The sequence below is a fragment of the Lycium ferocissimum genome, chromosome 4 (assembly GCF_029784015.1).
Source record: "Lycium ferocissimum isolate CSIRO_LF1 chromosome 4, AGI_CSIRO_Lferr_CH_V1, whole genome shotgun sequence".
Classification (NCBI taxonomy): Eukaryota; Viridiplantae; Streptophyta; class Magnoliopsida; order Solanales; family Solanaceae; genus Lycium; species Lycium ferocissimum.
The window spans coordinates 41,081,315-41,132,806 of record NC_081345.1 but is presented as its reverse complement, the minus strand read 5'-3'; the positions used below and the strand labels follow the sequence as shown (position 1 = coordinate 41,132,806).

The window sequence follows — 51,492 nt, the reverse complement described above, 5'->3', positions numbered from 1 at the left end:
ATAATATATGGTGAATTGGTAGTAATTATCATCCTTGTGCAATTATTATCTGTGTGCAAATTGTTTCTGTCAGATGCTTGTGAACATAATTCTGAGATAATACTCTACGCAATGCGCATAAGTGGCGGAGCCATTTTCTCTAAAGGGATTCAAAATAAACATACGAAGAAACCAATGGGATTCAACACCTACTATATATACGTAAAACATAATTTTGACCTTGTATATACAGTGTTTCCCAGACCCCACTTGTGGGATTACACTTGCTATGTTGTTCTTGTTATATACAGTGTTTGGGGGTTTGTATGAACCCTTCTGGTACCCTAGCTCCGCCCGCGAATTCGCAGATCTATGGGTTAATGGAAACACATTTTATCATCTGTGTAGTTTTTCTACCCCTCTGTCTAACATAATATGCTGTTTAGGTGGAGCTGAAAGGCTAATTGTTGATGCTGCTATGGAACTTTCTTCTTTGGGGCACAAAGTTCATATTTTTACTGCACACCATGATAAAAATCGATGTTTTGAGGAGACTCTGTCTGGTCAGAAATCTTACTTTCTACACTCCATTCATATGCCAAAGAAACATTCATTGTGCCTTTACTTAACTATATGTAAATACACTTTACAGGTGTCTTTGATATTACAGTATATGGTGCTTTCCTTCCCCGCCATATCTTCTATCGGCTCCATGCAGTATGTGCATACTTGCGGTGCATGTTTGTTGCTCTCTGCTTGTTGTTTATGTGGCCTTCATATGATGTAATACTAGCAGATCAGGTCTCTGTCGTCATTCCACTATTGAAATTAAAGAAGTCTGCAAAGGTATTTGGATTTGCTCTGATAAAATCAAGTGCTAAGATATGATCATAGAGATATATGAAGTTTATACCTCATGCAGGTTGTATTCTATTGCCATTTTCCAGATCTCTTGCTGGCGCAACATACAACTATGCTTAGGAGGCTATACCGGAAACCTATTGACTTCATAGAAGAAATAACAACAGGTCTTTCTTGACATCTGACTTCTATCGTCGGTGTTTGTTTCTTTTTTATAGACGTTTTACTTGTATTTTCTTATCTGTTCAAACATCCGCTTCTTCTTTGATTGCTTGGTCAAACTATAGGAATGGCAGATTTGATCCTGGTTAACAGCAGGTTTACTGCATCTACCTTTGCATTAACCTTCAAGAACCTAGATGCACGTGGGATTAAACCAGCTGTTTTGTACCCAGCGGTCAATGTGGATCAGTTTGAGAAACCTAATGCTACCAAGTAAGTGACACCTTTCCATCTCGTGGCACCTTCTAATAACACAATAGAATTCAATATTGTTTTCTTTAATCTTCAAATGCATTTTCCTCGGAGTTCCTGCCCTTCCATGTGCTTGTGCCTCTTAAAAAATGAGGGGCGGGGGGTTGGGGGAGGGGGGGGGGGTGTTGGTGTGTGGTTACTCTATAGAGCTCAAAGAAACACAACTAATACATCAGATGTTAGTACAATTTCAGTTATTCATTTGTCCCTTGGGGGACATCCGAGGAAATTGGAACGATGCAGAGATAACTTCAGTTCATTTTTGTTAGGCTGAATTTTCTATCCATCAATCGATTTGAGAGAAAAAAGAACATAGAATTGGCAATATCTGCCTTTGCCATGCTTCACGCCGATCATCAAGGAGTTAACACGAATGATGTTTCCTTGACTGTTGCAGGCAAGTTATTCAATTTTTAAGTTCATGTATGCTGCATTATCCACCAACATTTTCTTGTGTTCTGTTTTGCTTCTGTCATCTCTTTTATTTGCTGTTGGTATTTATCTTGTCTATTTGTAGTGCAAAGAAGTCTGATATTCTGTTAGAGGTATGCTGAGTTCATGGAGAGCCAATAAGATATTATCAATTTGTCTATGTATATAACCTGTCTGATCTCAGGTATGACAAGGATATTTAGTGCACTGAAACTATACAAATAACATCTTAATCAGATGTTACTAGTTGTTGATGAAGTTAGATAGAGGACCTTTTTTGATGACGAGCCTTTTTTTTTTTTTTTTTTTTTTTTTTTTAATGTGTGGTTATCACCTTAAATAGATGGATTTGAAGTATGCTTCAGTAAACTAAGTGCAAGATGCCTGTTGTCTACCATCAGTGGCTTAATATATGCTCAAAAGAAATCTTCTAGCAAGTTAATGGAATTCTTCCTCCTTTTTGTTTCAGGAGGCTTTGATAATCGCCTTAGAGAGAATGTCGAGTATCTGGAAGAACTGAAAAAGTTGGCAGAAAGGGAAGGTGTTTCTCAGCGGGTCAAATTCATCACATCTTGCTCTACTGCTGAGAGAAATGCACTCCTTGCCCGATGCCTATGCATTCTTTATACACCAAAGGTATGTCTGATTCTGATATCTCTTCAATGAGGAAAATAAACATTTTTCTTGACAGTGATTTGTAGAAGGAATCTTTCTCTTTCCTTAGAGTATGATGGCCTTTTATCTTCATAGTTGCTCGATGTTAGAAGGAGCATCTTCGTCTTTTCTCATTTTTATTTAACCTTGAAGTAGGATGACGTTTTCTTTCCTTTTTTTTTTTTTTTTAGGATGAGCATTTTGGCATTGTTCCTTTGGAAGCAATGGCAGCCTATAAACCTGTTATTGCCTGCAATAGTGGTGGTCCGGTGGAGACAGTAAAGCATGGGGTGACGGGCTACCTCTGTGACCCTAGCCCACGGGAGTTTGCTTCGGCAATGTCTAATTTTATTCAGGATCCTCTCATGGCTGAAAAAATGGGACGAGATGCTCGTCAACACGTTGCTGAGTCATTCTCTACCAAGATTTTTGGCCAGCATCTGAATAGATATCTGGTTGATGTTGCACGAGGTAAGAAGGAATAGTGTATCCTTTCAGACTGCTACCTTAAAAGCAGTGGACCTATTAGGAAGTTGTAGTTAGATTAACTCCTCAGGGTGATTGCACTGCACTGATAGCGATACAGAATTAACTCCCAAAAAGTTGTGAAGACTGTCCTTTTCTTTTCTTTTAATGCTTATAAAAAGGTTTAGGTTACTTGTTATTGAACATAAAAGGAATAGAAAATATTCTTATTTTTCTGTTCTTCTATTCATTTTCTCTCCAACTTGTTTGGGACTGAGGCATAGCTGCTGTTGTTGCTTCTATTCGTTTTCTGATTGCTTGTTGTTTCAATATTGTATCCAAGCACCCAGCAAGCTCAGTGCAATCCAAGATGAGCTTTACTCGACAATTGTCTTGTATTTGTCTAATCAATTAAAAAGAATTAAAGGAGGTTCGAATTTAATATTAACTTGTAAAGCCATTCTAATGGAAAATTTCACCATATGACATGGGCATAAATCTTGTCACAAGTTGAAGATGATCAATTTTAATGTGTATTTTTTCTATTGACCGGAATATCAAATTTAGTGTTCAAACATTCAAACTTGCTTACTAAAATGAGTCTCCAGTGACAAAATAAATTATGGAAAGGGAATGGGAATGGGAATATTGCTTCTTCTTTCTTTGCGACTTAATTTTTTTCTTTAACGCGGCCTGATAATTTTTTCATCCTTAATGATACAATATGATAAGTATGTTTTTCGTATTTTACCAAATACTACAATTAAACTTTGATTTCAAGTAAGTTGAAATCTGTTATATAAGTCTACAGATTAGAGATTTAATACAACAACAACAATTATTATGTCTCAATTTTAAACAAGTTGTATGAGCTATGTGAATTCACTTTTCTTCATTTAAGCTCATTTTTTGAAGAGAAAAAAAATTAAAACTTATTTCATACCATCAGTGAAAAAGTGATAGAGGATCCATAAATGACCAAACAAGTCCAGTAGCTGACACAAGATTGCAAGTGATTCTCGTCCAATTAGTTGAGTGTTAATTAATTGAGACGTGTAAAAGAGACATAAAGGGTAGTTTAAATGAATATTCTTATAATTAAGGTTACTAAATGTCTTATAATTAAGACCATCCGTGCAATTTTTCATGATTCCATATAATTATCCATTTCAAACTTAAGTTTGTTGGTACTGCCAACAATTATTATCCAAACAAATAGAATTATTTGCCTGATCAGTGGTAGCTTTCCTTTTCCTTTTGTATAAAGTTGTCAGAGAAAGTTTACACGCTTAAACTGTGACCCAGTAAGTTGGCTTTTTTTTAAAAAAAACGGCTCTTCATAGGTAAGATATCAACTTTTATATTACTAGTATAATTTTACACTATCAAATTACTTAATAATATTTACAAATTATTTTCTATTACAAGCATGAAATGTGATCTATAAAATAATATGACAAGTGACATGTTGCAGCTAGTAGAATTATGCTGACGGTATAACAAACATGTTGCAGCGAGTAGAATTATGCTGACGGTATAACAATACTATGTACTGTTACTGTCAGTGTCAGTGTACATAATAACCATTTAGTAATCAGGTTTATATATTTTTAGATGTACAATTAAAAGAATTGGATCCTTCAAAACGAGAATTGCGGTCTTGCTCCGAAGTAAATAGATAGATCAGAGAGAGAAGGGAAAGTGACATATTTTGTGTGGCCCGCAAAGCAACGGAATTCTGAAAAAGACGAAAATGACATACTATAAGTTTGGCTTTTCCTTGTATGATAGGAGTAGTGTTTTATTGGGAAAAGGGTCAAATTTGGCTATAAACTATGCGAATTCTATAAATTTACCCTCAACTAATAGTTGGTGTCAAATATGTTGCGTCATAATTAAAATAGGTTAAATTTTTTCTTATTTTTAAATGACAGAAGCTTGGCAGCCGGTGTTGCTACAAATTCGTCAATTAAAAATTAATTTTTCTAAACAGAAGGTAAAGAAACCTCTGCATAATTCAGTAATAAATTTGACCATTCTCCCTAACTCGGCGTCGTTATAAAAAAGAATCTTCTCCGAGCTTGATTAAAAAAAAAAAAAAAAACGGACTGCTCAATTAATAAAATTTATCTCTTTTTGTCACCTAATGCTTTGATTTTGAGTTGGGTAATAAGTTCCATAAAAGATAATAATGAGATGTATGTGAGAGGTGTGTTAAAAATATAATTAAGTAAATAAACATGTCTATTTTCACACGATTTAATAACATTGATGAATATTTATTAAATGTCATTGAACATGTGTTGATGTCCTTGTACATGCATTTCCTTTTAATTTTACATCGTGGTGTCCCAATTTTTTACCAATAATTAAGATGCAAGTGTGGAACTCGTTTAAAGCTTTAAGCATGGTGAAAATAGTGCTTTAAATAAGATGGTCTTGAAATTCCGAACAAAAAAATTTGTGGTTGTTAATCTTTTCCATTTATTAGATAATTTAAAGGGTAAGTCACAATCAATAGATTTACTAACTTAAATAAGACAAATACCTTTATATATACAAAATAAATTTACACTGATTGCGTAAACATTTTTCTTACACTGTCAAAAGATAAAGATATATCGATCCAAACTCGTATGGCGACAAGAAAGTTGGTCTCCACATGGTGCCACTTGATGTGTTACACATTCAACTAAGGAAATAAATCATTTGAATTTCCATTACCTAAATGATAATTTGATAATATATGCTTGGAAGCTCTTTTGTTTTATTTTAATGGAATTCTTTTTCTTTGTCTTATTATGGTATTTTATTCTCTCAGATTGTTAAATCATCGTACAAAAATGTATATAATTTTTAATAATAGATGCCTAAGGTTTGTTTCATTATCGTCGTTTAGAATACAATCAAACCTCTCTATAATAACATTATTGGGATTCGAAATTTTTTGGCTATTATAGAGAATGATTGTTATACACCTATAACAGCATTGTCATTTAAATAATATTCCGCTTATAAGAAAAAAAATACATAAAACTAATTTTTTCATTTTCAGTTGCCAAATTCTAAGTTTAATCACATTTTGTATAACGAAAGAAAATCTTTTAATGATCAAGTATTTGGTTAAAATCTCTACACTTATTATTGATAATCATAGATATTCTATTTTTAGAATGATGATTAATTATTATATTAACAAAAGAAGATAGCTATCACATGGGGATAATTTTACAAAGAGCGTACTGTTATAAAATTGGTTATTGCTGCTATAAGTAAAATGCAGTTATAGAAAAGTAAAATATAACATAAAAAATCAATTCTAAAAAAACTTAATTATTATAGAGAGATGTTATTATATGCGTGATTTAGATTAAATTGTGATGCGTGTGAAAACGTTTAAAGTGCTAAGCCTAAATATCAAGATGGTCCACACCAATGGTCAGGATCGAAATTTATCCTTGTCTTGCCGTATTAGATACTAAAAAATGTTCAACGATGAACTATATAACTTGGTCTTATCTCGATTTCATGCTAGATGATGAAAGCCCGTGCTCGCACGGGCCAACACAAAAAATAATATTACATTTTTTTTTAATTTGTCTTAAAAAGAATGATATATTTTTATGTTTAGAAATCATTTAATTTGAAATTTCCCTTTTTACCTTTAATGAAATGATTTAAATCCATACAAATATCTATGACTTATTTTAGATCGAAGTTTCAAATATCTTTTCTTTCTTTTTTAAACTTCGTGCCTAAGAAAAATATGTCACATAAATTAGGAGAGAGAGTACCTTTTAGTAATATAATTATGAAATTTTTATTATAGAAAGTATTATAATTCAATTAATTAAAAATATCAATAAATTATTTTACTTAGTCCGCTTCTCCCCTATATGATTTTTCTAGTTTGGTTCTCCAATTGAAAGATTTGAAATACACCTTCTCCTACCGAGTTTCATGCCATCATCTCTTTCTACTCAACAACACCGAAAAACGCTTTCATGTGTTAGCATCTGTTATAATCTTAAATTTTTAAGTATAGACCAACTTCATCATTTTAAGAAAATATGTGTATATATTTCTTGACCGTCTATATTTCATCTTGTTGATGTTATTCCTCATTATTTGTGTGAGACGTATGTGTCTAAGGGTATAAGTTTTAATCTTTTGGTTTTATGACTTCTTTAGCGATTTTTGTGTTCAATTTAAATCTTTATTTATTTTTTATGAATTTCTCTTCTTTAAATTTTCTCTAAACGTACCTTTACCATTTTCTGAATTTATTATCATTATTTAAATGCCCTTTTTTTTTTTTTTGCAATTGTCTCCTACTTCTTCATGTGGATCCCACCTTATTTTTTTATTTTATTTTTACTATTGTAGAAGAGTGAGCCCCACCTTAAATTTTATTTTTATACTATATTAGAAGAGTGGGTTTCGCGTGGACCCCATCTATATTTTTTTATTTTTTATTTTCTACTATTGTAGAAGAGTGGGCCCCACCTTAATTTTTTTTTTTTAAAACTATATTAGAAGAGTGGGTGGTTGACGACCAAATCCATTCTTCTAATATAGTAGAAAAATGTGGAGATATTATCTTAACAACTAGAATAATTACAATTCAATCCCTAATAAGTTGAAATTAACTATATAAATTCTCAAGGGTTATGTTACTTAATGTAAACTCATCTATATCAATATTGTGATTTAGTAATAAATATAAAAATACCAGAAATTCTTTATATTTTCTAAGGACATACAAAATAATCTCTAAAAGGTTAAACAACTCCTAAGAAAATATAAGAGTTTGGACATGAAATATTTTTTGTATTTTCAGAACATTTTTTGTCATACATTAAAATATTTTTTTGGTTAGTTTTGAAGATGAATTTTTCAAGTTTGAAAAATTGAAAACTGATTTTTCAAGTGAAATACATGTCCAATCACGATTTCAACTTCCAAAAATTATTTTTAACTTCAACTTTAATTTCTTTTAATTTTTTTCGAGTGTGAATCAAATCTATATCTAAGCGTCTCCTTAAATTAAAAGTGTAAATGGTAAAACATTTATTTTCTTTTTTTATCCACACCAATATAGGTAAATTAATAATTCTCCTAACTAATTTGTCACTGGAATAAAATCTCGAAGAAGAGTTCCGGATTCTCTTTTTTTGTTTTATTTTGCCATAACAGGTATTGGTTTGAATGGGTCATAAGTGGGGTCCAATGGAGGCAAATCTAAAATTTTAAAGTCAGTGGATACAGCGTACCATTTTATCTCACATAGTTTTTAATAATTTTATTTATATATTATTTGACCAATGACATATTTGCTCAATTTCGACTAGTTTAAAAGCATGATTGGACCTTTTCCGTACTCTTTCGGTAGAATAAACATCTAATTGGATCCTTCTCAAATTTCCAATGGATAAATTTTTTGAGTCAACCGTTATTAAATTGAAAGTGTAAATTTGACATAATTTTAATAAATTTACTATATGTTGTTTGATCAATTTGACTAATGACATATTTGCTCAATTTTGACTATTTTACGAGCATACTTGGACCTTTTCAATTTTTTTTACGTTTGGTATAAGGTATTAGGAATAAATATTACAAACAATCTATCCAAACAAGATTATTTTATATCAGATAAAAAACATCTAATTATATCTTTAGCAACCAAAGCGACCCCAATCTATCCAAACAAGTATCAATAAACATCTAATTGTACCTTTCTCAAGTTCTGTTTCAAATATATATATTTAAAATTATATTTTTACATATAAAATTCATATGTGATATTTTACCTCCCAAAAATCAATTTAACTAATTTTTTAAAATTAAATTTGATTAGATCAAATTAATATGTTAAAATTAAAATTATACTAAAAGTGTTAGGAGTAGCAGTTACAACTCTTGTCACGCTAATATTATAAAAAATAATAATTAAAACATCAATCAATATTTATACATTTTAAATCTCAAAAAGCGAAAATATTAACCAGAAAAGAGGGCGTATATATAAAATTCTAGTCGAAATTAATAACAAAAATTGCATAAGTTATGAAATTAATATAATATGCTTCTTCAATAACGCCATTTGAACATTGCGCCACCCTCTTTGCCGGCGTCGCAATCTTCAAAAGTCTGACACAAAACAGAATAATCAGAACAAAAATAAATATATATATATACACGTATATACACTATATATATACATGGTATACGAATTATTACACGTAGTTGCAGATTGAAACGGATGTGAGAAAAAAAAAGAAGGAGAAAAGATTTTTAGAGAGGAAAAAAACAAGATTATTATTATTATGAGGAGAAGTGGGGGCAATTGAGAATTGTCTCCTTTCTCCCCTAATTTTATGAATCCTTTTTTTTCTTCTTCTTTGACAAATTGTTATTAATACACACACAACCAGATTACTGATATCCAAACAACAAATATATAGCCATCATTTTTTCTCGTTTTCTCTTTTACTCCTCTTGTCTAGAACATTCCATGTTTTTGTTGTCAATTGTCTCTAAAACCCTATACTCTGTTTGGGTATAATCAAGATTTCATTTCCTTTTTTGTGGTTAATTATGGGTTCTATTGGAATTGGAATTCGGGTTGAAATGGAGAACCGTTGGGATTTTGTAAGTGCTGATCCATCAACAATAACAGAGGATTGTTGGGTTGTGGGTGAAGAAGCTATAAATGAAGTTGTTAATTGTGTTCATCCAACTCTTGATACTGAAGAAAAAAGGAAAGATGTTATTGATTATGTTCAAAGACTTATCACATGTTCTCTTGGTTGTCAGGTAATTTGATTTTACATGTGTTTGCTTTGTTTTTGATTAATTTTTCAGTGTTGATTTTACTCATGATTCTTGATTTTTTGCATGTCTATTTTTCGATAGAAAATTCAGTGATATCTCATAGGAGTGATTTTTATTCACAGAGGCTTTGGCATAGCTTTCATTGTTTGTTTCATTTCTATCGATATGTTCTATCCTGATTCCTTTTACCTTTCTATTTGAAAAATAGGGGTGTTCCTTTTTTTTTTTTTTTTTTTTTTTTTTTGGTGTGTGTGTGTGTGTGTTGGTTTTTTTAGTTGGGGGGGGGGGGGGGGGGGGGGGGTTGGTCAACTTGCAGGGGGTTACAAATGATGTGTTACTTTTTCTTGGATAATTAATTTGCTCATATCTGACAGATAAGGGTCAACTTGATGTTGTTTACAATCTCAAAGTACACTCTACTAATCTAAGATGGTAAGGAGTAGGGGGTGGGGGGTGGAAGAGAACAGCATCAGCTCCACAGTCTAAAACAGTATTAGGGATTTTTTCTTTTTTCTAATAACAATGTTGTTCGTGGCAACTTGCTGGCACCTTGACTAATCCACCCCTTGCTGCATCTAAGACGACAGGTGGTGGTTTTTGGGGTTTGAGAGAGAGCAGCATCATTGCCACTGTTCAACTACAGTATTAGAGAATTTTCTTTTCTAATACATAATAATGTTGTTTGTGCAAACTTGCTAGCACCTCGACTATCCACCCAGTCGTTGTTGCTTCTCACTAGCACGGATACAAAGTCATCAAGGTTTAGGAAGATGGGAAGAATTCAATTACGTTTCACTTTTATGAGATTAGGACCTTTGTTCCGTGTCTCTCCATCTCTTCAATCACGAGGCCAGGCCACCCTCTTGGTGGTCAATTTTAAAAATATTATAAATTCTACTGCAGATTGTAGTGCTAAGCCTAAGATTTGCTTCTGGCAGCTTTACTCCTTACTCAAGTTCATCTACTTTTCAGTAAACCAAGATATTTCATTGTAATTTTACTTCTAGAAGTGTTATTACTTTGAATTGCATTGTTATTTTCACTAATAAAAGTGTAAACGCTTTTCACTTCCGTAACTATTTTTTCCTTCATGTCTTGTCAAGTGGTTTCTTGTTCCTTTAAGCATTCTGTACACCCCTCTGAGTCAATTCAAGTTCAGGAAACTAATTTATGCAAATATCAGATCAAAACTGAAGTGCATGGTTCATCTTTTAATTCTACTACAATCTTAATGTAAGCCAATGCTGTCGGATGCACAACTTAGTTAATAATGAATCTGTTTGTTCCAACCGACTAACTTGAGCAACTCTATACATTTGAGGTGTTCAAATCTTCTCTAACTTTACTTGTCCACAGAATAGTTGAATGTTCTGTTTTATGTTTTCTAACTGTTTAGGCTTGAATTATGTTTTCACTCATAAGGTATATTTTGCTTTTCATTATCTTAACTGAGTTTTTCTGATTATACTTTGTCTGTCATACAGGTTTTCTCATATGGATCAGTGCCACTGAAGACCTACCTTCCTGATGGTGACATTGATTTGACTGTTTTTGGCAGTCCTATTATTGAAGAAACATTGGCCCGTGAAGTTCTCGCTGTTCTGCAGGAAGAAGAGCTAAAGGAAAATACTGAGTATGATGTCAAGGATCCCCAATTTATTGATGCTGAGGTTCTTTCCTTACTCTAATAACAGAAGTGTACTCAAACCTTCACAGTCTGTAAAACAGAATTGGATGAAGTATTTCACAGTTCTTTGTAGCAACAAATAGTTTTAAGTTTTTATCTCGATGTCCTGCCACCTAAGGAAGCTGGATAGTTGAGTCTAAGCATAATGCAGTTTTTAAAATGCCTATATCTTTTCTTCTTCTTCTTCTTCTTCTTTTTTTTTTTTTTTTTTTTTTTGGGGGTGGGGGGGGGGGGGGGGGGGGGTGTGTGCCTGATGAACGTTTATAGTAATTGAAGGTTGTTTTGTAGAGTTATACTACTGTCCATTTAGTTTGGGCATCCATAGTCATTCACCAGATTAACGCTTAATTGATCGTTTTTTATCTGTTTAATGTTGATGTGTTTTGAATTTCTTATGGCAGGTTAAGCTCGTGAAATGTATAGTACAAAATACTGTGATAGATATATCCTGTAATCAGTTAGGAGGACTTTGCACACTTTGTTTCCTCGAGCAGGTAAATTACAAATCTAAACTGTCAAGAATCAAATAATCTTGTCCTTATAGCTGCTCGGTTGCGGGTCAATGACAGTTTGTGAATGTGATAGAGCCACTTTGCTTTAATTTTTGTTTCAAAGACTCTTATATACAAGATGTTTAGCATATCTTGGTTAAGTGGAAACAACTGGAACTGGAAAATGGTTCAGTAGAATCTCTAAAACAGGAAATATACCTCTTTTACTCGTTTAATATGTATAGGTGGGTGTTGACATCATCCATATATCCGTCCTTTCTGCAGTATTTTTACTAAATCTGCTGTATTTTTACTAACTTTTCTTTGTGCAATTTGTGCTTAAAATGAACAATATTTAGCTTTTTTATCTGATAGAGTTTAGTTGTTTATTTGTCTCTTTCAGATGAATGTCTTTTTAAACTCTCTTGAGAACCAAATATCTCCCCTGTGATTTTAAGGGATATAACTTTTCCGTCTGTATCATGTTAATTGAGGAAATGAACAGCTAATTTTTATTCTTGTTCTCTGTTTCTTGAGCGCAGGTAGATCGCCTTGTTGGTAAAAATCATCTCTTCAAACGTAGCATTATATTGATAAAGGCTTGGTGCTATTATGAAAGTCGTGTTCTTGGTGCACATCATGGTCTGATCTCCACATATGCTTTGGAAACACTGGTCTTATATATATTCCAGCTGTTCCATTCATCGTTAGATGGTCCTCTAGCGGTAATTACTTGTTTGTGCTTTTTGACTTTGTGCATTAAGCTTGTTATGCAAGCATAGGTGTATCTGATATTCCTGTTTTTTGCCTGCTTTTAGGTTCTCTATACCTTTTTGGATTACTATAGCAAATTTGATTGGGACAACTATTGTATCAGTTTGAATGGTCCAGTATGCAAATCATCCCTTCCGGAGATATTTGGTAAGCAATGCCCTTCCTTTCATAATTCTTTTATGTTGTTTGTGATCTCCTTCAGATGTTTACAACCCTCTATAGGATTTTTTTTTGGGACAAGTTACACATTCAGCCGGTCGGCCATTAATAATTACATTCGCTAGCCTACAACAACAACAACAACATACCCGGTGTAATCCCACAGGTGGGGTCTGGGAAAAGGAGAGTGTACGTAGACCTTACCCCTACCTTGTGGAGGTAGAGAGGCTGTTTCCGAAAGACCCTCGGCTCAAGTAACGCAAATTACATTTGCTAGCCAAATATACAAAAAATATACACTATTTTGTATCAAAAATGTATATTTTACGTTTACTATACATTAATATATAACAAATATACATTTGTTGGCTATTATTTTGGTGAACGGTTATTTATGCCAAGTTCTCATTTTATTTACACTTATGCGTGAGGTTACAAAGAGATTGGTGTTTCTCTTTCTCTCTCCTTTTTTTTTTTCCGGGTTTGGGTGGTGTATGGTTCGGTTGAGTGAAGATTTTTTTTTTTTTTAATTCAATTTTCTTTCTCACGGTTGCCCTTTTTTCTGTATACAGTTGAGATGCCAGATTATATAAGCAACGATTTATTGCTTAGTGAGGAGTTTTTAAGGAACAGTATGGAAATGTTCTCAGTTCCATCCAGGGGTCTTGAGACGGACACACGACCATTTCAACAAAAGCATCTAAATATAATTGACCCCTTGAAGGAAAATAATAACCTTGGGCGTAGTGTCAACAGAGGTACAACTTAATTGATTTCTCTTTTGTTTTTCATTTTATCCTTTTCTGGTACTTCAGTGACTCAGAATCTACAAAGAATGGAAGATCCTTATGATCTGATTCTGTTGTTTTGGCCACAAATGAGATTCTCACCAAATCTGTTTCTGGATATTTTTCCTTAGGTCTTCCTATTTTGGTGCTTTGAGTTGGTGTTTAGGTGGTCTGTGTTGCTTTGTATCACGCGTAAATTGTGCTTTGATTCCCTTCAGGTAATTTCTATCGAATAATAAGAGCTTTCAAGTATGGGGCCCGCAAGCTCGGTGACATTCTTTTGTCCCCATCTGACCATGTTGCCGATGAGATCAAGAACTTCTTTGCAAACACTATTGAGAGGCATAGACACAATCATGTGGCTGCTTTACAACATACCAGCCCAATTTTTGGTGATGAAGACACATGTTCTGATGAATTTTATGCCAATTCTAGAATTCTTCTGAAATCATCAGATGGTGATTTTGAGAATGATAGCCTGAGAAAGGCATTTAAATCAATATCAAATGAGTTGTTGAGTAATTCGATGAATGGAGTTTCTTCAGATATGCTGTCAGAAAATGGCTCCTTTTCAGATGCAAATGATCCTTCAGCTTATGTACCTCTAAATCTCGATCTTGCAAATGGCACATATGACTGTTGTTTTAATGGAAGCTCCACGAGTTCTCTTTCTTGGAAGCATTACTATGCTCCTCCGTTTCATTTCAATAAATCATGTGTTGAAAATGGGAACCCAGGGCCCGAGAATTCGTGCCAAAGTGGCCTATCTGATTCTGGTTTGTGGGTAGAAACCACAGGCAGCATATACCAATCAGGTACAGATTATAGTGAGGACATCTGGTCTGGTGGTTCAGAAATCTCAAGTCCAAAGACCAGTATTTTAGAAAGTGTAACTCTCGATATAGGGGAAAGGGACGCGAGCACAGCTGGAGATATTGAAGCTATGATCAATCCGTTGGTGGACTTAAGTGGGGACTATGACAGCCATATACGGAGTTTGCTCTATGGCCAGTGTTGCTTTGGGTTTGCTCTGTCAGCACCGGTACTTAATAGTCCATCATCACCACCTTCATCTCGAAACACAAAATTTTGGGATACTGTCCGACAATCAATGCCACTTAGACAGAACTCATTTCTGCAAACAAATGAAAACGGTATGCTTGTGGGACCAACTGCTCAACCTTCTGCCAATTCTCGACCATCTACTGCTACTTTAGGTTCTGAAGAGAAAGAAATGGCACAAGGAACTGGAACCTACTTCATTAATACGGTAGTTTTCTCTTACATTCGGGGCAGTTTATTTCCCATCTTTTGTGTATCTCAGTTTCTTTAAAGGGCTTTTTTCATTTTTGGCCTGTTGGCCAAAATTAATTACGGGCGCTAGCGAAAATATACAAAACCTATACACTTACTATGTATATATAATACACACACACACACACACACAGATATATATATATATATATAGACACACATGAATACGGTAGTTTTCTCTTACATTCGGGGCAGTTTATTTCCCATCTTTTGTGTATCTCAGTTTGTTTAAAGGGCTTTTTTCATTTTTGGCCCGTCGGCCAAAATTAATTACAGGCGCTAGCCAAAATATACAAAACCTATACACTTACTATGTGTGTGTGTGTGTGTATATATATATATATTGTACTTAATATACAAAACATATACTGCCGGCTATTATTTTTTAGAGCAGTCTAAAAATGTAAGTATCCCTTCTCAAAAAGCTTGAGGCGGTTTTTGTATCATCCTCCTTTTTCCTTTCAGGAATATCACCAGGAGAGACGTTGTAAAGGACGGACTAGGAGTAAGGCACCAGGAAGTTATGGTCAGTTGCATTTGCATAGTGGGACCCATAGTTACGGGTCCGTTGCTTCTTCTGATGCAAATCAGTCAGAAAAGTGTTCAGAGATTTCAGCTGTAAAATCTCCCGTTCAAGGTCGTGAGAAGTTAGCCATATCTAGCCAAGCTGATAAGCTCCTCGAAGATTCTCATGCCAATGCTTTCTCGAATTCCTCATGTAGAATTGAATTTGGATCTCTAGGGAATCTCTCTGAGGATGTGCTTTCATGCACTTCTCGTGATGTGCTCCTGATTCCAAGTGTCCCGAAAAAAGTGCAGGTCTCAAAACCTGCACGTAGTGAACAAGAAAGGTAGGAAAAGTTCCCTACTTCTTCTCTAATTTTAGACTGTGGAGTAATATATGGTTCTAATTTCGTTTTCAGGGCTGCAGAGCATTCATTGCTGCTAAAGAACGAGGATGAGTTTCCTCCTCTGTCATTGTGAAAGGGAATTTTACAGTAAAAGCTAACAAAAACAGATACGTTAGGCAGATATCAGACATAAAACTTTTAGACAGTAAATCAGAGTATGTTCTTTTACCCGACATTTTCTTGCACATTTAGTGGAGTACCGTTTTGGTAGTGAGAGAGTACAACAACTACAGCTTAGTTCCAATCTAGTTGAGGCCGGCTATATCAACATAGTGTAAAATAGATATGCACATTGTACAGTTTCTTCGGCAGTACTTTGTTGCTGCATTAGCTGTAATGCTGTAGTTCCTCCACCATTGCAAACTTAGTTCCTGTTAGCTTCTAATCATTTTGGTACTGTGTACTTTCTTTCTTCTCATCTGTTTTGCTTCATCTTTAATCTCTGGTTGGTTATGGTATGTTCTCCCTTCTGGAGATTTGGCTGCATTTACATTACTCTGGTCATCTGTTTACTTCATATTTGATGTATAGTGAGGGTGGTGATTGTAGCGAGTACATGACTTTTGGTATTAATTTGTGGGATTAATCGTTGATTGGATAACAATTTAGATGAATGATTCGGCAGTCTAGGTTGTGACCTTGTGGTCAATGAAGTGGTTGAAAACTTTGAGATATCAGGGTTCAAATCTGAGCTTAGACAATATATTAGGCGATCTCTTTCCAGTTGTATAAGCCTGGGGGGAGGGGGTAGAGTTACTGTTGATGGAGGTAGCAGGTATCTAGTGGGATAGTTGAGGTGAGCACAAGCTGGCACACACCATTACAAAATGAAGAGATTAATGGTGAGAACCAGGATAGTTTTGGAGAAATTAACATAAATTGTAGCCCACCCAGATCTATAGCCAACAATGTATAATATATGTATATATTATGTATATTAGTTAGAGGCTGTAAATATTTTTGGATGAGTGGCGAACCGGGTAACTTCCGTATATTTTTGCCAGAGATGTTTTGTCCAGCTGGCTACTGCATATAGGCTAGAGATTGAATCAAGTATTTAACTTGTTTAATTGGTTGTATTCTATTGTTACAATAAATAACAAATTATTAGAACTTGACCAGAAATATCATCTTTCATTGAAAAGACTTAAATAAATGCATTGTAAATAACAAAAGGCTTTGTGATTAGGATTCGTGAATCACACGGAGAAGTGCTTATTCGGCTGCAACTGGATTTGAAAGAGGAATTGATGGTGACTTTGAACTTGCTCTTTCGATGACTCGTTATAATTGAGATGAGATAGGATGTTGAAGCACACCACCCTTATCTTATTTTATGGGTAAGGAATCAAGGGTGTAGGAGACCCGATGCTTGATCAAGAATTGACGACTTACTCATTCAGTGACTTTGGCATTGGGACGTTGTCAAAAATGGACTATTGGGTAAATTCATAGAGAACTCAGAATTTGAAGTTTTTTTTAAAAAAAATTGAACTAAAATAGTGTTGGTAATAAAGTATTTTGCGATGAAAACAATGTAAAATACTAGCTCTACAGGAAAATTGACCTCCCTTTCTTCTATTGGAGATAGAGTCTTGCATAGATAGAATCTATTAGACATAGATGGTAAATTGAACAAATTGTGGGAAGCCGTCAAGAAACTGCCGGGCATCATGAATTTTGGCATTGGAGTAGTTATTTCACCCATTTGTTCTTATCATAACTTATGATTCATAAGTCGTTTGTCAGTGGCGAAACAAAAAAAATCGATTGCATTTTTGGCATTGAAACAACTATTTCGCCCATTTTTGTCAAGATAAACTAGGTGAGTTCTATCATGAATCGTTTGTCAACGGCCAAAAGAAACAAAAAGAATCGCTTACTTTTTTAATACGATGTCTAAGATAGACTAAAAGATCTAATAAAAAATTTCTTCACACTTCATATAAATAAATTTAAAATCCTGTAATACATTTTTCATGGGTCATAGAAAATAAGACAGATCGATTAAATATTTATTTTCAGCTTGAGTTAATTCCTCCTGATCTATTTCTCTCCAGATGAAGAAAATATAATCTCGTCAATTTTAAGTAGGGTACAATTTTTCTCATTTAAGTCTAACATAATTAAAGTAAATAATTAGCATAAAATAATATTTTTGAATATATATGTAAATAAAACCAGAACTTTGCTCCTTGGTTTTGACACTTTTTATTAATCGTAATGATCATCTGATTAGGTATATCTAACCTTCAATATCAGAAAGACGGATTTTGGTACCTCCATGGTCCTCTTTTTACAAATGTAATAGTTTGTTAGCTGTTGAAAAAAATAAAAAAGATTGCTGGCTACCTTAATTAAAAAAAATATGACTATTTGTTTTCTATGATAAAAAAGAATGTTATTTTTTGTACTATAAACTTACATCATGTTAATACTTTTAACTGTATGGACAAAATTATAATATAGAGTAGATTTACTTGCATCGCATGAAGGGAACTTTTTTTTTTTTTTTTTTGCCAGGAAGAGGTTGAACTGAAAACCTTGAAGTGCTTATCTTATGTTACACCTAATTTCCAAACAAACATCAATTAATATTGCTAGGAATCTTCTGTTGGAAATAAGTATAACTAATAAAACCTTGTTGTCCTATGTCTTTAAATTCATAAATTATTATTCTAACAACCATTCTCTGATTCTTGGGAACATGCACTTTGATCATAGCTTAAACCTAATTATAAGCTCATACTAGAACTTGAGATCTCAAAATCAACAAAAGTATAGTTATTATTTTGTCTCAAGGTGGAATATAATGGACACGTGCAAATCGTGTGTGTGTATATTTAATAGTATTATAGTTTCTGTTTCAATTATTAGATCAGATGACACGAAAAGTATTATGGATAATACAATAATACAAATACAATCATATGGGATTTGATTTAGAGAAGAATTTGGGTGCCCACAAAGAGATGCCGTTTTGCCTACAAATAAAGTTCTGCGGATAAGAATAAAAAACAAATACTAGTGGGGGTGAACCTCACATTCTTAATGCTTTTTGCTCCATATGATATTTGCGACTGCAAATGAAGTGTTTTTTTAAGTCAACTCACTCCTTGATGGAAAATGAATTTTAATGAGACTTTTCATCTTTACCACCTCGGATTGTGATGAAACGAATATGATCATTTCGCCCGTTTTAAATGTATCGGTTCAAATTTTGAAAAAAGAAAATATTCTGGTAGGAAATATTTTTCTTTTTAATGAGTCTTACGCAATGTGAATCTGAATCAATTGGGATCTCAAAGCAGGTATCAGACACCGGGCAGGAAAAAAAAAAGAGACTTCTCATCTTTATCTTTGGTATGTTTTTCCTTTTTTTCTTCTTAACAACGATGATATAATAATCAGTTTGTGCGCACCTCAATTACTCATTCGAGTATATTTACTAACTTCTACCAACTTAACACAAGTACCATTTTACCTAAAGCATAGGATGTTGAGAAGAAATCATTAAGCGTCTTTTTTGTTTCTATTAAATTTAAATTTCGATCTCACTTTTTTTTTTTTTTTTTTTTTTATCGCTAGAGCACACTCTTGAATTTTAATTTTTTTCTTTTATTTTCTTCTTTCTTGTTTTATTTATTTTCATTTGAAGCAGACAGGATCCTTCCTAACTTGTTATATTCATTGAATGTCCTCCATATCAACGTGGTGGGTCTGGAGTGACTCCCTCCAGTCATTATCAGTGTACAATTTAAACAAGATCACGAATAGAATTCAACATATAAAATAGATGATGTGTTCAAATAACTAATTTCAATTCATGCATCAGATTTTAATTAATTTTCTGAAAATAAATTGTTTACATACTTAAAAGCTATGTCAGCTAAACTAACCAGAGGATATAGAAAATAAGAAAATGCGTTCTTTTGTTCCGAAAATAGTGTTTGAAAAATGATGTTACAAAGAAAGAAGCAGGATACCGAACTTTAGGACATTTTAAAATCAAATAAATCAATTTTTAAGAGTGCAAGTTGATAAATTCTTTTAAACAAAAGTAAAGTTTATATTTTTGAAGCCAAGTCAAACACCACCTTCTTAATTTTTTTATATTAAAAAAATCTCCCTTTACTTTTCAAAGAGATGAAGAGTACGTGCACGGTGCATCAATAGGAGTTACTTATTAATTTGGTCAAATATTGTTTATTAATTACAATATATTATTCAATCGTGCACTGCAAATCATGATTTATTACGTGATAGTATATCAGCAGGTGTCACCTTTAACTTCCCTTTTTTTACTTGCAATAGTCAAATTTGACCCTTCAATTTTCTTGTGATAATAATAATAATAATTGAACAAGTGTGATGAAATCATTGAAAGGAGATATTCCCCATGTCCTAATATTAGTAAGTTGTTTTGCAAACTGAATCTGTTTTAAAGTATTTCCGTGTTAATTAATTGAGACGTTTAACAGATGTATAAAGAGTAATTTAGATAAATATTCATACAATTATATGTATTACTAAATGTGTTTCTTAATTAAGGAGCGTGCCAAAACCTTAAGGGAGAGATAATGTGGACCTAAGATAATACTTATAAGCCAATCCTTAATTAGTAAATGGGAGAGATAAGACCTAAGATACTAATCCTACTAGTAAATATTAGCTAAGTTGCTCGGACTCAGGTGCGAGTGTCCGATAGGGGTGTGGATCTAGAGGTCAGATCCTTTATGATCTAAATTTTAATATTCGGGGATACGGATCCAGGTATGGACACGGGTGCTGGGATTCGGCTAATAATAATTCAAATATCTAAAAATAGAGTTATAAAATTATACCCAAAATATAGTGGACTATTTAGACGGAAAAGAATGCATGAATTTTTTAGAACAAGTTTGAATATGTAATTATTATTAAGTACATATGCATCTCCTTACTACTTTTTGGTGTTACATGGCTATTGCAAATGATATAGAAGTGCAACACGGTTATTGGAATAGCCCACGCTTTTGTTTTGATTTCAGAAATTCTTGTCTACCTAAAATTATCTATCGATTTTGGTCAAAGAACCTAAAATCGTTTGACCAAATCAGGTACGGATCCCACACCCACACCCACATCGTGTCGACACGGATGCGGCACTGAGAGTGAACAGTCCGAGTAACTTAGGTTATTAGTACTACTAAAAACTGGTTCAACTATTTATGCTTACATTTTTGAATTGTTGATAAAAATAACGATCTCCTAGATTAATAATAATTTTCAAATATTTCAATTGACCTCTTTCTTTAGTACTTTATTTAAGATTAATTTGTTTTCATCAAACATAGGTAAATAAATACAATAAAGTTTTACGAGTAATTACACCAACCAAAATTGTACTCTATAATAGTTATCCACTCAGAGCAAAGAAGTCCTTCCCACGTAGTTGGTTGTGCCCTTTTGCAATTCCATAACGGCATGTATCTTGCTTGACAATTAATTACTCTATGATACCAGACGATAATTAAATAAATAAATGTCTTTCTCAATCTCACCTACTTCAGGATTGTACTTGCATTTAATCGATAATATCATGAATTGTCTTGTTTCCACAAATTGCACTAATTTTCAAATCTTAGTCTATTTGTCAAAGTGCCAACTCCGTATGAAATTGCCCCCACCCATGAATGGACGTTGCATTCAAATAGTGAGAACCATAAACAAACACAACTCGAAGTTTAGACAGTTCATAATAATTTTACTTAAACAAAAATCGTAAAATAAGCAATCACAATGATAATCGAGTTTATTTATAATCTTGAGTTTCCGAATACGTTAAACGCCTATACTTATTGCTTGATTTGAGCAATCAGAATGAAATGACAATCGAATTTATTTATAATCTTGAGTTCGTGAATACGTATCATTTGGTGCATGGTATAGGTTGGGATATCCCAACATTTAATTTTTTAATCAGTGTTTTGAATATAAAGGTATAAATATTATTTATCGCGGAATAAATTTATACCTCCTACCAAAACTGATGCAAAATGAAGCATAATCCCAAAGGTGGGATATCCACCTTATTATTACTTATCACCGGATTATTTTATACCATCTTTTAGATGATATAAAATAATCCCAAAAGGTGTGATAAATTAGTCCCGGGATTATAATCCCGGGATAATTTTGACTACCTACCAAACGACCACATACTTTCGCTTGATTTGAGATTCCTACAATGTTTGAAGATGGATCATGGAAGAATGTAGTACCCCTCACTGATCTTGACAATTGACATCAACAAATATTTTTATACTATCGACTCAATTTACTTTTCCAATCTTTAAAGAAGTTCTCCACTAAAAAAAATGTCCGATCATGTTTACTGTCTTTAACATAAATACTACGTAAGTAGTAAAATTTATACAAATTCAATATTTATTTCCAAAATTTATAACCTTGATACACAGGAGTTTAAAATCTTAAATCTGTCCCAGTCACGTTCAGTTTCTTCTAATCTTCTAGTCCAATATGCCAATATGTACAAACCTTAGTCATTTTATCACTTCATAAAAAATCTAACATGAAGATTTTATCTCTCCACTATTCCTTTTTAGTCACTCTCACCAATCAACTAGCAACAAATAATCCCACCAAAGCATTGCTACATATTCTTCAGGCCCAGGCTCTCTATCATCACCAAATTTATCTTCTAATTATTATGCTTTTAACTTCTTCCTAATTTCCTGTTTTCACCCTCAATAAAATCCAAATGTAGGCCAAAAAAATCTCACATTTTTTTCATTATTCCAACAAAAACTAATTCAAGAAAATCCAACCTGACCTTATTGGTGGAACTTCTGTACCAGCACATTTTAACTTGTGCTATTCTGCTGTCAAATCAAAACACACTCACCTATCACAGTTGTCTCATTTCCCAATCAAATGGTTGCAATCACTTACAACTTCAACCTTCTGTTGTGTGTCTTCTTCGAAGCATCAGATTTATTATTAGATACAGAGTGCAATGAACCTCTTTTACTGAGTCTTAAACTACAAATTTTAGCTACCCACGTAACTCTAAGATCCACAAATAAATAAATTATATCACCCTTTCCAAAATTTCAACTTATAACCAGTTTCTTGATTTTTAATATGGATAAGGGAAGATTTTCAGAGAACTGCAAAAATTCAGATGATGATGATCTTGGGTATGTTGAAACTGACCCTACTGGTCGTTATGGACGTGTAAGTACTTTTATCTTTAGTTTTTTCTTGTAAAATTTCAATCTTTTTGCTTTTTCATTGCATGTTATAATATAACTTACAAGCCTTAAATTGGTTTTAATGATGGTATTGGGGTTGATCAATTATGCATTTACAATTCTTGATTTTTTGATTTCCACAAATGGGACAGATAAAGTTACAATTTTTGTAAGTTGAGTAGTTTTTTCAAATAAAGTTTCAATCTTTTTGCCTTTTTGTTGCATGTTGTAAGCCTTAAAATGGTTTTAATGATGGTATTGGGGCTGTTCAGCTATGGCTGGAACTTATTGTAAGTTGAGTACTTTTTTCTTATAAAGTTTCAATCTTTTTGCCTTTTTTTTTTGCATGTTACAAGCCTTAAAATGGTTTGATGATGGTATTGGATTGATCAGTTATGCATTTACAGTTCTTGATTTGTTGATCTCCACAAATGGGACAGATAAAGTTACTATTTTTCTTGTTAAGTCAATTATGAATGATTCTTGATTATGTTGGTGTTTGGTTTTCTTTTAATGCATGGGCGGACAGTTGGAGGAAGTATTGGGGAAAGGGGCAATGAAAAAAGTGTATAGGGCAATTGATGAGTTGCTAGGTATGGAAGTGGCATGGAGTCAAATTAAACTTAATGATTTGCTTCAATCACCAGAGGATATAGAGAGGCTTTACTCTGAAGTTCATCTGCTTAGCACCCTCAATCATCCTTCTATCATGAGATTCTATACTTCTTGGATCGACGTCGAAAAGAGGACCTTTAATTTCATTACCGAGATGTTCACTTCCGGTACTCTCCACGGGTAATTCTCTTTTCCTTCTCTGTATATATATAGTCACCCGTTTTGTTGCTCTTTAGCCCGAGATTTGAGTCTCGAGCGTCTAGCATTTCACCACCAAAGGCATCTTGAAAGTGAATCGTATTCCATGAAAATGATATCTATCTAGTGTGATGTATGGAATATATGACAAAGGTGGATCCAGCGGCGGCTGAACCCAGTAACTTTTGCTTAAAATAAAGTATTTGTATTAAGAAATTCATTAAATATGTACAAATACTAAATATAGAACCCAATTGTTAGCACTTGAAGTTGTCGTTCCAAAATCCTGCTGGCTCCACCTCTGGGTGGATCTATTGATCGGTCATGTCATATAGGCCCGAGCTGGACATCTAATTTCTTCGATTTGAATTATCTGGAGAGAATTCGCCACTTGTTAATGTTGCAACAATTGCAAGTCTACAACCTAGTGGATTTGCTTGAGGCTGCACGTGAGGGCCCTGCGATTAAAGGTCCCAATTTCGATGACTGATTGTGTTAGATTATGAGATACAAATTTGAAATTTTTTCTCCTTTGGGTTGGATCAGACATGTTATCCTATTTTGTCAAAGGATACGAAAAACCGAAGAATTTAAATTTGAGTATTGATGCCTATTACAATTAATAGGAGACTTGAAGGATCAGCCTACAGTTGGCATAAATATCGGTGATGGATTTGCTGACAGGGATACATTTGATTGAATGCAGATATAGAAAGAAATATCAGCGAGTAGATATTCGAGCTGTAAAGATTTGGGCACGCCAAATTCTGGAAGGTCTCGTTTATTTACATGAACATGATCCGCCAGTGATCCATCGAGACCTTAAATGTGATAACATATTTGTTAATGGTCATCTTGGACAAGTAAAGATTGGGGACCTGGGGTTGGCAGCAATTCTTCGTGGATCACATAGAGCACACAGTGTTATAGGTATAAACTTCAATCAAATATAAGGTGCATTAAAGTTATGTTAAACATTCCACAATTACTACTAACTGTTTATTATTTCTATTTAATGCAATAGGAACACCTGAGTTCATGGCACCAGAATTATACGACGAGAACTATAATGAGCTTGTTGATGTATATTCATTTGGAATGTGCATGCTGGAGATGCTTACTGGTGAATATCCATATAGTGAATGTGTTAACCCCGCGCAAATATACAAGAAAGTGATCTCTGTAAGATGCTTTTTTTTTTTTTTTCTTCTTCTTTAAAATCTTTTCGACAGTTTTTATCAGTCAATCAGAAACTTACTTGCATGTCCTTTTATTCCTCGCCCAGGGTAAGAGGCCAAGGGCATTTTATAAAGTCCAAGACTTGGATGCACAAAGGTTTATCCGGAAATGCTTGGAGCCAGCATCAAAGAGATTATCCGCTAAAGAACTAATGCTTGATCCGTTCCTCATGTTTGATGATGTTGATGGTGAGTCGGTTACAATGATGCGACTTCAAAAGCCTATCTTGAATGATAAAATTTCTATTGAGGACCTCCACTTGAATGACGATGTTCCAAGGACTAATATGACCATCACCGGGAAATTGAACTCTGAAGATGATACCATTTTCCTTAAAGTGCAGATTGCGGATAAAGAAGGTATCTGCTGCTCTTCCATCTTTATCAAATTTCCAATTTCCTATTACTCAGCTTTGTTATTGAAGAATTAGGACTTTTTAGGAAAAAATATAGATCCAATAAGATAAAGAAAATTTATGTTACTGGTCCAGTGTCTACATAAATGCATGAAGCTGAATTATTCATGCACTGCGACTCCTTCCATGCTGGTGATTTATAATGGCTTTGAACGACTAAGGCTAAAGTATTAATACTGTCCGTGCAGGTGATGTTAGGAATGTGTATTTCCCATTCGACACTCTGACCGACACTCCCACGGAGGTTGCAAATGAAATGGTGAAGGAACTAGAAATTACAGATTGGAAGCCATGTGAAATAGCTAATATGATTGATGGAGAAATATCTGGCCTGGTACCTCAATGGAAGAAATGGAATCAGTTTGAATCCGTTGATTACCATGTACTAGGCTATAAGGATGATGATAACGATCGCCATAACCCTTTCCAAGGTTTCTCTTCTTCTTCATCTTCCCAAGTGTCGTTGTCAGGTATGCTCTCCTCTCAAGTCATGATTGACGCAGACACCACTAAAAATCATTGGCTTCATGGTATTATGATTTATCTAATCTCGTGTTATTTTATCAATTCCATGTACATTGTCTTTGCTCAATCATTGGCAGATTTTGTTTTATTGGTTCGTGTTGTTGAGACTTGAGAATGAACTACATATGTTAGTTGAGTTATAATAAACATCTTTCGACCAGAAAAAGTTAACATGATGCGAATATTTATGCATTTGTCACTACATTTTAATTGCCCTTGTTATTTTGAGTGAATGTTAACATTTCTTTGATTGAATATTTAACTGTTTGAATTATATCTAATCACAGTGACGGAACCAGGATTTTCACTAAGGGGTTACAAAATATGAAGAAGTAAACACACGAAAAACTAAGGGGATTCAACCTCTACTATATATGCACAAAAATAATTTTAACCTTATATATGTAGTGTAATTTTTCACCGACCCACTTGGCTCCCACTCTATCTGATCAAGTCATCACCTACTCTTGCAGGTGATATGTTTGATGACACGAGCTCTCAAAGCTCGTCACACACCCCAAATTATTCCAACTTCAATTATTTCTCTGATGATGAGAATGATCACGTGACAGCCTCTACAAGACAAAGTCAGCCAGCTAATGCAATTAGTCACCACACGTCCCGGTTCTGTCCCGAGGAAAACTCAAGCATCGGGCACTCTTTGGGAAGAACATGTTACAAACAATGCAAAGGTATGGTAGAATTAAAAGGAAAAACTTCTTCCACTTCTAAAGGGAAGGGAAGACTAACTAGGAACAGGTCCTTAGTGGATATGCGAAGCCAATTGTTGCACAAGTCATTAGTGGAGGAAGTGCACAAGAGACGAATGTTCAAGACAGTTGGTGCTGTGGAAAATATCGGGTTCCAACAACCTTACGAGGATTTGAAGAGGATCCCTCGATCCAAGAATTGTACATATACCATGAAATTGTCGAGTGATGGTAAGGGACAAGGTCACAAACCAAGAAGACATTGATTTCTCTCCTCCAAAATATGTTTTTTCTTAAATTCTAAGGTACGAGTATATATCTATACATATCTTAGTTTTAAGCAGATCCGAGTTTTGAATTAGGCAGCTGATGTAAATGACAATAAAAGTGGTTGTTCGAATGTTGTACATTTGTACATTAAAGCAATGCAACAATAAACACCCTCTTGCGTTTATGTGCATCCCAGGGGAAATGCTGGAACTTTTTTTACCTGCTTTTAATTATTTTTAACATTGAGGGTTCACCCATTGGCAAGCGGGATCAAAATTTCAAGACCACTCATTTCCGAAATCATTGCATGTAATTTCCTGGGAATATTAATTGTTTTTCCCGACCAAAGCCCAAATGATGTGAATGGCATCAGCCTTCAAAATTATTTTACCCTCAAATAATTTTTTTACCCACTAAAATAACTTGCTCAAAAAAAAAAATGACAAAAATAATTGATAATTTTCCACAAAAAAAAAAAAAATTTTATTAGACTCAAAAAAAAATAATTTTTTTAAAAAATTATTTACTCTCCAAAAACATTATGACAAGTCTCTTGTTACACCTAATTGTTGGGCGTCAAATGGGCGAGTTAGGATGAAACTATTTTTGAGTTCGAGTATTTTGGCCTTTTTCCGTTTAAAATAGATATTAATTGTTTTTCGACCAAAGCCCAAATGATGTATTTAGGCCCAAAAATGACTCTTGTATGTGCCACTTACAAGACTCCTTTTTCACTTTACTCTCCAAAAACATTATACTCGTCTCTTGCCTAATTGTTGGGCGTTAAATGGGTTGATTTGAGCGGGTTAAAATCGATGCTATTAACCCGTCTAAATGTTCAAAAGGTTGGATCAAAATGGGCTAAAACGGTTATAATCCAACCCGCTCAACTCTTATTAAATTTTAACTAATTTTTTTGTTAAAAGATCTTAAAAACATTTGATAAGATTTTTTTATGGGTCAATTTGGGCTACATATTAGCTTAATTCTTAAATGAACTAAATTAGACGGATTAAAATGGGTTGAGTTAATATCGGCAAGTCGGGCGGATAAGTTTTATTGTCTACTTTTGCCCCCTACCTAAGAACCTAATTGTGACAGTAAAACAGTTTTGTGCAATAATAATATGCCAGCATTTTTGTTAATGGCTATGGCATGCTATGTGAGTTATAATTTGAATAATTGATTTAAGGACATACAAATGCAAAGTAATGGTATATTTGCCCCATGCTTGTTACACTTTTGTGAACATAATCTTCATGGTGGATCTTTGATGAATGATGAGGCACCACTTTCCCCCAAAGGTCACTTCGATTTCCAGGTATAGAAAGGACGCTATAGTTTATCTGTTGGTGGATGCATCTTCTTGGTTCTTCCTTTCTTTTAAACAAAATGGATAAATGCATTGTGGTAGATGAATAAAACCCTTTATCTCATAATCAGAGGTCTTGGGTTTAAGCAATGGGATTGAGAAATTTATGGTAACGAGCGCTTTCCTCTTATCTAGACCCAATGCAACTTGAATCTGAATTACAATAAATTCTGGATACCAGATGATTAAAGTAAAAAATAAGAAGGGATAAAACTGAAATTCCTTCGTCTTAGTTTTCTTACTAATATTAATTAAGGATGTATTTGATATGGAGGGAAACATTTGCTAGATTTTTTTAAAATTTCTCATGTTTGGGTTGGTTAATGTTTTAAAAAATATTTTTTGAGGAAAATAGGTTTCTTAAAAATTAGGAAGAAAACAAGTTCCATAAGCATTCAAAGCTCATTGTGTATTCTTAGATTAAGTATAAATATTTTTGGAATAATATCTCTTTGCTTACTTACCAAATATCAAAATAAATAAGCAAAAATATACTTATTTTTCACAAAACAATAATTTTGTGATGAACTCAGGTAATAATATCTTTTTTTTGGTTTGTCGACTATTTGAAAATCTTAATTCTTATTTCCGTGACTTCATAAAAGTAAACTGTAGGAGAATTGAAATGTATCGATTTCATGCAGGGTATAACTAGAAAGATATGCTTTAACATGATTAGAAGCTAAGGTCCAACAAGAATTAATCAAAAATAAATTCCTTTACCCTTTAATGCACAACAGAGCATTAAATTATTTACTCACAAGACTAGAATGCTAAGGTCTTATAAACAAATGTCTAACATATCGCAAGTCATACTTTACTTGATTGCATTTTATTGAAATTGAGATAATATCCAGAGAAATTTGACTTTACCTTTTTGTTTCAGAAGTAACTCTCATCAACTAGCACTAATTTAAGGTGAACTAGCACTAGTTTGATATCAAACTTTAGAAGTAATTCATCAAATTGGTTAAATCTAAAATAATAACACTCTTTATTTAATACCCAATGGCTTTAATTAAAACTTTATATTTATCTGAAAAAAATTCATTAAATATGTATAAAATTATTAACTTAAAACCCAATAATTTAAGAGAATCAAAATTTCGAACTCATAAACTTCAAATTCTAGCTTCGCCTCTGCACATGCATATATCTACAGTTGGCTACAACTCTAATCAGAAATTACATTTCACTAATCAGTTGAAGAACTGCGCCCTCAAAGAGAAGGATATATAGATCAGGATCAAAAATAGGGAGCATCGCATGCCAAAATAAACAAGCCTAATTACGCATGCCATCATTTACACTAACCTAATAAATACACAAAATGTATTTTATATGAACGGCTATCAATTTAAATTATTACTCATTTTCACCTTATTTTTGTTAATAGTGTTAAATAATGTAGTTTAGTGTAAATCTAGAGTAAATATGAGTAAGTTTTTTTTTCCGGTCACTTACAAAGTGAATAGTAAAAGGTAAATTTTTGATGGGTTCAACCCAAAGGCGTAAACAATCTACTTAACACAACAAAGCTTGTCGTATGGTAATAAAGGTGGTTCAAAATTTACTTTAGGTCACACGTTGAAAACCTACTTGTGACATCTTTGCAATTTTTGAATCCTCTTTTAGCAATATATAAATATATATTATGCTGAAATTGATGATATACTCCATCTGCCTCTCGTGACTAGATCTAGTTTGGTACTAGTAGTTCCCTAACAACCCTCCCCTGTTTTTCGATCAAAAACAAACCTACATTCAACGCAGAATATTCGGGTCGGGTGTTAGCCTTGTCAATTTGTCTCTCTCCTACGTGTTGCCCGGAACTTATGTAACTGGCTCTAAACTATGGTACTCATCTTCAAGCAGAGTTTAATTTCTGGTGCATGCATGTAGTGACTGCCACCGTCTCAACTCAAACTTTTTATGTATGCTAAATACATACGCGGCTCGTTAAATTTGTCCAATTTTTTCACATAGTAGGCGTTTGGGGATTTCATATTTTGATTTCAAATCAGCATTTGTTTACAAAATTGGCACAAAATTTCAACTTCAACTTCATTTCATGATTTAAAAAAAAATTAAATGTGAAACTTAACCAATAAGTTTATATTTTGTAAAAAAAGATCCATAAGTTGGCAGACGAAATATTTTTTAAATGTAAAACTTGACTCGAAGTAACAATGTTGGTTCGTCTTCTCGGTCATCTGATCGAAAATGCATGCTTGACGTGAAGAGATTGTCCTTACTATGTCGGAAGATTATAGTATTAAAGAGTAGTTACACTACAACTAATCATGTTCAATTTTCCTTTTTATTGAACTACAATTCGATTCATAGACATTGTATTTTTTAAAAAGTCATTTTGGTAGCGTATTAACTTTGTTATGAACTATGTTTGCTCATTTGGTAAGATTGTATAAGAGTTGGCGAAGTTTTGATAGTTTTCACAACTTGTGGGGTTTCAGGTTTATGAGAATAAAATACAACTTAACAAATCCAAATTGTATGTCCAAATAAAACTTTAACCTCAAATCAACTTGATTTCCTATCATGTCCAAACGGGACCTTAAACCATGTACTAAAGCTTATAGGCGAGTTAAAATTTGAGTTTATTTGTTCTGGTTTCATTAATTTCATTATTTATCTAGTCTACAGTTTAATTAATCTCGTGGACTGGGTGATTGGGTGAGTTAAGAGGGTTGCATTAAACTCCCTTCGTTGCAAAAATATATTGCACAAATAAGATAATAATATCTTTTTAAATTTTATATAAACTATTGAATAGATCAGAGAAAATTTATTGTAGTGGTAATTAAAGAGGTTTTATAAGTGTTTTAAGTCCGGGCTTCAAATCCTTAGTATGATATACATCGTTAGTACAATGAATTTGCACACAATCATATCGCAATTATCTATCATAGCAGATAACTTGTGTTATTTTTAAGATAACAAATCTCACATTTTAAGAATACTTAGTAAATCTTACAGCTTCCATAATTAAACGGACATATCCCCATGGGTCAAACTAGTAAGTCTACTACCCATAGACGAGCAGCTCACAAGATTCTACATGTCTAACACAACTGAAACACGTACTTCTTTGATTTGGCCTAATATGGTCCTTTTGGTTAATTAGGCTATGGTGGCTCCCACAATAACCATGCAGAATTAGGCTTAACATTCACTCTCATTCTCTTTGATAGGCAACATCTTTTTGATGAGTCAATTAATAGTGTTCCCCGTTATAGTAACAGTAGTGATTTTTTAGACTGCCCATTTATACAAGTTAAATTCATTTTTAATCGATGTGGATACAAATAATTTAATATTCCTGTGTAGAGCCCCCCTAAAAGAGGAAACTTGCCATCAATGAACAGCTATAATTGATTGTGCAAAGGCGGCCAATAGGGTACATATCTAGGTGTTCACTTATTTGACAATTCTGTAATTGAGACGCCGCTTTTACTTTATGATCAAAACCTTTACTTTAGACAACAATGCTAACTTTAAAGTTGCTTTCTTTATGATTTCCAATCTTCTTTTCTTCTTCACATTCGGCATTTGCACTACTTTAACAATGTGGTACTCCTCTGTCCACACCCAGATGAGGATTTAGAATTTTGAGTTAATGAATTCTGGATAAATTATTTATATACATGAAGTGCATTTCTTAACAGAAATACATAATTTTGACCAAAAGTACTAAAATTATGCCAGACTCCTTAAGTAAACTCTAACTTTACTCCTGTCCACACTCACAAAGTGAAAGATTTACCAACTATTTGGGGGAGGGGTACTAGAGAGAACAATTAAGGTACGATTAACAAGAAGGTTAACAATTTGAGAAAAGAATTTCAAAGACTAAATGTATTACCTAAAAGTTTCAAGACAAAGGAGACTTCAATTTAATGGTATCAATGTGAGTTTACTTAAACGTTGTGCCGTCACAAAACTCGGCATCATTAAGGGTACAATTCTTAATTCATGACCAAACAGTGTTGTTCCTTCCCGCGGTATTTGTAAAGGTACATTCCTTAAAGTTCCTGCACAATTTTGTGTCCTTAAAAGCAGCCTTCATATGTAATTTGTCTATTTCTGGAAGAACTGATTTTCATGTCTGCACTAGTACAACTAAAAAGATTCAGTTGACCGAGCAGGATGTAAAAGCACCTAAATCCAATTTGTGGAAAATTGGGATTTGGCACTGAAATTCTTAGTTAATAGTTGCTCCTTTGTTCCACAAAATTTCCTAAAGATAATAACATCATTAATTTTCATCATGCTTGTTCCCTAGGTTTACTTGCCATATAATCTTTTGGCCCCATGATGAGAAAGGATAAGGGGAAGCATGTTTTAGTAATGAATTTAACTCATATACATTAATATATTTTACACTGTAATTTAACATGTTATCTACTTTATTTTTTTCAGGTTTTCATTCCAAAATAAGTGATTCCAATCGACGTTCTTCTGATTTTTCTCGTCTGCTTTCTTGCTCACTTACACATAATTATCTTTTAGGTGACGTAATCATAGTAAATTCGTATACGGTCACCATTTAGAAGTTGGACTCTTTAGCAATTAATCCTTAGATTTCTAATACTTTCAAGTTCTAGCTTAATACTTCTCAAAGATTACTGCAAAAAAGGGAAGGAAAGTACAATGGTGCACCTATGAACAAGCTAATTAACTAAAAAATCAAAACCAGGAGCCTAAATAGAAATTTGCATTGTAAAAATTTACATAAAATTTTCAGAAGGAAAGAGAAAACTAAAATAAGAAACTATTTTACAAGTGAAGGTCAGACAAGTTGAACCAAATTTGTTCAAATGCCTTGATAATAAGATCATGATATTCATTTGAGTTCAATGAAAGGTAACAAGCAAGAAGATCTTCCAAGTCTTTCGATGCCCTTATATTATTCTCGACAACCATCTCGATCATAGATTCTCTAAAATCTTTTTCAGGATCAACTGAAGCTTTCACTATAGCAAAACTAGTCACTGTCGAGCAACTCTCTTTCTTTGCCTTCGAACGCCTTTTTGATGACACGCTATTTCTCTTGCTCGCAATTTTAGTCGAATTTGTTCGCAGTTTTACACCAGAGAAATGTTTTTGCGAAACAGGGGAACCTACTATGTTTTTAGGTTCTCTGTTTTCTTGCCGAGCCTTAATGTTGTCCTGTTTTATGTTCTTGATGGAATTTGAAGGCTTGGTAAGAATTGGAGGGAGTTGATCAAGTTCTGAAATTGTCGCGTACCCTTCATCTAGATTGTTGAATTCGCTGAACTGAGCTTTATCGTTCACGTCGATGATTATATCAGTTGCTGAAGAGCTGAATTGACAACTGCAAGGATTGGGCCAATTCGAGGCAAAATCATTGAAAGATTGAGCATCGGAGTCCAATTCTGAGGATGGAGAATTAAGGAAATCCAATTCAGGGAATTTATCTTCTTCTGTGGAGGAAACAGAGAAAGCAGGCCCTAACTTGTTTGAGACTGAAATAGAGTTACTGATGTTGTTGGAGGAAGGAATGTGTATAGGTGAAGGCTTGTAAATGGTCTTTCTCTTGGATCTTTTCTTTGATGATGATTTTCTTGGTGGATCAAGAAAATTATGAGAATGAGAATTGTAAATCTTGTCAACTCTAATGGACTTTCTGGTGTAAGAGAAAGATGATCTTGGCTGAGAATATTGTGGCTTATTATTTGAAGAAGATGAAAATGGGGTTTTATGGTTTTTGGTTTTGCTCATGTCTTTAAGCTTGTAAAACCAAGTGTTTGGCATCATATCTGAGAACTTGAATTTGTGATTGCCCATTGAGGAAAAACTTTGCTTCTTTCTATTTCTTTTCCCAATTCCCACTATATATGATAGCAAAAGAATAGAAGTTTGTGCTAAATAAATAGATATACATAGTGTTTAAAAAAGCAAGGGGGGCCCAATAAGAAGATATGTCATGAAGAGCAAGTGGAGCACAAGCTGAACAGTGGTTTCTATTGTTTTTATTTATGTAAGCCAGCTGCTCTTTACTTATTATGATTTTGGTCATACATCTTTTGGGCAGGTTATGGGGAAGTTTAGTTTTTCATACTTCAGACAGTAATGAAAAGTCAAAACACAAATTGCCACACTTATTTTAATTATTTTGGTTATAACCTGACTGATTATGGATCAGCCTTGGCCCGTTATTGGTGCTGGAGACAGATTTTTTATCAAATAAGTTCATCTACTATATATAAACATTGACTTTATATTTACAATGAGCCCTTCCGCCCCTCTGGCTCCGCCTCTGCCCATCACACCGCCTAGGGTTGGAGCTAGAGGGGTGGCCCTTCAACAAAAAATCACATTGTAATGCAATGTCAAAATTCTCTTATATATAACAAATCTTGAATTCCTTAGTGAAAATTCGGTTTTGCAACTGTCCCACCCCATAGGCAAAAAAAAAAAAAAAAGAGAGGGCAGGAGGTGAAAGGAACCACACTGCTTAGCACACTATCTTTTAGAATTTTATAGAGAATAATAAAGAATTTGTGTCCTCTTTTTTACTTTTCTGTCACTTATGAAGGATACTCTGAAGTCTGGCCTGGCCCCTTCATAAAAAGAAAAAAAGAAGAAGATGAAATGACAAAATGATGATTTATCATTAGTAACAACACACGCCCATATGTCTAAGGAAAGGTTGTGGTCTTCAAACATCTAAGTCCCCCAGAAATTATGACAAGTTGTCACATTTTTTTAATAGTAAAATGTAATAATATATACTCCACATTATATGGAGACACATATTGCATGTAATGGAAGTCTCCAAATTAGTTGTCTCGCATGTCATCTCATGGAAATCTGGTTTTCAATGTTTAATCATACTACTTCATAATTTTGATTAGGGTTTAAATTATGCTACTTCACAATTATAAATTAGGGATTAAATCAATCGATCTATCAACTATTCATCAATTCTAAATTAGTCGATTCCAAATTCGAATAAAGAAGTCCCGTAAGTTGACGATCATGCAAATTTCAATTTAAAAGATCAATCAAGGTTTAAAACAGGGGGAAAAAGTGAGAATAGGTGTATGGAGTCCCGTGATAACTTTTCTGACTGCCCAAGGTGAGTTCACTGATTCAGGTGACAATTCTTTTTGATAATCATGGTGCTTGGCCAGCTTGCGCGTAACTCGACTAATTTCACGGGGTACCTGTCATCTCCCAACCAACAACAGGTACCAGATAACTTTATTCACCGAGGCTCATGAATTTTCTGACTCCTCTTATTGAAATGAACTACTCAGTCAATATGGAATTTGTTGTGGCAGAGACAAAATTCAATCAAGCTCTGAATCTTGTGTTACTGACAAATGTTGCTGATGTCCTTTACCTATCATTCTGATTTCTTCTTTCAAAGTCTTTAATTTAGTTTGACGCTACAATGATATTGAGGGACTGCACATTGCAAGAATAAAAAAACCTATTTCCTCTACAAATTTGAACGGACTTGATGGTGGTACATAATTTACTTGAGAAAGGGAACTTAATTTTTAACCCAATTATATGTGAATGCAGGTTGTTGATGAGGCAGATTTGGGATCCAATGCTCAGCCACACTTACAAGGAGCATAACAGGATATCGAACATATTAGCTAAGGAAGAAGAAATGACCAAATTTTGTGGTGACATAATTCACTTGGCAGTTCCTCCTTCGTTTGCTCTAATACGGCCGGTAATAGCAACAGTACGCTTGACTTGAGTACCCAAACGTATTTTAGTCCAGTGTGACCCTTTGTTGTGACACATAGTTTTTGATATAATTAAGTCTTTTATTATATAAAAAGAATGTTCCTTTCCAGGTTTGTTTTCAATCTGACAACACAAATCTTAAAAAAAAAAAAAAAAAAAAGCATATTTCATATATTGATGTATTATAAAATCTCATTGCTTCATATGTTGATGTATCATAAATTCTGTTTAAATCCTAACGAATTGCTATAATTATAACAATGGAATTTCTCAAAGGGAAAACTACATATATATATATATATATATATATATATATATATATATATATATATATATATAAGGAGAAATATTTACAAAATGTGACGATAGTTTTCCTTATTTATGAAACATAACGATATATTATGAAACATGACGAATTTTCATATATTTTTCGTTTTTTATTTTTTTTCCAGAAAATATATTTTTTTTAAAAAAATTAAAAAAATTTATTTTAAAAAAATATTTTTTTAAATTTTTTCTTAAAAAAATATTTTTTTTATTTTTTTGCTCAAAGGCTTAAAAAATTACCTCAAATTTTTGTGTATGAAAGCTCTATGAAAAATTTATGAAATGTGTATGTATGAGCGAAATTTTTAATATAATTTTCATACACAAAATTGTGAGCGAAAACTTTAAACTTTGAATATTGTATGAAAGTTGTTACAATGTTGTTGTAGTTGTATTAATTTTCCAGAAACCTAATATGAACATTATATACAAAAAATGTGAATGAAATTCTAAGTCTTGAGCGAGATATACACATTTAATCCCATTCTCATGCATAAAATTTTGAGTTTAATGTTTAAGCCTTGATCGAGATATACACACTTCATACATAAATTTTGAGCGAACTTTTTAAGCCTTGAGTAAGATATACACATTTCATACACAAAAATTTGAGCGATTATTTTAAGTCTTGAATGTTATATCAAAGTGGTGTACAATATTGTTGTAGTTGCATTAATTTACAGAAATCTAACATGACCTTTATACACAAAAATGTGAGCGAAATTTTAAGACTTGAGCGAGATACAAATTTCATACTGTTTTCATACACACAATTTTGAGCAGATTTTTAAAGCCTTGAATGAGATATACACATTTCATACATTTTTCATACCATTTTCATACACTAAATTTTGAGCGAACTTTTTAAGCCTTGAACGAGATATACACATTTCATACATAAAATTTTGAGCGAAAAATATATATAAATTTTAAATAAAAAAACAATTTTTAATTTTTATTTTTTTTATTTTTTTAAAAGCATGTTTTGTATAGGGTTTGTAATGTTATGTTTTGTAAATATAAAACTATCGTCACGTTTCGTAAATATTTCTCCTTAAGATGTATATATACGTAGTTGTTCCAAAAAACATGTACAGAGAGTATGGAAGGTCTGGGCTAATAGGCCCAGGATGATATAGATTATTGGACTCAAAACATGGGTCCAGGAAATAGGTTTTGGGCCGAATAGTGAAAAACATTTCATGCCAGTAAAAATTCTTGGATTAGAAGATGCAAGGATAAAAAAAGTGTGAAGACTCACCGTATCATTCAACTTGACTACTATGGAAGAATTTGAAGATTTATCTGATGGGGAAAATTAAAAGTTCAACCTATCCAATTGAGTTGTAATATCAATTAGGAGATGTCTTATACAATTAAATACTTTACGCGCATCTAATCTATTTCACCATATAACTATTATTGACAGATGCACTCGCCGTCTCAAAATATTTGTCGTCGTTGCTATAAATACTTGTCCAAAAATTTGTAGTTTTATTTAATCAAGGCAAAATTAAGTAATTTTTTTCCATTTTATCCTTGTATTAATTAACAACATTTAAGAGGTTCTCACCATAAAATATGTTAAAAGGATAAAATAGTCAAAATGCTACCCTTATAAATGCTTTCTTAAGGGGTATGTAAATAAAAATGCGACTAATATTTTTGAGATGGAGGGAGTAGAATATTATCTGGTATTCGAAATCTACTGACTCGACTAATTTAGATTCTCATAACGTAAAGTCCATAAAGGGGTAAGTATTCCTTTTCAGAAGTATCTTCATTCCTTATACATCAAATTACGATGGAAGGAATCTCATTCATCAGCCAGACCCTTGGTGGTATCATCCTTAATTGTTTATCGCTCTTTCGTATCTTAATTAACAACCATCATGTCCGTAAACAACTATAATGTAGATCAAAACTATTGTATTAGCAATAACAACTAGCAATTAAGAGTTGGTAACATTTCTTTCATGGTATACCACCTTTTCTTCTTTAAAACCAAACGTGCAACCCACAACTAATTATATTCTCCCACACACCTTAAAAAAGGAGTACCCTTTTGCTATTCTTCACCCCAATACACCAACCTCAACAAATTTAATCTCACAGCACTCCACAACTCTCTTGTCAATACCAAACTGAAAGCAAAGATAAGCCGTAAACCATCATTCACTTTTTATACTTCATCCACACTCTTTCATCAACCGTTTAAAGTTAAAAAAAATGAAACTGAACACTTCATGTTGCTTAAAATTCAAGGCTTTCAATCCATGCAAGAAAATACTAAAGCTTTTTAAGTTCAAATTAAGAAAAACCCTCTTTATAAGAAGGCTTAGATTTCGCCCTTCAAGATGTGAGAGCAACACAGGCACTAGAAAAAACCAAGCTTCACATGTTCTATCAGTGTTTCGTTCGATAAGGAGACAACCAAAAGAGGAGGACCAAGTCATGGCGCTCAAGAGTTTCTCTGATGCAGGTACGGGTGATAAATACGTGTGTTTGAGCAAGTCAAAACATGGCTCAAATTAATAGGGAAGTTACACATCTAGTCAGTTGGCCAAAATAATTATATTCGCTAGCCAAATATACAAAAACTATATACTATTATGTATAAAACAGGTATATTTTATGTATATTATGCATTAATTTACAAAAAGTATACATTCGTTGGCTAGCTATTATTTTGATCGGCGGTTATTTATATCAATTTTCCAAATTAATAAACAAGCCATGTTCAAAATTTACTTGAATCAAAATGAGTTGGGTCAAGTAATAGGTCATAATTCAATCCGCCAAACATGACCTAACCTCCATCCAATGAATGCCTTGGTGCAATAGTAACGTTGTCACTCTGTAACCTATAGGTTACAGGCTTAACTCGTGGAATAAGTAATATGGTTGTATTAAGGTAGGTTACCTGCATCATACCCCTTTGGAGGCGATCTTTTCCTCGAACCTGTGTGAATGCGGGATCAATGATTCGTGCGGCAAACCATTCTTTTTCGAAGAGAAAAGAATTAATGCATTTTTCTAAAATTATTAGCTTTAGATATTCCAAATTTACATATTTCTCAATTTCGAAAATTAATTTCGTATGTTCGGATTCAGATTGCATTTTGACCCGTCGGATGACATTATTAAACCTGTTTTGATCCAATAACTTGATGGATCATTTTGGGTTCAACCTGTTGGATCAAATCAACAGATTAGTCATAACCCAACTCGTATAAACTTCGGCAGATTGAACGAATTACTGAAAAAGTGTTGTTTTTACCATGCAGGCCATATTAAAGCACCAGTTCCTTCACCAATTACTCCAGCTTATGTGAAATTCAGCGAAGCTATTAAAAAAGAAGTGCTTATTCAGGATGATGTGGAAGATGCATGCAGAAGCTTCGAGAATTATCTGGCAGAGATGATAGTAGAAGAGGGAAATATGAGGGATTTAATGGATGTAGAAGAATTGCTATATTGTTGGAAGAATCTGAAAAGCCCTGTTTTTATTGACTTGGTGTGCAGATTCTATGGTGAACTTTGCAGAGATTTGTTTTCCAATAGCTATAAGGATGATAGCAGCAGTCCAGATAAAATGCTGCAATGAAATTGTCAATTTTATAGTCTTGATCATTTACCTTAGTTACAGCCTTTTCTGTCTGTAACACATTGAATTTTATCAAGCAATAACAGGGCTGCAGTAAAATATATACTTGGTGAAAAAGCAGCAACTCTATAAGCAAGGGATATTTAGGGGTTGTTTGGCAGAACAAGGATATGCCGGGATTATAATCCCACATCCTATAGGGGATTGATAATACCGAAATGTTGTAAACGGAAACCATTATTTCATACACTTGAAATATATTTCTCAAATCAAGCATTCGAACATATGTTTCTCAAATCATGCTTTCAAATTTCAAATTCTCTATTTCAAGTCTTGAGACATTTGTATACGGTAAAAACCGAAGTAATTCGCATACGGTGAAAAACGAAGTAAATATCGCGGCAATCCAATACGAGGTCGAAGAAGAACGAGATCATTAGCCTCGGATAAGATCAAAGGGGACGAGGGGCCAAGGAGTTGTGAGTTTTTCCAATTAAATGTCAGAAACCGAGGGTATGTTAATAGGCATAGAAAACCCGAGCCTGAGGGGAAGACACTCGACACAAGTTCGGAGTATCCATTACGAGCCATGTGACACGTCGCCTAACCGCTCCGTGATTTGTGCTGACATCCGTACGGGGCGCCCTTTTATCCATTTTAGGGTTTTTTAAAAGGCTTTTTTAGGGTGGTACAAAGACCCATCTATTATTTGCTATATAAATACGGGTGAACACCCTTCATTTTAGCGCTAGTCTTTCATTCATATTCACACTTGTAATCTAAAAAATAGAGATAAAATCTTTCTTACTGATTGGCTCGGGCTAGAGACATTACTTCAAAGATCGAACCAAATTCACAGAATCTATATTTCGGTTTCTTAAGTTGTTTTCTCTCTTATTCATCAATATATCGCTTATTGTTGCATATTATTATTATACGTAAATCACTAATCTAACCACATATCCTATAAACCACGTATAAATTTAATTGTTACCGTTTTAAGGGAAAACAACATTATTTGCAAATCATAAGCTTTAAAGCCTACACTGTTCATTTTTCTATCCCACACGGATAAATATATCTACCTTGAGCGAAATGCATATATACAGTATGAACAAACAATGTTCAGTTGATCGATAAATTGCATATGGAATTCTTCAACACGTCAAATCTATGTAAACTAGCAATACATGATGCACGGGCCGAACATGTCTATTCACTTTAATTAGCTAATCTTTAAGGTTTGTATTTTGAAAATAACTTTTAAAAACATTCTAATTGTTATTATATATAGCAACATATAAAAAATATATTTTATGTACCATCACTTTAGTTATAATTAAAAAAATAGAGTTTAAAAATAAAAATCATATGATGGAATTGAGTCTTTGAGACGGAAAGAATCGGACTTTTTCCTCATTGCCATGACAATAAAAGTTGTTCATCGATGTGAAAAAGAAAATTAGTAAGAATATAAGGGAAAATTAATATTTTGATTCTAGAGTTTTTCTTTTAAATTCGTTAATATCTTATATGTATACCGACATGTTAATATCCATGTCAATTAATGTATATATTGAATTTTTTAAAAGCAAAACTAATAATTTTTTTAAATTAAATTACTTATAAAATATATTATAATTTTTTATATTAACAATTATAGATAAAAAGAATTGTTACAAAGAAATCAAAATTAGAAAGATATATGTTATATCGTAAATGACCAAATTTTTAATTCCGAAATGAAAATATAAAGTAATACATTTTATAAATGTAAAGAAACAATAATCAGAAAATGCAAAGGAGAGTAAAATAAATAAAGTATTGACAAAGAAGAAAAACGGGGATAAAAGTCACTCCCTCGCTTCACTTTTACTTGTCCACATTAACATACCAAGAGAAAGAAATTTTTCTTCTTCTTATTTTACCCTTCACATTAATTACTCATTTTCAAATCATTTTTACGAGACTATTGAGACTATACACCAATAAATACGGATATTTTGATAAAATATATACTTCATTTATTAATTCTTAAAGAACGTAAAAAGTCAAAAGTAGACAAGTAAAAGTGCATGGAGGGAATAAATATGTGTCGGAGAATTCAAATTGAAGTGCATACGTGTATACACGAGAAGAGAATAAATATTCAGTACTATGACATATATTTACGTGGGATAAAAAAGTAGTTTAATTATGTGGCCAGGTAATATGGGACAGAGGGAGTACTTCATTTATTCAAAGTCAACAAGTATAAGTGCACGGAGGAAATAAATGTGTTGGAGAATTAAAATTGAAGTGCATATGTGTATACATGAGAAGAGATAAATATTCAGTACTATGACATATGTCCAGTTTTTAGTAATGTGACCAAGTAATATGGGACGGAGAGGGTAAGATGGGAAAGATTTAATTAATTTTATCTTGGTTTTGTAATTAAATGAACAAGTAATTTGGACATATATTTTGAGTAATATTGAGTACTTCATTTATTAATTCTTAAATAACGTGAAAAGTCAAAAGTGAATAAGTAAAAGTGCACGGAGGAAATAAATATGTGTCGGAGAATTAAAATTGAAGTGCATACGTGTATACATGATAAGAGAATAAATATTCAGTACTATGACTATATCCACCTGGGATAAAAAAGTAGTTTAGTAATGTGGCCAAGTGATATGGGACGGAGGGAGTACTTCATTTATTAATTTTTAAAGAACTTGAAAAGTCAAAAGTCAACAAGTAAAAGAGCACGGAGAAAATAAATATGTCGGAAAATTAAAATTGAAGTGCATACGTGTATACATAATAAGAAAATAAATATTCAGTACTATGACATATGTCCACGTGGGATAAAAAAGTTGTTTAGTAATGTGACCAAGTAATATGGGACAAAGGAAGTACTTCATTTTTCTATTAGTTGGTTAAACTGTTCAATTTATATAGCTTGTGGTATAAATTTGTATTGCTATGTTAGTCCTCTCTTTACGTGTATATATATATAATAGAAATAAATAAATAGAATAGAAATTTGTGTAGGAGAATTAAAATTGAACTGCATACGTCTATACATGAGAAGAGAATAGATATTCAGCAAGAACCGAAAAAGTCAAAAGTGAACAAGTAAAAGTGCATGGAGGAAATAAATGTGTCGGAGAATTAAAATTGAAGTGCATACGTCTATACATGAGAAGGAAATAAATATTAAGTACTATAACATATGTCCACGTGGGATAAAAAAATAGTTGAGTAAAGTGTACAAGTTATATAGCTTGTGGTACAAGCATTAATTACGTGTACAAGTTGTAAAGCTTTTGGTACAAGTTGGTGAAGCTATTTTAGTCCTCCTTTGGCACTTATATATAATAGAAAAGTAATTAATCCCTTGTTGTGGTCAAAACCACGCTTTTGGGAGTTAGATTTCACGCACTAATTTAGTGCGTGAAATGACCAAACTGCAAAAAATAAGAGTTTGGCCTTTCACGCACGAAATTTGTGCGTGAATGAGCCCAACAAAATATTTGTATATTAAGTCCAGATGCTTGAAAGCTTCAACTTTATATTGATCCAAGCTATCAATGACTTAATTGTAAAAATGGAAGTATGGAACACGGCATTTAGTGTTGAAGCCAGCTATCCACCTAGTAAAAGGGTTCTCAAATGACATTTATTATATGTAAATTTTGTAGTTATGATTTCTGCTAAAAGTTACTCCATATAAAATTGATCCGATAATGGTAAACTTTAAGTTTAATTAACTCAAGCTCTGTATTCAAAGATTCTAGTTCTGAAACCATGCATTTCAGATCCGTGAAGCCAAAACCATTATGTGTAAAAGAGTTCAGCATGGAGTTGATTATGTCAGTCCCATATTTGTTAAGCAGCCAAGCATCTTTCATTATCTGTGAAGACTATCTAGTGAAAAAATAATGACTTCCAATTGCCTCAAAATGCATTTTACGTCGCATTAGCTAATATAATGATGAATTTTTAACCCAAACTTGATACTGTTGTGTGCCACACTCCCAGTCTAGAGATCCAATGCACAGAAAAATATTGTACATGAAAGCCTCATCAACTTTAGGTGAATGTTTCTGCTTTTGACAGGTAAAATACTACTAAATGCAACAACAGAAAAAGCACACCGAAAAGGGCAAACTCATTATACACGTGTTTTGATAAACTGAGAAAAGATATAAGTCAATTGAATTAAACAAAATCAACCCATTGATAGTAATAGTACCTGTAAGTCCTCGAAAGCAAACTATCCCCCTATAGTAAATTTGTTCCTGATTTGACTGCTGTTCACCTGTTATAATAATTTATGCCACGCTACTGGCGCCTTTACTCTAGATTTGTTTTCTCCTTGCCTTTTTTCCCCTGGTAATTCCTTCCAGTGCTTATTAGCTTCTATTTTCTCACTTCAAACACTTGCAATTTCTGCTATTTGCAGCAGGATCCATTAAAAGAAACTCCAGAAAATGACAGCCAATCACCGGAAGTAACCTCAAAAGCTGCAACCATTGGTCATGAAGCCGAGGAAAGTCCAAAGAAGTTGATACAGAAGTTATCAGCTGCTCTAGTTAATGTTAGTGCAAAAGAAGACTTAGTTAAGCATGCTAAAGTGGTAGAAGAATATTTTGTTGGGCTCATTCACGCACAAATTTCGTGCGTGAAAGGCCAAACTCTTACTTTTGCAGTTTGGTCCTTTCACGCACTAAATTAGTGCATGAAACCTACTTATGTTTTTTTTTTTTTTTTTTTTTTTTTTGTGTTAGTTTGGTTCAACATTTTTTTTTTTTGTCCTACAAAAGTCGCGGACTCCGCTTTTGGGGCAATTTATCAGGCCTGGGCTGGACTTGCATTTTATGTCTATGTAAATCCATGAAACATGCTGAACTCAAGAAGGGATTTGGGCCAAGGAAATTATGCAGCTCAATCGACTCTCCGTGATATTTTAATCGCTATCGGTACAAAATAATAGAGCACCCTTGGTAATTTTACACAAGCATTTTATATTCCTAGACTTGAGAAATAATCAGTGGCGGACCCAGGATTTTCACCAAGCAGGTTCAATATAACAGAATAGAGAGGCAGCAAGGAAAAGCAAAGACAGAGGAAAAAGGTTCATTATCATTAACTCTTCTATTCTATTATAGAGTTTTAGTGTAACTGTAGAAAAAATGGCATCATGCGTGAGAACTATTTATTATGAAAACTTTGTTTTCATTCTACCTATTCCTTCCATTACATGCTTGTATTCAGCATCCAAAATCCCGAAATCAATTGAAATTTTCTTCAATTTCAAGTGGTAGGGTTTTTCTCAAGTGAAAAAATAAAGAACAGGCACAATAATTTTATTTATTTGAAAGTACAGAGTAAAGGATAAAGAGGCGAACTTGATCGATGTTTGGTGTTGTGTTGATGAAAGAGCCGAACTTGATGATGAAATTCCCGAGACTTGAGAGAGAGACGAGCGAGGGTTTGGGATTGGGGATTTCACTTTTCAATACTTTTTCAGATTGGGATTTGGGTCCTTTTGTTATTTTAAGTTCTATTATATTAGAAATTGAAAAAAATTTGGAAAAGGGAGTAAGGGACGAATGCTGCTCACACGTTATACTTATAATATTACTTTGTGTGGTGAAATTTTAATTTTAAATGACTAAAAGAAAAAAAGATTACTCATTTGTTGTATACGGGTTTTGAACTCGCGACCACTCAGAAACTTTTGAACCCACTAGCCACCGGGCTGACCATCGCACTTGTTCAAAGTGGAGTCAAAAAATAAATATACACGTCTATTGTTTCAAAAACTGAATAAATATACATATATATACACTGTAATTTTTTGACAAGTGGGTTCATATGAATCCACTTGAGACCATGTGGGTCCGCCCCTGGAAATAATAGATTGCTCTTCAGATGAGTCAATTGTTTGCCTTTTTAGCAGTATTTAACCCCCTCGCCCACCAGAAAAAGAAAAATGTGGAAAAGGAAAAAGAAAAGTAAAAAGAACGAGAAGAAGGATAAGGACATACATTAATGTATACAAGCTAGAAAGATACATTAAGGAGCCAAGGAGGAAAATTTAGGTAACACAAATGAAAATGACGAGTTTCACTTTGTGAAATTTGAACTCTAGCATAATGATAATTTTTAATTACAAAAAGAAAAAAATAGCTAATGGCCATTATTTCTAGTAAAATTCAAGTGTAATTTAAGCAGAGGCGGCTCAAGAGAGCCGGTGGCCTAAAGCCGGAATTTAAAAGAAGGCCTTATATTTATTTAGTAAAATTTTAATATATTTTATTTGTTATTTATTCTTATAGCTTTTTTAAAGTGTATTTTGTTTTTCAATTGACGATATAATCAATTCGTGTAATTTTTCATGAGACATTAACTAAATCACGAGGCTTATATTCTGTGTTACGATCATTTCATCGATTTAGTTTTTTTTTTTTTTAAGTTCAAGCGATTGTTACAAAAAACTTTTCAGAATTATTTTATGAGCAATGGAAACATTAAAAAATAGAAGTAAGACTTGAAGCAAATAAGAATATCATCTTCTACATATAAATATTTTTGTATCACTTTAACTATAAAGATACATTAAAACCGTCAGTGACTATTATGCCTTAAAAAATATTTAAGGGCTTAATAATGTCTTTTCTATTCTAATTGTTTAATAATCTACTTAGCTTGAGCTTGAAAAAAATCTAAAAAGGCATTCAAAGAGTTATAGAAGACCTTACAAAGTCAAGATTATAAACTAGATTGATTTAAGTTGAAGTGAATTAAACCATATTACAAAGTAGAAAGTAATTATAAATTTAATTGACTACAACTTCTAACTGTAATTACATCAATCATATTTCTAAAAAGTAGCATAAACTTTGAAAATATATATATATGTAATAATTGACAGTAAAATGGTCCAGAAAATTATTTATCACAAATAATAATTTTTTTTAAAAATCATATATATAATACAAATTATTTTGGGGCCCTAATATATGTGTCCTTAAAGTAGCGCCCCCCCCCCCCCCCCCACCCCAAAAAAAAAAAAAAAATCAATGTCCTTCAAGTAGTTCTGCAAACACTTTTTCAGAAAGTTTAACCATAGTATACAATTTACTTCATGTTGTATATTAGATTGGAATTATATGAGAATATATAGCTCGAAAAAGTTCTTTAATTTGAGTTATTTAATTTAATTTTAATATAGAAGAATCTATAAACATATTGTCAAACAGGAGATTTCCGATTGTGTAAGGCTCCAATTTGATAAAGTCTTTTCCTATATTTAAAGCTTTGCAAGTTTGTCAAGGGGCTACATTGTTTTCGATAATACTTAACCATATCAAATATATACCAAACAAATAGACATATGACACTTATTTGTATACATAAAGTTTTCTCTTAAACCACAATTATTCACTCTTTCTGTTTTAATTTGTCCGCTTTAGTTTTTGTTTTAGTTTGTTTTAAGAAAAAATTACTTTCTATATTTAGAATAACTTTTTTAACTTTAGCATATCAGATATCATGTTCAAAACCACAAAATTCAACTACAATTTGATATATTATGACACAAGCTTTAGTTTAAGACATATATAGGTTTAGAACTTTTTCTTTATTCTCTTAATTTCTGTGTCCAGTTAAACTAAGATATATAATCATGTGATGTAAACGCTATATGCAATTATTTTTGTTATATCTCGCTTTCCATAAGAGTTAATGTGTGTGGAAAATGCATGGGTCATCCTTGGCTACAGGGGCGGATTTACCTAATGCCGAGAGGTGTCACGTGACACTGCTTCGTCGGAAAATTTTACTAAATAGGTATATGTATAAACTAAAACGCAGAACCAAAATAATGACACTGCTTGAACTAAAGAGCTACGCAGCTCACTTGGTCAGGCGCTTAAGCTTTTAGCTAAAGGGCGCGAGTTCGAAACTTTGTGGCCTCATTTTGGGGTTTCTGGAACAAAAAGGAGCTGTGCTATTTGTTTTCTTTTCTTTTTTCCTTTCACTTATAATGAATTATTTATTTATTGTTTAATGCACTATATATAAAAAGTGCTACTATTTAATACTCCCTCCGGATTAAAAAAAAAAAAGTGTCCACTTAGTTTTTTTTTTTTTTTTTTTTATCAAAAAAAGTGTTCACTTATCAAATCAAGAAATAATTAACCTTGTTTTTTCAGATTTGCCCCTATTAAGTGTTGTATGATCAAATCTCAATGCCTATTTAATTAGGGTAGTTTAGTCAAATTACTTGTTTTTGTCTAAGAGATATATATACCGGAGGGAGTATTATTACTAATATGGTTATTTTTAATACATTTAAAAAAAAAACTATATATAAAAAGTGCTACTATATAATATTATTACTAATATGGTTATTTTTAATACATTTAAAAAAAACTCATCGAGAAAAGTTGTAGTAATATGCGTGAAATGTTTTATTTAAATTTCTTTTTAATATGATGTTTCAGTGTTTTATTTATTTGTTCTCGCTATAAAATGCGACACCGCTTTTAAAAAAGAGACGCTAACGTTTCGGCTAATCTAAGCACTACGCGTTATTAGTCAAATAAACCGCGGACACTCGTCATTTTTTGCTTTAATAATAGTATTCTCTACTGTGAGGCTCTGTGTGTTGTTCCCTCCCTCATTTCTTAACTGCATCAACAATCAAGGAACTAGAAGCTTTAATACCCCGCATGACTAATAAATTACTATTCAATTATACCGACTTTATATTTTTATGCATTACGTGTTGGACTAATACCGTCCTTATCCATTAAAATAATATTAAGTCACATGTACTCGGTCTGATTATTAATTAACTAATGCTGTTACTTTCCAGTTTTTGTGGTTGTTACGCCGCTGTAAATTTGTGACAAATTGATAATATAGCTGAATAATCTATATATATTTATACTACTAGTCTGTCTGTACAAGGAGTGGTGGGACAATCCTCATCCAATGCCCGTCAATTGATATTTTTTGCGGTCAAAAACTTATATAGATAGGATTTTTTTTTTTTTTTTTATATGTATATATGCAACTTTATATTTTTTGGGTAACTATAATGCTACTTTATATTTTGATTACCTTTAGTTTCGTAATTGGTCGCAGCAAATCATATCATAATTACATATTAGTTGGCCAATTGCAATCTACATTCATGAAAAATAAAATCTTTACGTGTGTGAAAAGGATAAGGAAACAACAGATAAGAGGGCGGAAACTATTTTGCTTGGATATAACCAAAATAATCTCTTTAGCTAAACGAAAATATAGTTAATTGAGATTCATTGGATGACTGAAACGTGTAAACCACAGCAAAACCGACCATTAATTGGTTGACTAAAAACATTGAATGAAAAATCCAGCCTTATATGATAGCTACTTCCAAAATAGAAAAAGTAGCAATTCACGTGGAAATAGTAAATTCTTAAACTGGTTGCTAATAAAAAGGGAAAAAATTGAAAACAAAAGACCAGCTATATAACACAAGTAGATTCTGTAGAAGACATTTAACACAAAAGAAACTTAAACAACAAGGGTTCTGTCTTTAGAACTAAAACCCTATATTTCAATTCTTTCATTGAATCCCGGCATTCGTTCACCGATGCCGGAAAAGCCATTATTCGGTAAATATGAGCTTGGAAAGGTACTCGGATGTGGCGCATTCGCTAAAGTGTACCACGCTAGAGACATCAACAATGGCCAAAGTGTTGCAATCAAAGTAATAAACAAGATCAATATTTCCAACAAAGACAATACTCTTCCGGACAAACACATCGAACGCGAGATCACCATTTTACGCCAACTACGCCACCCTTACATCGTCAAACTCTATGAAGTGCTCGCCACAAAGACGAAGATTTACTTCGTCATGGAATACGTCAAAGGAGGCGAATTATTCACACAAATTTCCAATAAGGGAAAATTCAGCGAAGATCTCAGCCGCAAATGCTTCCAGCAACTGATATCCGCAGTTAATTACTGCCATTCACGTGGTATTTACCACCGTGATTTAAAACCGGAAAATATTCTATTAGATGAAAACGGAGATATAAAAGTCTCCGATTTCGGTCTCAGTGCCACAACTGAACAAATTCAATCATTCGATGGGCTTCTACATACAGTTTGCGGATCTCCTGTTTACGTGGCACCTGAGATTTTGACGATTAAAGGATACGACGGAGCAAAAACGGATATCTGGTCTTGTGGAATTATTCTGTACGTAATGATCGCCGGTTATTTCCCGTTCTACGATCAAAATCTGATGCTAATGTACAAAAAAATCTACAAAGGCGAATTCCGGTGTCCGAGATGGATGTCTTCCGATGTTAAGCGGATATTATCTCGTCTTTTGGATATAAATCCGGCAACGAGAATAACGATTGAAGAGATAATAAAAGATCCATGGTTTAGAAAGGGATTGAAATTTATCAAATTCTCTGAGGAGGAAGAAAATAAGATAAATTCATCATCGAATTGTTTGAATGCATTTGATATAATTTCTTTCTCTCCAGGTTTGGACATTTCCAGATTGTTCAGATCGAACAATTCAGTGGATGATTTGGAGAGGACGGTAGTGGAAGAGTCCCCGGAGAGTGTAATAGAGAGAATTAAAGAGCTGGCAAAAAAGGAGAAATTCAGGTTGAAGAGGAAAAAAGAATGGGGAATTGAGATGATAGGGCAAAATGGTAAATTAACAATGAGCCTGGATGTATATCGATTGACCGAACAATTGGTAGTAGTGGAAGTTCAAAAAAGTGGTGGTGATGGTGATTTGTATAAAGATGTATGGAGGAATAAATTGAAACCGGTAATTCTGGGCCAGCAAATAGCAGAGATTCAGGTTTCAGAGAGCTAGTTGTTTTAGTTTAATTGTATTACATTGCAGAAAAGAAAGAAAAAAGATATACGATCATGTTGTTTGTTTTTAAAAAAGAAAAAGTTAGTGTAAAGTAAAAAAGCATATACAGTGAGGAAGTTCATAATGTAAATACATTTTTTCGTCTTATATTTGTGTGGTTTGAAGATATTCTCTTGCAAAAAATAAAACTATAACTACTAGGTGTTCATTTTGGATTAAATTGATGTACATTTACCGTATCATGGTTAGTGAAAATTCATATAAGCGATGATTCATAGCAGCTACTATACCCCAACTTGAAACTGGGGCGTAGATAGTCTGTCAATACAAATTAATTACCAAAATCGGGCACAAGTTTACCCTAAAGCATACTTACTTGTACTTATCATATGAAATTTGTTATGAAGAATAGTTGTTTCCGTAGGACAATTTAGCCTAATTGTTTCGATTCAGGTTGGCTGGTCGGGAGGATATTCACATAGAGAT

At 33.1% G+C, this 51,492-nt stretch overlaps 6 protein-coding genes across 8 annotated transcripts in view; 5 read left to right on the top strand and 1 right to left on the bottom strand.

Annotated features, from left to right (window-relative positions):
• Nucleotides 1–3,109, top strand: part of LOC132052961 (uncharacterized) — a 3,638-nt gene extending 529 nt beyond the window's left edge. Inside the window, exons 2-8 of the mRNA XM_059444717.1 lie at nucleotides 426–542; nucleotides 632–825; nucleotides 902–1,007; nucleotides 1,128–1,275; nucleotides 1,584–1,711; nucleotides 2,216–2,382; nucleotides 2,592–3,109. Of these exons, the coding sequence (XP_059300700.1) occupies nucleotides 426–542; nucleotides 632–825; nucleotides 902–1,007; nucleotides 1,128–1,275; nucleotides 1,584–1,711; nucleotides 2,216–2,382; nucleotides 2,592–2,885 (1,154 nt within the window). The 3' untranslated portion in view covers nucleotides 2,886–3,109. The remainder of the gene's footprint in view (nucleotides 1–425; nucleotides 543–631; nucleotides 826–901; nucleotides 1,008–1,127; nucleotides 1,276–1,583; nucleotides 1,712–2,215; nucleotides 2,383–2,591) is intronic.
• Nucleotides 3,110–8,993: 5,884 nt separating this feature from the next.
• On the top strand, nucleotides 8,994–16,211 carry LOC132052960 (uncharacterized). Its single transcript, XM_059444716.1, has 9 exons — nucleotides 8,994–9,684; nucleotides 11,187–11,372; nucleotides 11,791–11,883; nucleotides 12,423–12,605; nucleotides 12,699–12,801; nucleotides 13,386–13,571; nucleotides 13,820–14,871; nucleotides 15,381–15,766; nucleotides 15,839–16,211. Exons 1-9 carry the CDS (start codon nucleotides 9,466–9,468, stop codon nucleotides 15,897–15,899), a joined length of 2,469 nt encoding a protein of 822 aa, XP_059300699.1. The 5' UTR covers nucleotides 8,994–9,465; the 3' UTR covers nucleotides 15,900–16,211.
• Nucleotides 16,212–22,515: 6,304 nt separating this feature from the next.
• LOC132052957 (probable serine/threonine-protein kinase WNK4) lies at nucleotides 22,516–27,238 on the top strand. Of its 3 annotated transcripts, none has more exons than XM_059444712.1 (8): nucleotides 22,516–23,065; nucleotides 23,355–23,372; nucleotides 23,612–23,877; nucleotides 24,602–24,825; nucleotides 24,920–25,077; nucleotides 25,181–25,493; nucleotides 25,738–26,019; nucleotides 26,548–27,238. In XM_059444712.1, the coding sequence occupies exons 1-8, from the start codon at nucleotides 22,973–22,975 to the stop codon at nucleotides 27,048–27,050; spliced, it is 1,857 nt and encodes a 618-aa protein (XP_059300695.1). In that variant the 5' UTR covers nucleotides 22,516–22,972; the 3' UTR covers nucleotides 27,051–27,238. The 3 variants fall into 3 exon arrangements, with proteins under 3 accessions (XP_059300695.1, XP_059300696.1, XP_059300697.1); XM_059444714.1 differs by having other exon boundaries at nucleotides 22,535–23,065; nucleotides 23,316–23,372; XM_059444713.1 differs by lacking the exon at nucleotides 23,355–23,372 and having other exon boundaries at nucleotides 22,530–23,065.
• A 5,888-nt stretch (nucleotides 27,239–33,126) lies between these two features.
• On the bottom strand, nucleotides 33,127–34,285 carry LOC132052959 (transcription repressor OFP3-like). Its single transcript, XM_059444715.1, has one exon. The coding sequence runs from the start codon at nucleotides 34,253–34,255 to the stop codon at nucleotides 33,224–33,226; it is 1,032 nt and encodes a 343-aa protein (XP_059300698.1). The 5' UTR covers nucleotides 34,256–34,285; the 3' UTR covers nucleotides 33,127–33,223.
• A 4,320-nt stretch (nucleotides 34,286–38,605) lies between these two features.
• LOC132054711 (transcription repressor OFP17-like) lies at nucleotides 38,606–40,406 on the top strand. The gene is made up of 2 exons (XM_059446683.1): nucleotides 38,606–38,984; nucleotides 39,790–40,406. Exons 1-2 carry the CDS (start codon nucleotides 38,732–38,734, stop codon nucleotides 40,107–40,109), a joined length of 573 nt encoding a protein of 190 aa, XP_059302666.1. The 5' UTR covers nucleotides 38,606–38,731; the 3' UTR covers nucleotides 40,110–40,406.
• Nucleotides 40,407–49,644: 9,238 nt separating this feature from the next.
• Nucleotides 49,645–51,153, top strand: LOC132052956 (CBL-interacting serine/threonine-protein kinase 11). The gene has a single exon (XM_059444711.1). It carries the CDS (start codon nucleotides 49,750–49,752, stop codon nucleotides 51,001–51,003), a length of 1,254 nt encoding a protein of 417 aa, XP_059300694.1. The 5' UTR covers nucleotides 49,645–49,749; the 3' UTR covers nucleotides 51,004–51,153.
• Nucleotides 51,154–51,492: the final 339 nt, after the last annotated feature.

Excerpts from the sequence above, each read along its gene's own strand:
- LOC132052959 (XM_059444715.1), bottom strand. The coding sequence starts at position 34,255 with ATGGGCAATCACAAATTCAAGTTCTCAGATATGATGCCAAACACTTGG.
- LOC132052957 (XM_059444712.1), top strand. The coding sequence starts at position 22,973 with ATGGATAAGGGAAGATTTTCAGAGAACTGCAAAAATTCAGATGATGAT. Across the intron at positions 23,878-24,601 it reads ACTTCCGGTACTCTCCACGG|ATATAGAAAGAAATATCAGC; the intron begins GTAATTCTCTTT and ends GATTGAATGCAG. Across the intron at positions 26,020-26,547 it reads TTCCCAAGTGTCGTTGTCAG|GTGATATGTTTGATGACACG; the intron begins GTATGCTCTCCT and ends CTACTCTTGCAG.
- LOC132052956 (XM_059444711.1), top strand. The coding sequence starts at position 49,750 with ATGCCGGAAAAGCCATTATTCGGTAAATATGAGCTTGGAAAGGTACTC.
- LOC132052960 (XM_059444716.1), top strand. The coding sequence starts at position 9,466 with ATGGGTTCTATTGGAATTGGAATTCGGGTTGAAATGGAGAACCGTTGG. Across the intron at positions 11,373-11,790 it reads CCCAATTTATTGATGCTGAG|GTTAAGCTCGTGAAATGTAT; the intron begins GTTCTTTCCTTA and ends TTCTTATGGCAG. Across the intron at positions 12,802-13,385 it reads ATCCCTTCCGGAGATATTTG|TTGAGATGCCAGATTATATA; the intron begins GTAAGCAATGCC and ends TTCTGTATACAG.
- LOC132054711 (XM_059446683.1), top strand. The coding sequence starts at position 38,732 with ATGAAACTGAACACTTCATGTTGCTTAAAATTCAAGGCTTTCAATCCA. Across the intron at positions 38,985-39,789 it reads CAAGAGTTTCTCTGATGCAG|GCCATATTAAAGCACCAGTT; the intron begins GTACGGGTGATA and ends TTTACCATGCAG.